This window comes from Diadema antillarum, unplaced genomic scaffold (assembly GCF_040938485.1).
Source record: "Diadema antillarum isolate AM-2024a unplaced genomic scaffold, OU_Dant_1.0 seq00000547_RagTag, whole genome shotgun sequence".
Taxonomy (NCBI): Eukaryota; Metazoa; Echinodermata; class Echinoidea; order Diadematoida; family Diadematidae; genus Diadema; species Diadema antillarum.
Window position 1 is genome coordinate 1,474,296 of NW_027271493.1, and position 72,089 is coordinate 1,546,384.

Consider the following 72,089-nt stretch of genomic DNA (forward strand, 5'->3'; position numbering starts at 1 on the left):
TGCATCAGTCAAAATAAACAACTTGATAAATATGACTTTAGAGACCACGGAATATTTTGTTTGGTCATACACAGTCCAAACATCATGATGTACCCTCTGCTATGGGAGAACACTTTTGTGCAAACAAATGGCAAAATAATGGGAAACAACAAAGCAATGCAAATCCATTTGTTGAGCAATCCCTTCGGTTCCATATTCTATGACAGGCAGGAAAATACAGAATTAAAAATAATAGGGAAAACCAAACACTGATAGACTGATTATGAACAACACATGAACAGAAATCGGATTCAAGAAACATTTGGAATAAAATTGTAAATCTTCAGAGTGCTCGATGGCAAACTATATTTCAAGCTTGGTAGAGTATTTGTGATGAGATTGAAAATATGTTGCCTTTACACAGTCCTTTGATTTGCATTGTAAGAAATACACCAACTGTTCTAACCTTAAAGTTTGAAATGTCTTACATCACTTCTTACCTATAGAGATTGATGCCACTGTCCTGTAGCCGTTTCTTCCCTCCTTGCACTCTGTCCAGTAGCACGATGGCATCGGTCACTTGGAGCCCAACCTCTGCCAGGGTCTACCCAAGAGGAAGAAACACACAACGTAGACAACTAGGGTGTCACAACATTTAAGAGTCCTCACTAGAACCTTGTGTGTCTTATCAAGCTGAGGACAATGGCCAGGACAAAAATTTTCCTGCTCAAATATGCACATCACTCATACATGTGTACATTTAGGATAAATGACAGAATTGCACATGTGGTTGACACAATGTTCCAGACTAACAGTAATTCATATAATCAAATCAAATCAATTAAATTCTAATTACAGTAGACAATTTTACTACTGTAACATTAGTTTAATTCTTTCTAACCTGTGGTGTTGACATTGCACAAATGGGTAATATTAATTGTTTGTTTATCAGTTGAGAACTTGAGCTACATTGTACTAGCAAATCAGTAATTTAATACCTACAAAAACACAATATCGATACTCACATTGCCAAAAAAAAAGGAAAATAAATAAACAAGAAGAAGAAATGGGAATAGGAACACCAGAGTTTTCCATGTATCATGTACAGTGCCAGAAGAATCAGAAACTTCCTGCTAATTTTGGCAGGAAATGCACATGCGCCAACACCAAAATATTCAGGGTTTTATCTTTTTTTTTAATTGTAAGCAATAAGCTACAGCAACTTACCCCCGTCTATAAGAGTCGCACACACAATCTCTGAACGAGCATGGATATCATGTGACTAAAAACTAGACTAAACTGGCGAGTCTGGGAGCGAGAATACTGGCAAAAAAAGGGGGAGAAATGTAATCTGCAGAGTTTCAAACAAATCCACTTCAAAGGAGAATCATTTTTCTTTCTAAATTCCACATTTTTCAGTTGCATGTACCCTCTGTTGCCCAGTAACTTCCAAAAACAAACTGGAAGGTGAACAAAAAAGGTTGATGCAATCTGATTGTGTATAATACATGTACACATGCCTGCTACAGAGACTCTAACCCCAAGCACCTTCTGGTCTGGAGATTCTCCCGCCTGAAACCCCTTGCAAACGGGAGACTCCAAGTTGATGTGCAAAGTTCCTTACGGCCAGGGCCCTGGGCCAGCTTAAGGGTCATAAAAGCTCTAGGATTCCAGATGCTCTTTCATGCTATCTAAGGCTTATATTTCAACATACGATGAGACTAAGTAAGAAATCATTTCAAGCGAGAGACACAGAGCCAGAGTGGGAGAAATTAAATTTCAAGAGGGAGAACAGGAGATTTTGCAAAAATGGGCTTTCGGCGACAGATCTCCCATCGAAAACAGGAGAGTTGGAGTCTCTGCTACTGCGTTCTACTAGGGAAGTACATAAGAACTCGCATCCCGGGATGTTCATGTGTATGTGGTTAATCTTGCTACCATCTTACTGAGACCTCTACATACCTGGGCAGTCTCTTGCACACTGGAGCCACTGGTCACCACATCCTCCACCACCAGGCAGCGATCACCCTCCTGGAAAGCGCCCTCTATCATCTTCTTGGTGCCATACGACTTGGCCTCCTTGCGGCGAATCAGCATGGGCTTCTTGTGTTTCACTGCAATCAGCTGTGGCAAAGCAAACAAACAGAATGATGTTGCTTCTCGCCAAAAGTTGTCCTTACTCCTGAAGTTTGTAAGTTAGGCTATAACATCACAGGAGTCGACACATGTACAGTACAATGTACACTAGGGTAACCTGTAGAAAACTGAGTATTGATGGGAATACAATAAATAGACAGTGAGACTGAACATTATAAAATTTCATTAGCGATGCTTGTGGGGCATGACTGTGCCATGGGCACATTACAGTACCGGTATTCAGTTGGATATAGTGAACCTGTACCCCAAACCCCACAAAAATTCACTCACAATGTGATTATCCCATTTTCATTCGTTTTATGTCTTTGTACATTTTGTACTTAGAGACCACACCACAAAAAAAAAAAGAAAAAAAAAAAAAGGAGAAATTCAACACAGTGGATCTACATGTCGATAAAATGCATTTTTTATTTTTATGAGTCTGCCCGTAAACTAACATACACATGTACATGTACTTCTAAACGTCTGTCTTCACAGTTACACAGAGAAAGGCATTCACTTACTGTAGCAATTGGTAGAGCAGTGTAAGGAACCCCACAGAGATTATCACAGCTCACACCATTGGTCGTTGCAGTCTCCCACAAGACATCTGCGACAGCATCCTGTATGGGGGAGGGGTTAATGTACTGTTAAATGTGCAATTATTCTCACAATGCAGTTACAGTACTAATCAAAGATTGGTTGATGATAAAATAAATAACAATCTGTAACCTTCAACATTACAGGTACATGTATAGAACAGTGGGTGGTGAGGTGATTAGGCTAATGAAATTGAACAGGGAAACCACTGCACTGGCATAGTCATCTTAACCCATTGAGCCTTGAGGACGAGTCCCAAATACACTCGGGCAGGCGCAGGTGTCTACGGGAAATGCGTGTTGTGTCTACAGCAAAATCAAGCCGTCCTCAACAGGTTTCTAGTTCAACTTTGTGAAACATCCCCAGGGATGTGTAGAGTTATGTTAACGCTGAACGTTATAGAAGACAGTTGCTCAGCTTCGGACGACGTCTGGGCCCCATTTCATATGAAGTTGATAGAACTCTAAACAACAACGTTAGACTCTATTCTACAGGCCTAGGGCCTAGTATATAGGGTCTATATGAAAGCAACTCTTGCTGGAGAGTGGAATGACAATTGTCATGGTAACGGCAAGAATCCAGCTTCCTGATTGGCTATTGCTGGTGGAAGTTGCCATTCCAGCAAGAGTTGCTATGCTAACATCTTTTATGAAAGGGGCCCTGGTCCGAGTGGTCCAGCCAGCGATGTGATGGCCCACCAGTCCTGGGGGGTGTTTCACAAAGCTGTTCTTAAAGTTAAGAAGGACTTAAGCGACTGGTGATCAATTCTTGTGTGCTATACTTATCAGAATTTCAATAATTCACTCAGCACAAGAATTGATCACCAGTCACACTTAAGTCCTTCTTAACTTTAACCAAGAACAGCTTTGTGAAACACCCCCCTGCACCCCACTAACATCACTGCACTGCACTGGCACTGCACCGCCACCGTACCTTTGTATCGCGACTCCTGTCTCAGACTCAAGTCTAGTTTTCTAACATTAGTTGTCCACACTTGGTATTAAAGTATCAAAAGTGGTCTAAAATTACTAGAATTACCTCTTCTCTTCCGTCAGATCTTTCGGTTGATTAGTTGGCTCTACGTTCTAAGTTCAACAAGAGCTTTAATCTTTCTTCAAAGCTTTCCCCGTAGAACATACGGTTGTCTCTATGTATGTGTACGTACATCGAAACGTGTGCATTCCATATTAACAAATCACACTACGCCGACCTCGCACACGGTCGCCGAGCGCCGCGAATATGAATCACGACAACGTGCAATTTACTCACCATTATCTCTGGATAAGACACCATCACCCTCAAATCGAAATACACAGGTGATTGGATTCCACTTTTCAGCGTAAATGAGCCAAACTTGACTGCATTTACGTCATAAAGCCGCAAAATTAGTGACTCTATATCCATTGTTCTTGAGCCTGGAGGTTGTGTTTACTCTTTGAGCTCGTTCCCAGACGAAATTGGCGGTCCAGCTAGCTGTGCATCAACTACACGTGCTACTTCTTTTGTTTTGTCGGATACAAGAACTGGAGCAGCACGCCGAAACAGTCATGCAGCCGCCGCTGCTGGAGCTCAACGAGCTAGACACTAGACGAGGTATCCTATCTATAATGCTGCAGCTAGCTGCTGCGCATCCTTATGTATGTCTCCGAACAAAAGGTGACGCTCACCATGATTGTTCACAGTGACCGTTAAAGGGACATTCCAGGTGATTTTCATAATTTCCCGTCATGTAGTACATAAATTGACAACTCCATGTATAGATTTGTGGAATTTATTGTGGTTCTTGAGCAGAGAAACAATACTTTGAAAAATCTTAAACAAATTACACTGAACAAGGATGATGACATGGGAGGTTCACATATTTCAGAAATGTAGCAGTGTAATTCCATTACAATACAGCTTGCTTGCGAGTTCACCTGTGTATAATCTATGCATGCCTTCTTCTTTTGTTCTGCTTCCTTGAGCCCCAACTCATGCATTCTTATGGTGACTCTGCCATGTCATCATCCTTGTTCATTCCAATTTATTCTAAATTTTGAAAATATTCTTGTTCTTCATCCCAATTATCACAAATTCTGAAACTCTGTCCTCAGTATAACTAATTTATAGTTGTTCAAATGTAAAAATCTGAAAATCATCCGGAGGTCTCCTTTAATCTTTTCAGAGCGATTGAAAAGATTCTCTCCTCACACCTATCCTTGAGTGTGCCTATCATTCGGCAGATAGAGACTGGCACACAATAGTGTGAAAAAATGTAGGCCAATATGATTATCATAATTTTGGGTAGTTACTGGATGCCAATTAATAGGCTACAAGAGAATATTGCACAAATCGAAGACTGCACATGAAAATCACGCGGACAAGAATAGGCCTACACATAAATTATAAATGCGCACCACCACAACAGGCTTGCACCACCACCACAGTGGTCCAGCAAAATAGGCGTGACACGCAATGCTGGAGCACCAACGAGAACATTCACTGTACATTCCTTTACAATAATTCCTTTAAAAAGAGGTTTATAAATATCCATACAGCAAAACTAGATTTTGAGCCTAATTTATGATGGATGGTTGAGGGTTTTGAGATTTGAAGAAAAAAAAAGATCTTTACAAAATAAAAATGGTGAAATATTGTGGAAGTTGAACTCATGGTGGAAACTATACCTACACACTTCGCATTTCGTCGATCAAAATAATACTAGGACAGGTCAAATCAGCCAAACTAGTATCCAAAATACCCGCCACATTACAAAGATATCCCAATAATGTATGTCTCCATTATTTTTTTTTTTCGAATTTTCACAGCTTCTCTATAAGAGATGAAAGTCTGACGCTATATTTATGCGAAAAATACGTAAAACTTGCTTCCAATTTTATTAGCCACCAAGATTACCCTCAAGATAGAAGTTAATCTATGATGAAGTTGAATAGCAGCAGCTGCGTGTGACATTATCAGGGCCGGCGCAGCCGTGGGGGCCTTGGGGGCTCGGGCCCCCACACTTTTTGTGCACCATACAAAGGAATACAAAGGTGTCATCACTTTGTTAGCTCGTGAAACCCGGAAGTGGGCCCCCACACGTCTTTTGAAAACACTGCGCCATTCCTGATTATTGTTGTTGTTGTTCTTAACGTTGTTACTGTAGGTGGTGGTGGTGGTGGTGCATGGTGGTGTATTTTTTTTTTCCTTAAAGTATTTTATTTCAAAAACTAATCGCTTGGGACTGGGAAACACATCTTTATTTTGATAATCTCTAGTACCCATACTGATGCAGAATTATGATTATATTACTATTATAAATGTCGATCCTGCTTTGAACACAATAATTATTCTTGCAAATGTGGAACACGTTATAGGCGGCGTTCCGGGAGATCATCCTCCTCCAACCCCTTTTCTAAGTTAATATCGTAATATTTCTGTCTTCCTTTTTGAAATAAAATATTTTTGATGGATTTGATATTTGCGACCCTGTTTAAAAAGTAAATGTGGTGTGAATGAAAATATTCCGAATAATCGAATTCACCCTCAGGTCCCAGGACCATCTCCGCGGTAAAATAAGATATGAGTACGCAGTGAAAAAAAGTAGTCTTTTTTTTTAACTGTTCCATGGGTAAATTTCCAAATTTCCCACAAGTTGTGTGCACCAGAATTTAACTTCTATTATGCAAAGGCACCGCTCCCTCATGCGGGAGTGGATACCCCCCCCCCCCCACACACACACACACACCCTCCCCCCCCCCCCCACACCCTCCCCCCCTTCTTTGTCCCCCTGCACCCCGCAATGATGATGATGATAATAATAATAATAATAATAATAATAATAATAATAATAATGATAATAATAATAATAATGATAATGATAATGATAATGGTAATGATAATAGTGATAATGATTAGATAAAGTACTGCTTTCAATTTTCACGGTTTAAAAGGAAATCTTGTAGGTTTTTTTTTTTTTTTTTTTGGGGGGGGGGGGGGGCTATTTTGGCATCCATTTTGAATGCCAAAAATAAAAGTCACGGATGCAAGTAGAGTATTTATAGCATCGCCCAGATTCGGATTCAGCACCCTCGAAATAGGGTAAAACCATTAGAAAAAAAAAAAATGACGGGCGGTATTAAATTAAGGTTCTGTCTCTTTCACCGAGACTAACAGACGTGTCTGAAAACACATTGATGTCAACATGGGAGGATTTCAACGTAAGCTTACGCCCTCTATGTTTCAGTGGGTTTTTTTTTTCGTTTTGTTGTTGTTGTTGTTGTTTGTTTGTTTGCCTTCACGCCATTTTTGAAAACTGACCACATCAATCTACATCTCACGATCTTTTTTTTTTTTTTGTGTGTGTGTGTGATTGTATAATCAGCATCAAGGAACGTTGAATTTCATAAAAATCACCGTCCTAATCTACCATGGCACTATCATCAAAGCGGTAAAGTGCAGGATATGAATTTCAAGATAATGCTGTTCGTGTAAGTTGTTGGTCCTTTCTGAACAAAATGTACACGATCAATATTCTAGATGTATATCAATTATAATAATCCAAAATGATGTAGGACGTACTAGATAAGTTTTTTTTTTGGAACACGACTGTTCCTAGGGTAGCCAATAGAATGATATTATCTTATAGGCCGAAGTTAGGAGGGGTCGTTGTTGGTGGTATGGTTGGGGTGGCATGGTCGGGGGTCGGGAATTCAAACCCCTTCTAACGAACCTCCGCTGGCGAGCAGAAAGAAGAATCCGCTTGAAAAAAAAACAACAACAACAACAACAATGATTTCCACTTTTTAAGATATCCCTCCCCTGGGCCGTATTGCTACGCAGAGGGGAGGGATGAAGTTGCTTTAGATATTTAAAAACCCTCCTTTATCTTAACATACAGATATCAGATGGTCAACAATGATTTCATAAGTCAATGAGAAATTCACGTAACAATTATAACGAATTACACGCGTTCTCTTTCTTTCTTTTTTGCATTACAATTTTTTTTATTGAAACGTTTTCACATAATCTACTCAAAGTGTTTGCCAGATCGTTAAAGTTCAATTGAAGAGTTTGTTCGCAAAACCGATAAGTCCATATTTGCCAAATGGAAATATTTGCGATTAAAGGTCAGGAAAAATAAAGAGAATAATAAGAAAATATTTGTTTCTTTTGACCATAACTTCAAAAATGTACCTTTATATGTAGGGATCAATATGTCATTTAAAAGGTATTATTTTGTATTTAATGACTGAGACCGTACTTCAGAATCTTCAAAAATGGACGGTTTTTTGCGAACAAACTCTTCAATTCTAAATCAAAGTTGCCACTCCCTTCTCTTGCATGTACCCCCCCCCCCAAAAAAAAAAAAAAAAAAAATCCTGCGTATGCCCCTTTCAGGCCTAGAGCTACCCCGCTATATCTCTTAGTTCTTATCCTCAGAAAGGGCCACTATTATACTTCCCTATTTTGACACCCCCCCCCCTAAAAATCCTAGTTACTAGTCTGCAGTTTTGTTAATACAAGGTTTATTGTTGCATTCATCAATGCTTGCTCTCTCTCTCTCTTTCTCCTCTCTCTCTCTCTCTCCACACACAATGCATAATACATATTATGTATAAATATTTTTGTATGTTGTGTGCCAATTCAATAATAGGTTATTCTATCTGTCATTATTTGGCAATCAATCTTTCACTTTCTTTGTTGAGTACCGTCTTCTTCTTTTCCTAAGTAATTCCACCCCCCCCCCTCTCTCCCTCTCGTTAGTCTTTCTCTCAAACGCACAGTATAGAAGAGAAGTATGCGTACTGAGTTATCCAATATAAAGAGTGTTACCCTCTGGGTTTGAAACGGGACTTAAGGGAAATTAATAAAGTCATTTTGACTATCACATCTCGGCACTTAACCTTTACAACATTCTACCAATAGCACTTCAAACCCATCGAAGGAAACATACGTTATCTTCTGGGGCAGCCATTATCATCATAATGATGTAATCAAGCTTGCCTCCTTCACGCAGTCATAACAGACAGTCACACAATATGGATGTGGCGTGAAAGAATGCATGACCCACGTGTCCACAAATAAACTTAAACGGGAATTCGGGACTAGTGAAGAGTTCGTCTAATATAACAAAGAGTATAATTTGATAAGCACAAGCAGTAAACATTAGATTTTCAACAACATCGGATAGATCTCATGAAAGTTATGAATATTTGAATTTTGAAGCTAATAAAATATCACTTGGAATTACAGTTCTTGAACGGTCAGTGTGAATATTTAATGAGTGAGCCAATTATGCCATGGTCTCACAACTCACCATAATTTCTTTTCTTTTTTCAGAAAATTTCATCAACTCTTTTTTTTTTTTTTTTTTTTGGGGGGGGGGGGGGGGGTTAAAAAAATTATGTCCAAGTCTCAAAACCTCTCTGGCTGGTCAAATATTTTCAAGTATTTCAGCCAACATTATAAAGTTTGACACTTTCATAGCAGGAAAATCGAATTTTTGATTTTTATTTATTTATTTTTTTTTTTGCTTCACGATCAATGGAAAATTGTGCGGTGTTGATATGATAAGCACACTAATTTGCATTCATATCAACTGTTCAAGAGCCGTTTAACAAAAATTAACGAAAGTTCACAATTTCATAACATCGCCCTTTTTCCGATTTTGATACAATTTTCACTGCTGTACTCAAAACATTTTACTCTTTCTTTTCAGAATAATTTGTAAATGGTTTGGAGTTCTCCTTTTAAAATACAGCTTCCAAAGTTTCTCAAGTTGCCGCTGTTGAAAAAAGTAAAATCCGTCAAATAGCCTGATAACGACATTTCATTATATCGCACATTCAAAGCGTGATGTCATAGAATTGTGAAGTCCCCCATATTCCAAAGATGGATTACATGTGTTATCATTTCACAAGTTGTTTTTTATGATATAAACCTATATTATAGGCTTATATACGTGTATATAATCATTATCATCTTTACCACAAACAAAAATCTTTCGTGAATTTTCCGTATAACGCATGAAATTGATATTATAATTAGGTTGTATCCTTTGCATGTATCGTGTAAAAATAACCCAATAATGCTAGTTCTCTAGTCATTGATCACTCGATTATCATTATGCCCTTGTACAGGCCTTTTTAAAGTGGGAATGTTGTGAGGGTATCGTATCGATTCTTCCTTTTGTATGAACAAGGTGAAAAATCAATGCAAAACTTGGATATTCCATAACCCGTTTTAATTTGACCGATATTGATGACACTTCTACCTTTCTGTCGTCAGGTCGTGCTCTATAGAGGTCAACGTGATCGTGGTGTGAGGGCGCACTATTTAAAGAGCAGCTAGCCATGTCGATATTGCCATTTACCGACCACTATCAGAATTACATTAAAGGGATTGTATAGTTTTGGTTGAGACCTACCTTCAGGTTTCTAACATTTTTTGGTGGGATATTAAGAAACCTCTTATGAAGATATGAAAGAGCATAAGATTATGATTCCAGGGAGAGTTCAACGTTTATTTGATGAAAATTAGCTTTTAAATGGCTAAGATACCCAAAACAGAGTAATCCTAATAAAAAAGTGGAACCCATCTTTTGTTACGATCGCTTTCATTTCCTTTGTTTTCAGATGTCTCAGCCATTCCAAAACGTATTTTCATCAAATAAACTTTGAATTCTTCTCAGAATGGTATGCGCTGTATTATTTCATTCTAAGTGGTTTCTTGGTATCTTGCAAAAAGTTAAATGCCCAAACCTCATCTCTACCTGTCCAATACTATACCATCCCTTTAAATTGTTATTATTGGTGGGCATTATCAATTTTTACACACACTTTCCTGTACAAATCGCGCCACCTTCTATTCATATAGCTGCTAAGCAGCAGTATACCATTCGGCATCATGAAGATCAATCATTCATTAGAATGTTTATAAATGTGACGCGCACCTGAAAGACCATTAATATATATATATATATATATATATATATATATATATATATATATGAAGAGTTTGTTCGCAAAAACCGATAAGTTCATTTTTGAAGATTTTGAAGTACGGTCTCTGTCATAAAGTACAAAATAATACCTCTTAAATGACATATTGGTCTCTACATACGGATAAAGGTACATTTTTGAAGTTATGGTCAAAAGAAGCAAATATTTTCTTATTATTTTCTTTATTTTTCTTGACCTTTAATCGCAAATATCTCCATTTGGCAAATATGGACTTATCGGTTTTTGCGAACAAACTCTTCATATATATAATTATACACTCGCACACACATATTTTATATGTATATGTAATATATATATATATATATATATATATATATATATATATATATATATATACATAAACAAATAGATGTGTGTGTGTGTGTGTGTGTGTGTAGTATGAGAGTTTCCAGAAAATAATCTTATACTAAGTACTGCAATAACAGACATGACTGACCATAATAATACATTTCAGTGATATTTCTTTTATTATCAAACAACGTACACTTACAAAATACAATATCGAGGGAATCCGTCAATATACAGTAATCTTATGTACATGTCATTACTGCTTTGAGCAGTGCTCATCTCTTTACATTTTACAAGGAACGAATCTGTGTTTTTTCTGCTATAAAGATGTTTGACACCTTTTCGCTTTTCCTTCATAAAAACAGTCACAGCATCATCAATAAAAGGGAAACAACATGCAACACAGATGAAATAACATCATTTACCTTTTTTCTTTTAACTTTGTTTGTAAAGTCACAATTGCATTTCCTTTGGGAGGGATTCTCTTAAAAGTCAACAGAATTCTCAACAAACACGGACTGCCGACTCCTTCAATGGCATCGACAAGCTCTGCATTTTAGTTGAAGGCATACAGCTTAGCAGTTTCAATACACGTATAGATAGTAAGTCAGTTTCCATTGAATTTGAAGAAAAAAAATCAGCAAAAACACTTAACGCAACGGCAGACATTGATGATCCGTCTGTCAGATTGGACTTTGGAAATTTCTTTTGGCATTTTTCGATTTCCGTGTAGTATTCACGATCATCACGAAGAGAATTCCTCCTGAACAGCGGCGTCACGCTTCGTTCATACCAAGAAAACAAAGCTCCGGTGGGAAACGAAATTCATGCGAGAGTGATTTGATATAAGGTGACATTACAACAAGAACAACGACATGTGAAGTGGGTGAATAAATGTCGGCTGCATATACAGGAGGCTTGAAAGATCACTGCTCTCTGCGCACGTAAACAGTTTATCTGAAATCCTAATAACACACCAACTTGACAGTGTGGGCGTGTGGCCAGAGTGCACAAGCTGTATGCGGGGTGTCACGGCTACTGAAAGATCATGACAGGCCAGCTGGGTTCCCGTCACCCGGCGGGTTCCCAGCGTCTTCCTTCGTTCCCGAGGAATGAGACCAAGTGAGTAAATACCTGTCTGGTTCATTTCCAAACATTCCATCAAACAAGTGCCATCTACCTCTCCCTCTTACTCCGCATAACCCCACCCCCCCCCCCCCTCACTCTCTCTCTTCTCTTCTCTTATGTATTCCTTGATCTCTCATAGAAACAAACAACGCATACACACACGTACACACACTCACTCTCTACGTCATACATACACAGTTCTTTCCTTTATTTCGCCCCAATTTTTTCTCCTTACTCTATCCAAATGATTATTCAAAATTGTATGTGGTATATAGTAGGATATACCATTACCAGTATTGGAAACCTGCCACATTCTCTCTCCTCGTAATATTGTTCTTTGTCATAAAATTTATGCCAAATTTCATCTCAAGTACACAAGACTCTGCCCTCATCAGATAATGTTTGTTTGTTTGTTTGTTTGTTTTTCGTACTTCACATACATATACGTGGAATGATACTATCATAAGGACAAAGGAACAACCGCACAACCATGCTTGAAGAAACGTTTTAATTGAACACGTTGAAAAGAGAAAGAACTCAATACTGACAGAATATGAAATAACTTCCATTCTACGAGTTCTACAAAAACAGGCAAGAAGAAATTTGTCATTGGATGACGACAATAATAATTATCAACAACCATTCTTTTTACTCTTGGAGCATTTATGCTGCTAGAAAGAAAATAATAAACAGCTCGAGGCTGCGGGACGTTTCTTCTGTACCCATTTCAACTATCTTATAGTGTCAGCATAAAAATACACTAAAAATCAATTCAACAATGGCACAACAGAGGCACGGTGATCAAACAAATGGTGCATAGGTGTACATTAGGGGTCTGATTTTATAAAACAAATAACACACCGTCTTGCGATGAGACAGAGTGGCAACACTATTAAACGCACTATCACAGTGGATCTCTTTTATGATGTGAAGACCGGAAAATAGTAATAAAGAGAACATTTCTGCCTTACAAGACCACTCGAGCAACCTATTGTATCTTATGTCCTGTCAATTGCTATTGGAACAGCACGTAGACTCTCACGTGCTTACAGACTGCTATCTACCACTGCGTAGATGGAGAAAAAATTGACGTCGACTTCTTTCACGATGTTAATTTTAGAAACGTGAAGAACCTTCAGCGATGTTACCGGGAGACAGAGGGCGCTTCACTTCTCTCGGGAATACTGTACGTAATGACCACATAACTATATAATCATGTTGGTTTAATGTAAACGTTAATAGTGTCACTGTAAGTGAACAGCCTGAAGTTATTTCTACTTCCGGCTATATCTAGCCTAGTTCTGGTTCAATAGTTCCCAGATTCCTTTAGGCAGAATGGTGACTTGGTGGCCCTTATATCATCATGATGGTAATGAGGTTATCATGTCAAGCAGTGCGTTTACTCCCACTCTCTTGTAAAGACAGAATACTCTCTCTATGGCAGTGATGAATAATTTATGAAGTTACACTGAAGTGTTCTCGTCGTGCAAAGTCTACCGCTACCTCTCAGCGACGTTTGTATACCAAAGGTCACACACATACTATGTATTCGATATTCACTATAACATGGAACCTGCGTTATTCGTTTCCGCTCTGAACATGTAAATTAGCTCATTTAAATCACAATCATCGACAGGTTCAATAGACTATTGTTACACGAAGACATCTGACGGCGACGGCTGAACTAATGGACAGGTTTACTAACGTAATCTTGCCTTTCCTCTCACGACATAGCAACTACCACGGTAAGTAAATCTTATTCCGACAGTATAATTAAGTGCAGGTGGATGAAAGAGCTTGTTGCTAGTCCCTTAGAAATGCACAGAGAGACTCAAAGATAGACAGACAAAATCTATAGATTTGAGTACATTAGCAAACCGGATTAATGAAAAGCAGTTTCAATGGACGTCAGGTGGCAGGGTGACGGCTGAGTCTTTGTTGGGAAGTGATGCGCGGTCAAGAGTATATTCCTCATCCCCAACATCAATGTAGACTGCATTAAAAAAGCGTGATAGAATGGCTGCTGAGCTCCTTCTCCATGTTGACGTCATAGTAGTCTGGAAATTTGAAAGTGCATCGTCTGAAGAATTGGAGGAACTTAGTGTTAAACGCGTTCTTCATCGTCGCGAATACTTGGTCCACAAAACCCACTTGCGACCATTCAGAAGACCGCTCGTTACGGATTTATCCAAGCAAGAGGAAAATACACACAAATACACACTCATGATGTGAGGTCGTCACTCATTCGTCTGAAGCATATCCCCATTCCGAGATGACGTGTCCCATTCACACTTTTTTTGAGGGACCACTTGCTGCAAATCCCAGTGCAACAGTCACTAAGGAGCTCCACCGTGTCCATAGCAACAAGACTGTATTCGTTCCTGTGTCCCATCTTCTGAAACTGCATGGGCTCTGCTTTTGCGCAACTCTGTGCGAGCACCATACGAACGTTTTCTCTTTCAGATGATGGCTAGATTGAACGATCTCTAAGATGTTCATAATTATACTTACTTGAAAGTTCACGTTTGTTTTCTCTTGAAAGCTTTGTGGCTGACAAAGTCTGTGAGGGACAAATAAGGTCACCATCGACATTTCCAAGAAAATAACTATGACATACAATGAAGTACTGACAGCATCATCATCATCATCATCATCATCGACATCGTTGTCGTTCCTACTCTCGGCGTCTGCCACATCATTGTCTGTTGTTAATCTTTGTCAGTGTCTTATTCAGCACCTGTTTCATCTGCTGGATCGAGCTCCGCCGCCGGGACTTGTTGCCCTCCATGGCCCGCCGCCGCCGCACCTCGCGGTAGAGCTCGTGGAAGGCCTCGGGGATGCTTTCGTCGCCGCGACACGCCGACGACTCGTAGAAGGCGCAGGCCAGCTCCTGGGCCATCTTCTCACCTTCCTCGGTGCTCACTTCGCGTAGGTGGTCGAGGTCGCACTTGTTGGCCACGATGACCACGGACACGTTGCGCGCCTTCTTGATCTCGTCCAAGAAGGACTTGATCTGAGCCACCTCCTCGAAGCTCTTCCGGTCAGTGATACTGTAGATGACCAGGAAGCCGTCTCCCCACCTTACGTGACCCTCGCGCTGTATAGTGTCAATTTCCTGTAAAGTGATAAAATGATAATAACAATGCTAATAATAACAATGATAATAATAATAACAATAATAATGATAACAATAATAATAATAATAATAATAATAATAATAATAATAATAATAACAATCATAATAATAATAATAACAATATTTGCATTTATACTGGTGTTTCTAAGCGCACTGGTGCTATTCATGCTAAAAGACTAGAAAACACAATGCCATTATGGCAATGCAAAACCAAAATTACAGTCACAAAAGACGGACATGTTGCGTGTGCATGATTGATAGACTGATAGATTGATAGACAGATTAACCATCAGTGTGCCACGTTTATTCCCTGTTCAAAGGCATGTTTGCGAAAAGTGTGCACAATTGACTCATTGACACAGTTAAGCGAGACAGTGAGAGAGGTGATAATACGGTAGAAACTTGGTACAAAAAGATATGATATTTTGAATCACTCGTAGAGCAAGCTGTAATGTCATATTCCAATTTACAAGTTTGCTTTGTTACTTCATTCTAACGACATCCCAGTCGGAATCAATCACCATGCACTGTTTCGCCGTAGCAGTGAGACCTCGAGGTAGCCTCTACGGCTCTACAATATTATGTGCAATGTTCTTTCAGGGGACCCTGTCGTTATCTTATCTTCATATTCGTCAAGCATGTATCTATTAATGTATCTTGGCGGTCAAGATCATGACGAACACGACAGGTGGGATTCGAACATAATAACCCTATCCACTTAACAATACCAATTGCACAAAGTATAAGGTTACATGAATCACGGGCAAAAAATAGTCCCCCGAATCAGGTATACTACTATTTTCCTGTTACGGAAGGATTTTCTGTTTGTTCGTTCGTTTGTATGTTTGTTTGTTCAGGGAGCATCCTGCAGAAGCTAAGAGACGTGGCAGGCCTAAAAGACGTAGCAAAAACGAGGGCTTGGAAAGGAACGAGGAGGTAAGGTGGATTATCATCCGGGAAGGAGCCAGAAGATAAGAGAGACTATAGGCCGAGTTGGGTGGCCGAGTTGGGTGGTTGAGTGGTTGGAGCAGCACAGGAGTAGGTTTGGAGGTAGGTGAGGCGAATGAAGGAGCAATAAAAATAATGCCTTCGGCATCTTTCGGGCGGAAGCATAACAAGAGGAGTGGGGGAAAACCTTAGCGTTGCAGGTGCAATGTACCAATTTATACACCACGGTCAAGAAAGATATGGTGGGTAAAAACATCTTGTCCTTGGTCGTAAGCACTTGACAGAATTCGAACTCGTAATGAAAGTCAAGAGTCTTATCCATTATGTGTCCCCATATAAATGAACAAGGACAGTCCAATGTAATAAAAAAGAGTTAAGAAAGCTGTAGAAATTTTGGAAATCTGTAGAAATCTTTGGATATCTTTGGAACATGGGGAGGTGTACCCACATCGGCTGTACCCCATAGTAGTATGGATGTATCCATAAGATGAAAGATAATTTTTAAAGGAAGTAATGTCAACAGATGGGTCAAGCGTACGGTATGGCCTGGACAGGTGGGAGATAGACACATGTGCATAGAGAATCTCATAACGCTCAACCACATTTTTTCCTTCCACTATGGAATGAAATATTTTAGACTAGACCCTCTTCAATATGGTTCGCCTTAGAGGAAGTAATTCACACGTCACTGAACTTTCACTGACCGCGTTATTGACCTTCCTAGGCCTCTTTCTCCATCCGAGTTTCAGGAAATGACGCAGATAATTTTATGAAGAATCCATTCATACTCTCCATAACTTTCTGGTTCACTGTTCATAGCCCCATATAAGCGATAAACATGTAAAATCCTTTACAATTAATATGGAATATAACATACTAAAGATAACTCGTGCTCCTTTACATCCACACATAATAATCATGTCTAATCATTTTACAAGTAGTGGATGTTTGATGACGCAAACGAACTACTGTGTATACGACACTTTCAACCCCTCTCCGATCATGCGTTTGTGAAATTTTGTGCAGTGTGTGACAACAATGACGTACAACAGATTTGACGATACCCCGGGAAAATAGAGGAAAAGTTTAGAGGTGTATTTTTTTTCTTCATTTTAAAATCACTTCATTATTGTTTAGAAATGGAGAAAACAGGGTACGAGTCAAGCAACATTGCGTGGCGAACCATTATAAAAATGCAAGTGCGCCCTGCTACGTCCGTGTACGGGACACTGGTTAACGTCAGTGAAGTCAATGAGCATCATCTGTTCGTTCAAGCGTGTAGGCACCACTTCTTGAGCTAACCCCACCATTGCCGGGGACAACTTTACCATGTTTACTATAGCAACTAAAGGTCAATAGTAGCAGTAAGGGGGTTAAGGAAGTGAAAGTCTGCCTCGGCTGGGGCCGATTCGCATCTCCATTTCTAAATATGGCCACACAGAGGTAAAAGGCAACCCGAACGAGCGAATAAAAAAAAATACAAAAGCACAAAAATATAGGAAAAACCATGGACGTCAGTGATCACGGGTGATTACCTGACCGGCTGTGTCTAAAATCTCCATGGAAACCACTTCATCGTCAACGGACGTCTGGTGGCGGTATACGAATTCTGAGAGGGGCAGAAAGAGGGAAACGGAAAATTGGTCACGTAAAGAAAAAAGAAAAGAAAATGGTGTCTGTCCTGACAGAAAGAAAGACACTCATCCAAGCACACTTAAACGTTTTTTTTTTCTTCTTCTTCTTTTTTCGTCAATCAAATCCAAAACACATTAAAATAACTTTTTTTCTTTTTGATCAATAAGACAACATTGCATTCCGGTAACAAAATTCACTTTCTTGAGGTATATCTTTATTTTTCAGCCCTGCACAAATTCACTGACAAACAATCTTTATATCGCAGTACTTATGGAATTATGAATGATGACAGAGTTGACATGACTGATGCCACACCTTAATAAAGATAATATAAAGTTTTGGTACCTCAAAAGTTTCCCTGAGTTCCCTTGTCTTAGTTTGTGTTTCAGGTTAAAGTACCTTTCATATAACTAACACTGTGAGACTTACTCGCCCCAAAGTGCTCTCATGTCTTAGTAATCATGCAATAATGGTTTCGTACCAGAGTAGAGCGGGCTCTGAAAAATTCGAACGAGCCGTTAGTTTGACTCGACGCAGTACCGCGACAATCAATATACACGTATTGTACGAAACCATTATTGCATGATTACTAAGACATGAGAGCACTTTGGGGCGAGTAAGTCTCACAGTGTTAGTTATTATGAAAGGTACTTTAACCTGAAACACAAACTAAGACAAGGAAACTCAGGGAATCTTTTGAGGTACCAAAACTTTATATTGGACAAGTTTTAGACAGGTATAGCAACAGAAGCACACGTTACGATGTGATTTCGAGTTTCACGGCCCCTCGTGCTAGATGGCTACTGACGAGCAAATGGAAAGGGAACATTTCTGAATCTCTTACCACGAGGTTATGACGAGAGATAAAGAGATGGGGAATAAAAAAATAAACAAACAAATAAACAACATGTAAGCACAGCGATTTCAATGCTGTGTGCATGGTGGCCGACGGAATACCTGTCACTTACTGTCCTTTGACTAAATTGAGGTTTGAAATGGGCTATCTCTCTCTTTCTTTCAAAACTCCCCCCCCCCCCCCCACTCTCCCCCTCCGCCGCCTGGTCTACCCTTCCCCTCCCCCTCCCAATCACAACCAATGCCCAAAGACTTTTCATCCATGAGCTTCGTGTAGATGTATCATGTATTGAATCTAGGGGTAATAAATTTGATAATTCCTCTCAGGTACAGGGGGTTAAACGTGTCGAAGCAGACACTTTCTATACCACACTCACCTAACGTGGGGTCGTACTCCCAAATGAAGCGCTTTGTCAGGTATCGCACTATGGTAGCTGTAAAGAAAAAAAAAGAAGACGACAGAACATAATAAGAAGGAAAACAAATGATATTTATTTATCGAGTGTATAAGGACGAAGGGAAAGAAACCACACGGATTACTCCATCATTATAATATCATGACTATAAACTTGATCCTTTGTCATCTTTTTGCTAACTCTTTCGACCATAGGTTTCTGATGTCGATACAGTTTGTGTGCTTTCTCGTATATGTTCGCCGCGCTACCAAAAGTAAACGATGCCATGTCAATTTAAAGGCCAACTATCAGCATGTCCTAGTATTAGATGCACGCTGAATTTCGTTTGATACTATGCATCAACAATGGAGCTGTGCAGTAGCTCCATCTTTTAACGTATACAGGATAAGGTCACCTTACAAATAAGTTATTCATGTGCAGTTTATGCAGTTTATGCAGTTTTGATGGCATAATTCTGATAACACCGAGAAAAAAAAAATCGCGTTCTCATACTTCGTCTACATTACACCAGGGAGGTGTCGACACCTCCCTGATTACACCATCATCCAAACATTTAATTCGAGCCCTCTCTTAGCCAAGCCCACCCCCACCCCTTATCTAACCTTGAATCACATGCATAAAATAATGATAATATTGTGCATGTGTCTGTGTGTATGTGTTCGTGTGTGTCTGTCTATGTTTACGAGTACATTTTCTTTTTTTGCAGCCCCGGGCAGGATCTGAGAGAAGACACGGAGCATCTGTGCAGGTGTAGAGAGGGGAGTACGTAGGCCCTACATCCTTGTACCCGTCGTGTCCTTCGTCATTTTGTGTGTGTGTGTGTGTGTGTGTGTGTGTGTGTGTGTGTGTGTGTGTGTGTGTCTATTCCTTGTTATTTTAGTTTGTTTTGTTTTTCCGTGTTCAAAAATCGTTAAAAAAGAACGCGTGACCCCGTAAAAATATGTGCTTTGTATCGGAAATCCCTGGCCTCACCTGAAACAACAAGCGTTGGAGCTTAACGTCGTCCACATCTACCCTGAACATGAATTTAACACACAAAAGCACGTGAGTCTGGGAAGCACCTGAAGGAATGCACTTCACACCCATATTCATTTATCAGAAGTGTGTAGCACTCCCTGCACTTATCTATTTTACCTTCTTGCTGTTTTAGTTGAAATGAATCTCTGCCAAGATATTGCACTTTGAAATAAAAAAAGACGTTTAAAGATCTTCCACAAAAAAAAAAAAAATCGGTAAAAATCCAACAATCCATCAATTTCAATGTGTGAGCCTGTAACTACGATTAATCCCGCCCCCACCCCAATAAAAAAAAAACAGTTATAGACCTATTACGCATAAGACAGTGTCTGCAGCTCATGTTTTGATTTTAATTACACATCATAATTTAGCCACATCTTGAAATTGCATGAATCGATGAGACTAAACGATTCCTCTAATTTCAAAATAAAGGCGCTTTCAACGTTTCTTGTAGCGTGGGGTAGCCCGATTTATTCGCTCCCAATACGAAAAGCACCGGTCAACGAGTCAATAGGCCTTCATGTATGCGCATCGATATTGTGGTGACTTATTTTCAGACATTGTTGCATTCTGCCGACAAGCTGTGATGATCATATGTACGAGGAAACAATCTATCAAAAGGTGAATTACTTTGTCATTTTCAAAAAATCTATATTAACCAAAAAATAATCAGCATCATACTATAGCTTCATAGATTACTCCCACCACTACTGTCCACGGCAAACAGTTTTCTTACGCATTTAAATTTCAGGTACTCTTTAGAGATTCGTTTGGATATAGAATGATGCTTATCAGAGACTTTGGTACTGTATTCCAAGGTTCAGACTGTTCAAACAGGAAAATATTAGTTATATAATCAGTTCTGGCATTCAAGCTCTTCAAACATTCGGCCGGTTACGGTAAATACCTTAAAGACATGACCGTTTGCTCTGTGAAGCTTGAATACTGAACTTGGAAAGAAAAGATCAGTTAGATCAATCATCCCTTTATAGACTTGAATACACATGAATGGACACCTATCAGTCGTCACACTACACTGACGTAGTAAAAATCATTCCCTCAAACTGGCGAACTAAAATGCTAAGTAGTAATTTGGTTACTCGAGCAAAACAACGTCTCTCCCCGACCTATCGACATGACGTCATACTTTGGCAATCCATCGATTTTAACCAATCGCTGTCAATTTAAAGTGCGACTGGGTAAATTCAGACTTCAGCTGAGCTGGCGAGAAATTTGATTTGATAGAGAGGAAATTCGTCCAGTTTGGATGCTTCGCGCTGCCAAGGAAATTTGCATCTACGTCTGATTCTGTGCATATCTAGGATTAGCCTTCATTCAAGTCCGTTGGATGTTTTCCCCCCAAAACCCGTTCACAGTCAAATTCCACTTTACACTTTCTGAAGTGACACATTTGGCTTTTCTTTGATATGCTTGCCTCCTTCGTCACATATCAAACTAACTCTCGTAGAGGGAGAACAGTTCTGATTTTCAAGTTGATTAATCCGCAACCCGGAAGAAAGGTTACATCTCGAGAACATTATGACTGCGACTCAAGTGCAAGAATGTTTCTTGTCACAGCTAACAACATCGCATGCACAGATCCTCTGACGCAGAATGAGATGCGCAGAGGCATTCAGCCAATCAGTGCGGATAAGTCCCCTCTGATAATATAGGAGAACACCCAATAACCTAGCCTTTTGCCAAGGCCCTCTCGCTGTAATGGGCGAGCGAAGCGAGCCCAGCCGATCGCGCCAGCGCGAGGCCACTTAGCTGGGCTCTCATCACCATACAGCGAGAGGGCCTTGACAAAAGGCTACCAACAACCAAACTGCCCAAGAAACTCGACTTGATAACGTTAATGGCGACCGGGGGGGGGGGGGGGCACACTAAACATAGAAGATAAAAAACCATCGAACTTTCCTAGTAAATAATCATAATCTTCTAGTAATGTCTAGCGCAAAAGGTAGATACAAGGTGGGGTCTTCCATCTATAGCAAGGACTATAAAGATTCTCCACCGATTCTTACACTCACGTAACCATGGCTTGTCATTAGAGGTGTACACAGGCTGTAAACCCCTAACGATTAATCTAACACCACGAACACAGCCTGCAGATTTTTATAGAGTAAATCTTGCCATGATACATATTACACATATAGAACTTGAAAACCTTATCTGTACATCACGTTGCCATATGCGATCCACGCTGAAATACGGGTTAGAAGAAGACGAACAAATAGATGAAAAACAAGAAAACAAAAGCAAATGAAGAAGAGGAGCACAGGGGGCGGATAAACAAAAAGAAAGAAAGAAAGAAAAAAAACCCTCTCATTAACTTCGTCCGTATCCATTTCATGCTGCCGTCACGTACGACTGTCGAAAGATGCATCGACTAATGCCGAAAAATTTCTCCCGCAAATGGACTTCCTCCAGTGCCGTTCGCCTCTACTCAGGCGATATGTAACTATTCAAGAGATTGCGAGAATTTACTCCTTTTTATCACTGTTTATCTCAGAAATGTCCGACACGAATGATCAGGATTTGGCACTCCGTCTAATTCTTCTCCGGCTGATTAATGGGCGGTTCGGACGTTCGACTTATCGGCTGACAAAAATGAGGGGAGTTGAACGGTGAAACGCTCTCACGTAGACTAAACAAGAGGGACATACAGTCGATTCCAGTCGAAATTTATGGCGATTACACCCGTTGCCACTTTGGCAGAGTTGAACCACGGAGTTATAACACATGGTTTGATTTAGCCTTTCTTTAAAGGTAAACTTTGGATCAGAAATTATCATAGAAGCTATGATAGCAAAGGTGCATTACGCTCCCATGTGAGAGGCAAGCCCAATCGAGAGAGGGCGGGGTTCGGAGACCAGTCCGAATTTCTTAACTTACGCTTTGAACTGCCGAAAGCGCCATCAGCGTTTGGTACCAAAAGTTGCAACCAACCATAGACCTCCGTTCAAAGAAGCTCATGCATTATTCATTGTTATACTGACGACCGATAGGCGAATCTTGCAGTGCCATTCGTCGAAGCATGGATCTACCTTGGGAACAATTGAAGACCTGAATATAAGAACGACCCAAGTCCAATTTTTGGCCAAATTCAGTTTGACATGGGAAATTGTAGCTTATGCATGGACTCGTCTTGTGTATAGTAATGATAAATCCTAATTACCCCCGGAAGTGCCTGAAATGAATCTACTACACGATCATACAATAATGTACAGTTAATTCTGAGATTAACTGAGTATGATCCGCTTTGATTCTATAATAGTGAGTTCGACCTTCAACGTTGGCCGCAGGAATAAAATGTAATCCTGATCTGGATTAAGAATCTAGGCACAGAACGATACGTGTTTGCTGCATGGGTTCTACCCAGGGAGGTGCACCTCCCTGGCTTACAAATCTCTGTTTGGTGACGCATTAAACTTCTGCCATTGTCTTTCTTTTAATCTATCAAGCCCTAAATTATGATTCGTACCTAGCAGTTATGACTAAGCATAAGATGAATATAATAACCCAATAAGAACAAAAAATGTGTTTTGATATTATGTTATGTAGTAGCCGAGTTAGCGTTCTACTTTAAGAGGGAGTCTTTGCATGAAGCTATGGTCTTTGTAAGGAATAACGTCATTCTGCCTAGATCATAATGGTACAAGCAACATACCAGTTGATGTAATTCGTGCGGTTTAATCAACAGACCATCTGTCAATGTATGTCTGTTTGAAGTGGTTAAGACATTCAGGCAAAACGAAGAGGATGGTTTATCATAAAAAATAAACATATCAGAATTTCAATTACCTCTTCATTTTGATCGTGTCATCATCAACAAATATTGTTATTATCATCTGCATCGTGACGTGGATATAACTATGTGCCTCCTCGTCAAACTCTTAGCGATTAATTTTTCTCTTGATTAACTCCGATGGTCATCATGCTGTTTCCAAATTACATTTACAGAGCTACGAGAAAATGACATCTAATTCACTCCCCATCACACACATCATGACGCTGTCCAGTAAATCATTCTCGTCATCCCAAACTATTCATATAACTGCAATGGTTATTTTCCTTCCCCAGTCAAACTCAATATTTCTTTTTTTATATGAGTGAGAGTGAGGGTGACCAAAAATATGGCAAACTTAAAGGGACATTCCAGACGATTTTCATAATTTTACATCATGTAGTACATAAATCGACAACTCCATGTATAGATTTGTCGAATTTATTATGGTTCTTAAGCAGAGAAACAATACACTGAACAACCTTAAACTGATTACACTGAACAAGGATGATGACATAGGAGGTTCACATATTTCAGAAATGTAGCAGTGTAATTCCATTACAATACCGCTTGCTTGCGAATTCCCCTGTGTATAATCTATGCATGCCTTCTTCTTTTGTTCTGCTTCCTTGAGCCCCAACTCATGCATTCCTATGGTGACTCTGCCATGCCATCACCCTTGTTCATTGCAATTAAAATTTGTTCTAAATTTTGAAAATATTCTTATTCTTCATCCCAATTATCACAAATTCTGAGACTATGTCCTCAGTGTAACTAATTCATAGTTGTTCAAATGCAAAAATCTGAAAGTCACCCGGAGGTCTCCTTTTAGGACATAGTAGTGTTGAATAATTCTAACAATATTAATAGAAAGAGAAGACAAAGAAGAAGGAACCAGTGAAAAGATTACATTCAACCCTTTGGATGCTTTGAGTATCTACTGGTACAGAAAAACCCCGATGTATTTTACACACTGTGCAAAGTCCCTGGCACAGAAAGGGTTAAAGTGATGATGATGATGATGAGGAGGAGGAGGAGGAGGAGGAGGAGGGGAAGGAGGAAGAAGAGGTGGACGAAGGAGGAGGTGGACGAAGAGGAGCAGGAAGAGGAGGAGGAGAAGAAGAAGAAATCGTAGACAGAAGTCTGCGACTAATACGAGTAATCGTCCATCTTTACCCGGGTTGTGTTTCCCTGGATCAGAGGGACTTTTGCCTTGTTTTGCTTTGTTTAGTGTTGTTTTGTTCAGTTTATTATATCACCCGCGACTCTTTTTAAATATTCCTGCGAACCTCCGGTCAATCACGTGACCCACGGGTCAGCGAGATGAGCGATAAGGAGTCGTTAAAGTCTCGGCCTGGAATACAATCTTCTAACGAGAATGATGAAAAAGATATGCCATCTCCACTGACAGGCCTCAAGATTCGCCCTTCTCTATCAATAATGCAGCCCTCACTCGGCAAGTCAGATTCCCGAACTTGATGTCTTTTAAAGGGGAAATCTCTGTCCGCTAGATTGCTCTGGTTTTCTTATTTTCCGTATACCTTTCGATGTCACGGAGTTTGGACCGTGTGTGCGATGCTATGGGGTTCTTTGTGCAAGTCGGCCCTCAGAGCACGCATGAGGTTAAAGAGTCAAGTTCGGTTATATACGGAAGTGAAAGTTCAATTACGATCAAACGAAAGGTGAATAAGTGAGATCTCAATCGCAAGTTTGGACGAACTAGTAATGCCCATAATTAGATGAGGATATCATTTGAGGGCACGACTTCCATACGTTTTTACATGTCAGTTATCAACGCGAAAAAGCCTCCCTCCACGTTGACCAACTATGATAATTTGAATGATACATCTCTTTGGGAAATTTATTGAGGAATAATATTGTCATTATCTTATCTGAGAGTATGATGGTGACTATTTGAAAATCTTAGTGTCCTGTTACTGTCAATTTCAATAAAACTATCACTGTCTGTATGATGATTTTTTTTTTAATTTAAACCAATATGTTGCTTTCTCATATGCAATTATTGTGCCATCCCACTCTCTCTTTGTACGCAGATTGCCGTACTTCATAATGGAATTGATTTCTTGCATGTACAAACCATTAGTTCATGTGACTGCAGGGGAATTGAGGCAAGTCCTGATTTCAATCTTCATCTGGTTCAATAAACCAGAATAAGGACGAGCACTGGGCGTCCATGAGTGACGTAAAGGTGACAAAATGCTCACGAGATGAAAGTGAAATGGTCCACATTGTGACGTCACCACTGTTGCCAAAGTAGGGTAACCTATCGATCGGCAGTGATTACGAAAGACCCAACCAAATCCGCGAACCACAGTTCAGAGTGCTGCAGTAGTGACAGGTGCCTAACCTGAAAGATATCCTACGTGAATAATCCCCCAAACCCTCTTTTTTTCAGTCCTCCTTTAATTTAAGTCTCATAAAGGGAATTGCCTTGTGACCATCACACTTGTAGGCTTGTTCGTCATTTTCACGGGGGGGGGGGGGGGGATGTCAAAACGCACTCAACCGCATAATGTTTCGATGTTCTGGATCGTAAGGACAGGTGAAGTTTGCAACAATTTACAATCTCCTGAAGACAGTATTTTGTTTGTTGGTGTTAGTTTCTGGTGATTCCTCATCACTGTACATCTCGTTATCACAACGGGTGTATTTACATCTGTTCGAAAATTCCCTAACACTGCTCAACACAGTCGGCCTGAGCACTTACATTTATGTATGCCCATCGACAACTACCCCACCCCCTTTACTCACACACACCTCACCCCCTCACCTGCGATTGGCGCTGCAGAAGGTGCGGAAAAGTGCAAGGCGACAATAATTAGCTCTCCCCCAAAATAACCTCCTCACATGACAAGTGTGACGGGGACTGATAGATAGGAGAGGGGAGCAGCAAACTCCGTATGTCGAATTCGCTTCTGCCTGTGATACTCTTGCTGACGTACAAAACATGCGCAGGCGATCGTTTTGCTCCAAATACGTAGTTCCCACTTTCGTATTTATGAATAGTTTCTCCTTTTTTTTCTTATCTCGTCGAAAGAACAGACGAGACATTACTGCAAGCGTGTCATATGTCTAAGTCGGTGATTAATTTGGCGACTAGGCTCCGCGCCTGATCATTCTTTAGAAAGTCTCATTAACGGGCGCGGTTCTAAGTTTATTTAACCCTATCATTATATCATACACAGAGGGAGGACTGTGGAACGCAGAAGCAAAGGGTATTTTAAAAGAGGCCGGGGTGGGGAGGGTTAACTCCTCTGTCCATGACAGTTCTTTGTGTCCTCCCATGAAGAACTTGACACTGATGTTTACTTCTTAAGCCAGAAACTCAGTCCGGGCTGGATATACGGTCGACATTAGACTCTGGGGTCAATCCAAATAAGCAAGGGCTTCAACACGCAGCTTATAAATGGTCACTACAAGGGCGGGATGAACAAGACCGGTGTCCATTTGCATTTTGATTTGCGCAAGAAATTCTACAAGCGTCGCGTCACAGTCATGAAGCTTGTAGGAACAGACGAACAAATCTGAAAATCCCGTGTAAGGCTTAACAGCAAAATGCGAAAAAACAACAAAACAAGAGCAAAACAAGAAAGATGAGTTCAAGTATGTTATGAAAACGTGATCTATATAGTATGTAATTCAGTGTATCAAAATCAGTCAAGTAAAAAATAGCACCATCATTATCATTGTCATCACGATGGTGATCAATCATGTCTCCACACACCGAAACTCTAAGTTCCCTTGCAAATTAAAGATTGTCATTTTCACCGTCATTCGTACACGAAATAACTGTTGGCGTTGATTTGAAAGTACGTGTACAATACAACGAGCAGCAGCATCACAAAATTAATAGAGTAGTAACGGTTTTGTGATATCATTGATAATGAAAGCATGAAGAGGTTACGTACAGAAAGCATGGGAAACCATCGAGTTATCAACTGATCAACTTCAAGAACACTTCACGATGATCATTCCAGTCTCTCTATTAACTCTATAAGTGCATGCACAATCAGCTGTATACACAATAGCTACACTGGAGTTGTTGGGAAGTAGATTAGGGGAACGAACGTTGCGAGGGAAGGGGAATAAACTGGAAAAGCTCAAGATTATCGGCGTTGTTGAAGTCATTACTGACATGGACGTTTATATATCATGCGTACGTTTGGGAGCATTCATTTGTCGGGGGTGGTGGGATAATTTGACAGGCGAAAAGGTCTCCCCGCTGATCGAAAGGGGGGCACCTAGGTCGACCCGTCGATAAACATTCGAGGGGTACTGAAATTTCAGATGATTCTCGTACGTCTCAACCAATTAGTATTCCAAGAGTTTGTCGATCTCTCTCCCTCTCTCTCTATCTCCCCCCCCCCCCCACCCTGAGAATCTCCCCTACCCCGCTCCATCTCCCCCCCCCATAAGAGTGACAGTACATCGTTGTGCCTTGATACAATGGTCAGTATACGAAGACCGAATGATAGACACTCAAAATGTCAAACCTTCCATCATTCTAGTAATTTTGTCCCATTTTATCCCATTTTATCCTGTTTGACATGTTCCTATTTTGGTCCACATCAAGAATTCATTCCTTGCAACTTCGCATTCCGCGTGGTGCTGTGCTCTTCCCCTCTCTCTCCTTCTCTCTCATTCTCTCACGCTTTCTTTCTCTCTCTCTCTCTCTCTCTCTCAAACACACACGCACACACGCACACACACACAAACACAAACACTCGATACATATCACAAACTCAATTCCATGCAATATTCCTTTAATAGACAAAGTTATACTATTATTAACTATCAAAACGGCTCCATCACTGCATTAAATTATTGTAACTTGACAAGAAATGGTAACGCTGCAATCACTGGTAACTACCACAGCAACAAAGGTATCCCACTACCGATGAAAGCTTTAAAGAAATCATCGATTTATAGAGTTACCGTAGTTTTATGTAATGGGCCCAGATGGTGGAGCTTGTAAGATTCTTGAATAATCGATAGTTACACTTTGCTGTTTTTTTTTTCTACCCGGAAGCATGTGCATTTCTCGCATTTCTTCAAATTGTGTGCTCATTGATGTAAAATCAATAACGAGATATATGTGAAAAAGTACTCTGTACTTTGTGAATTAACGAACATGTCAACGTTCCTTTTCTTCCACCAGATGGAAAATTCCTTGGAAATAAATCTTTCCCCCGAGGAGACGTTCAACCTAACCCCAGCACGGGTCACCAAATATACACTGCCTTGGAGAGAGCGACACTTGCCTCAAAGCGTCAACGTCATGTTGGGTTTCATGTCAGCTGGTAAGGAGCATCATGAGAGATAAGACAGCTGATTGGGGTGGTGGGGGGGGGGGGATGTTCCTCAAAAACGTGTATGTGTGGTGTCTGTCTGTCAGCTATGATTTCTACGTTATACGACAAACAACTACGAAGATTAGTCGCAGACTATTATGTGATTACATTAGTTTATACTCTGATAACACGCAACAATTATGCCATTTTCGTAGTTCCTATTTTTTTTTCAGTCATATCTCTACACTCCCCTCCCATTCCCCCTACCCTTCCCCTCCCCAAGTGACGCTGAACAGTGACAGAATTTTCTGTGTATGATCTGTGTAATTATACTCACATCTTGTTTGGTACAGAGCGTCTCATTATGACTTACACCTGGCAAGCGTCTGGGGGATTAGCTTCCAAGTGGCCCTCGGTTATACCCTATAGGCCTATATATTATTAATGATAAAAGTGTTCAGGAACCTATGACCATTACGTAACTTGAACCAAGGGGAAAAACATCTTTTCGACACCTTTGAATTTCCCTTCACAGCGTTCATCGCTTCTTGACCATAATTACATCGTTATCACTGGTGATTGCTTTTAATATTTCTGTTCCAGGGAATTTGGACAGTGCGTATAACACTATGCCATATGGGGTTTCTCTACCAAGCATCACTCAAAATATCAATTGACAGTGGAAACCGTGTATCATTATCACTGACAATTATTTCAGCAGAGATTATTGTCTGTTCCCGGTTTTTATTCATCTTTCTCTGGCAGCATTTCATATTGCAGTAGAGATTTACCTTTATTATTAGAGTATTAGTAAGTTGTGGTATATTGTACTTTTAGGAGATAAAGAGGAAGAGAAAAAAGAGAGAGCGATAGAAATGCCATTGGCTTAGTTTTAGGTAATCGCAAAATACGCTGTAAAGATAATGCTGAAATCGACAATTCTTTCAGTTGTAAATGAATGATGTTTGTGACGTCACCATTCATTATCCTTGCGATTATGAAATGCAATATTTTAGTAACATTTTGAGCCTTTTCATCCCCATCCAGCGGTTCCAACACCAAAACTTTAAAATTATATTCATAACTTTTGCATCGATTGTCCGATTTTCCTCAAACTTTCACTGATGTGTTCTACTAATGTTGCTACTTTCACTGAATCCACATTTCTCTTTGGGTTTTGGTTTCCTTTCAAGAGCAGAGCATGACTAACACACTTATTATCATTATTATTATCATGATTATTGAGGCCAAGCGACAGGCTCACAGAGATCACGTTGGAGATGTAGTGTAGAGATCTGATAGTTCACTCCTTTTTTATGAGTCGTGTTCTAATGTTCGTGACTCATTCGGCAATCGGGGTTTCCTTGGGTAATTTCCTGTGACCTTGTCCCGGAAGAACACTCAAGAGTCGGAGCTATCGTCTGCTTTTTGAACACGTTGAAGAAAGCGGACCTTGTAAAATTTGTATACTCATGAAGATTCTACGGCATAGTAAGTATGAAATTCCCTCTTGCAATAAGTACCCTCGGTTACTGGCACCTTAATTGGATGCTATAGTTTTGGTTGAGAACTAACTTCAGGTTGCAACTGATTGACAAATTGCCCTACATCGACGTAAATAAGCACTGAATTGATCAGTGTTTTAGTAGTAGCCATGATAAAAAATCATGGGCGTACGTACTCGAGCTACGCCCATGATTTTTTATCATGGCTACTACTAAAACACTGATCAATTCAGTGCTTATTTACGTCGATGTAGGGCAATTTGTCAATCAGTTGCAATGAAAACATCACGACGGAAGAACTTCATAAATTTGAATAACTTCAGGTTTCTAGCATTTTTTTTTTTTTTTTTTTTTTGGTGAGAAAATGAGAAACCTGTTCCGAAATATGAAAGAGCACGTCATTCCAAGAGGGATTCAGCACGTATTTGATGAAAATTGGTTTTGAAATGGCTGAGATATCTAAAACAGAGCTATTGTAATAAAAGGTGGGACCCACATTTTATCAGGATCGCTTTGTTTTACTTTGTTTTTGGATGTCTCAGCATTTCAAAAACGATTTTCAGCTAAATAAACTTTGAATTCCTCTTAGAATGGCATGCTCTGAATTATTTCGTAAGTGGTTTCTTGGTATCTCCCCAAAAGTTAAAACCTCAATTCTCATCTCCACGGAATCATCCCTTTAAGGCCTGGGAAGCAGTGTCATCATTTGTATTTCATAATACTTCGTATAGGCCTATATAGCTTGCCATATAATTCGTACACAAAGTCTTGAAATTTTCAGTCTTTTTGTGAAGACGCAATTGTGCCCTTTCTCAAATCTTTTTATGTTTGTCTGATCATAATTTTGGAGTTATGCGGTCATAAATAACACGATATACTTTTTTACAGCAGAAAACTGATTTGTTTTTTAATGTAAACGAGCAAGGCAGATTTGTGAGGGCAAGCCACCATCGGCTTACTTATTTGCATATTCATTATCACCTCCACAAGAACTATTTGGCAAGAAAGAGCAAAATTTCACAAATATCATTATTTTCACACCCAAGCTAATTTTTGTCCTGTTTTGGTCAAATTCTACCTGCTATGCTCATAGATTTTTACTCTTTCTTTTTAGTCTAACTTTTCACGGGTATGGAGTTTCTCTTCAATGTCCGCTCAGACTGTGCTGTGATGTAGTCAGGAGAGGGCGTCTCCTGAGGCTTGTTCCTCTGTGTGAATTCTTATCGGTTTTTCACACTCTTGCTGAATTCAGGAATATGAAGTGATACAAGTGCATGAGTTGAGCACCCATCCCACGGGGTGAAGGTAGCTGCGGCTGGATGATGTTGGCGGCAGTGTGTGTGCGAGGGGGGGGGGGGGGGGGGGGGGTCATGAGGAGGATTTATGCTGCATTTTTAAAGCCCGGAGAGAATATTATTCTATTAACTCAAACTTTTGTGTTCCTGTGGTGAGTGGAATTAAAGGCCTCAGTCAAATAATAAGGACTCCAAAATCGTACATAGGTCACGTCACAAAAAGCACGTTTGTTTGTTTGCTTGTTTGTTTGTATTCACAAAAAGAAGATAATTACAATAATAAATAGGCGGTTTTGGTACGTGTCTCTTTTATTGTTCGGTATTGGTGCACGGGAAATATAGGCCTAGAGATTACTACACCATACTAAGTAAGTAGAGTACCCCTTTAACCTAATCATCTGACCAGGTTGTGGCGGAAAGACGGCCCGGGAAATGGCAAAATGGACAACCAGACACATTCTCAATGAGTGTATAGCTCATCATCTTCACTAAATTCTCTTGCCCATCTCAAAGACCCGGAGGACCTTTTCTTTCGCCCACGCCCTATCCAGTCTTTTGAAAAGGCTTCAAGGACCGTGCATGTTATAACAAACAACCAGGGAAAAGACTGCATGGCACCCCCACCCCCCTCCACCCACCCACCCACACACACACACACACACACACACACACACACACACAGACGTCGCTCCCTGATCATTATGTTCAGCCCGAAAACTTGTCGGAATGCTATCCATACTCACACTTGCTTGTAAGTCAGCGAGCTGACTGCGCATGAGTTTCCTTTGTTAACTTTGTGCTCTCACCTCGTTAGAATGTTACTCGTCGCCGATACGTCCCTTCCACCATGATGAATGTTTTTGTTTTGTTTCTGTGTTCTTGTTGTGTTGTGTTGTATTGTTTCTTTTTTGTTCTTCGTTTTTGTTACACCGTCCACTTTCTCCTTATTGATGCATTTATTGGTCGCTTGCAGGCTTGTGTATTAGAATCTGGAAACAGTCATGGTATAATTGTATATACACAACAGTACCTTCTACTTTACCTGTCCGAAAGAGTGCGTCGACCTGGCCTCACAAACATAAGAAACATTTTTTTTTTTTTTTTTTTATCAGCAGCAGTTGAAAGTGTTTGTGTTCTTGTGGAGATTGTATACGTTGCTATGATCTGTTTTGAGTTAAGTATTTGTTCTTTATGGTTTATATTATAATTATCATTACTTTTCGCCTGATCGCAAGTATGTTTGAGTAGTTGTTTATGATATACAGTATAATATGTACAAGAGACCCGCAGGTCTAGCGCTCACCTGAGTATCGCAAGTTCACCTTTCACACAGTCACCAGTCTGAATTATTCACAGCTCTACCAAAATTTGACCAGGCATTCTCAAGTAGAAGATGAAAATGTAGGCATATACATACAATAAGGGCATACATTTTTTAAGATTCCTAAATTTGGGGGAATTGAGGGCCCCCTGGGGCCCCCGGGGTGGGGTACGGTGCCCATTTTAACAAATTGAGATCCTAACCCCCTAGGGATGCTTCCTGCCAAGTTTTGTGAAAATCCATCATAATGTTTTCAAGAAGAAGATGAAAATGGCCCCCATTTGGACCTCCCCACCCCTCCCCCCTAACCCCAAGAAGGGCACCCCTGGATCTGCTATGAACAAACCTGAAACTATGGTAATTAATGTACTAACTCATAGTATTATCTTAGCTCTATCAATTCTGATTCTAGAGAAGATTCCTTAATTTGGGGAGGTTTGGGCCCCTTAAAAATGTACAATTTAGGCCCCACTAGGACCCCTGATCCCCACTACACTCGCTGGGTCCCAAGGGGGCACCCCTTATTCCGCCATGAACAAACTTGAGACTACAGTCATCAAAGTAATAACTCACAGTATTATCTTAGCTCTATCACTTCTGGTTCTAGAGAAGAGGATTTTTTAATATTCTTCAATTTGGGGGGTTTGGGGCCCTATGGGGGCCACCTGGGTGGGGCATGGTGCCCATTTCAACAAATTGAGTTCCTAACCCCCTAGGCATACTACCTGCCAAGTTTGGTGACAATCGGTCATGGGGTTCTCAAAGAGAAGATGAAAATGCACAATTTAGGCCCCATTTGGACCCCTCCCCTGGGTCCCAAGGGGGGCACCCCTGATTCTGCCATGAACAAACTTGAAACTACAGTCATTAATGTACTAACTCATAGCATTAACTTAGCTCCATCACTTCTGATTCTAGAGAAGAAGATTTTTAAAGATTCCTTAATTCTGGGGGGGGGGGGGGCTTGGGGGCCTCCTGGATGGGGCATGGTGCCCATTTTGACAAGCTGAGATCCTAACCCCCTAAGGGTTGCTACCTGCCAAGTTTGGTGAAAATCGGTCTTGCGGTTTTCAAGAAGAAGATGAAAATGTAAAAAGTTTACGCACGACGCACGACGGACGCCGGACGAAGAACGATCGCAATAGCTCACTTGAGTCTTCGGCTCAGGTGAGCTAATAAGTGCAAATCAATGCTTTCATCTATTATATCAAGGTGTCAAAGAAATCTTCCGCGCACGACTGTCACACTCTGGTTGACGGATTACTATCAACCTCACCGACGAAGTCATTTTGAGCAAGATCACGAAGCTAATCATAATAATTATCCCACATCATCAAAATAAAGCCAATGATACTCTTGAAGGAACGGCCGGTCACGTGACATGTGAAGCATTCAATTTTTACGGATATCTTTGCGGAATACTTGTCAGATTTTACACTGCCCTTCGTTGACCTGTTTGTGCTGTTTACGCAAAGTATGTCAAGCAAAACATTCTCCATCTGAAAAGTCTCCATGAACGGACTTGGCGTCCGACCCACAACCTTTAACCTCGAGAGGGCGCTCCACTTCTAACATTCTTACTTTTTGGAGGGGCAGGGGCTGATTATAAAAAAAAAAGGGGGGGCGTTCGGAAGAAGCAAAAGTGGAGGCAGCAAGCTCGATTTGCAATGTGTTCTTGCCCCGAGCGTCTGTTTTTGCACAGTGTTTGAAACTAACAAGGGGCGAGAAATGTTTGAAATTCTTGCCCCTAGTAGTTCTACGAGAAAGTTTTATAGGAACTGTGCGCGAGTGATTATGTTTGTCGGGAAAACATCGCGCCAGACGTCGGGCGGCCCTCTGGCATTAATTTTTGTCACGGACCTTCGAGATTTCGCACCTCGAGTTTGATCAATACAAGGCACCGTGTATCCGAGGAGAAGATGTAAACATCTTCACGAAGATACTCAAACGAAACAATAGGAAAGGAAAGAAGCTACTACATAAAAAAAAAAAAAAATCTGCAACGTACTCTCTTTCCTTGTCCATTGATAGATAATTACATTCCTTTCTATTTTCAGAATTGTTTGTTACCTTCAAGTTGCGCACAAAATATACCGGTATAACAAAATGAACATAACACAAAAACGTCGAACTTTGATGTAGGCCTATATATAAATACAGATGACTCGTTACCACTGATGTTTTCTGTCGGCTTTTTGAGGCCTTCTGAATTATAGGAGATAGACTTCCTTGAACAGACCAAAGATTTGAAGGAATGTGATGTACGATGAGTTGACCAGTTTGGGTAATAAGCGTTGGCTTCATTGTGATGATGCTTAAAATAACATACATCGCATGATACTGGAAATACTGGCAAGCAATATAGTAAGCCCAGAAATGTATTTTCCCAGTGGTTTATCCGTTCCCCTCTTCCAAGACCTTGATTAATTTTATTCCATCTTTGTCATTATTCTCATTCCGAGCTGTTTCTGCATTCAAGCAATACTATACCCAGTGTCAACCATGCAATCTATGCTATTGATGGATATATGCATGCATATGTTATTATGTATATGTATATGTATAATATTATGTATATATATATATATATATATATATATATATATATATATATATAAATTATTTGTATGTGTGTATGTATATAGAAATATAGAAGGTAATAATAATTATAGAAAATCAGTAAGTATCATATACCGAATAAACATAAAGCAGAAAAATAATGCCGGACGATTTGTGCCCTTTTTGATGAGGCTGCGTCTTTTTCACAATGCCTTCTCGGATGAAATAATTTATGTTTCGTGGAATGTTATCGAATTTGTGAAAAAAAGAGAACACTGTCTTGCAAATGGAAAAGTAAAAACTTTAGGTTTTGAGGGACATCCACTATCACCATCACCAAAAGACCAAAAACATAAAAAGAGTGCGTTAGAACTCACTGGTATAGAGAGTATGACATTTTCTTTCTGTATCCACGTCTTCGTTCTTAAAACAAGCAACAAAGTATTTCTTTCTTTACTTTTTACACATTTCGCCGAGAAGTCAGTTCAAATTTCCTTTCTTTTGTTTTCCTAGATATATTGCGATGGGGAGTTTTTACTGAAATGTTTACAAGAAGTAATGGACAGGTTCACCTTCATAATTATGTGACCGTGCATCACAGAACAAACAAAAAGTTGCACCCCTTGATTTTACGTGAGGACTCAAAAAAGGTGAAATGGTTCAACCAAGTCAATCTTGAGTTTTTCATATTTTCTGAAAGAGCTATCCTCCTTCTACATTATTCTCCAGTTTGGATCTTAACATGAATGGGAAAGTGTGTTTTTAGCAGTTTTTCTATACAATCCTTTTATGGGGAAGAGTAGATTGATTAGGTGTGTCTTGGAGGCCGCTTTCCATTTCTTGAAATCCTTTACACACTTTTCACTTTCAAGTCTAATAACTTTTGAAAGGATGATGCTACTGCTTTGAAATTTAGCAGTAATCATGGGCAGAATGTGTAAATAGAACATGCTCAATTTCAGCTTAATCTGATACAATCCCTGCATTGTTGTTGCTCGGGTGGTTTACATCCTGTGTTTTGTCCCTTTCATGGTACAGCTAGCACTGCTCCCTTGCAAAGCAGGCCATAGGGGCTCTGAACGGGACAACCCTGCTTTTAAAGAAAACATGAATAAATAAATAAAAAAAAATGATATAAAACTGCATTCTGACCCCGAAGTACATCTGAAATCATTCAGCTATGAAACAAAGCAAATCTCATGAAATTGAAGGTAAAAGTGTTGTATAGGTATAAAGCCGTCAACAGTGACTCACCAGACTTTCCCACGCCACACCGACCTAGTACCGCCAGCTTGCACTCAGTGCATTTCGTTTGAGCAATGTTTCGACTCATCTTTGCTGAGAACGAAGTCCCTCAGAAGACGAGACACAAAAACGAGGTAAATCACAGAAAGAAAGAAAAAAAATCCTGACTGATAACGGACGACGTATTCACTTTGCGGTATCAATCATAATTTCGCTGAGCTGTGTACTAAATATTGAAGCGCGAATTTCATCGTATAGGATCCTTTCTCTTGCAATGCAGTCACGGAAACATCACCAAGCTCAGGTCTCTGTCATGGGAACGAGACAGATATCAATCCGATGAAAGAATAGATGACCATGGGTGAAACGCTAGAGATTTTGTCCAAGAACGCCGGGACGGTGAAGGTTGAGTAAAAGATGTATCGTCACACGTGATTCCATAATTGTACCATCTTCGTGTGGAGCGCAAGAAGTCGTTTGCTCCAATGGAAGCGACAAGCAGGAGAATGAAGAGAGCGAGCGAGGGTAAGGGTAGGAGCTCGTCTGATGTTCGCGTCCCAGTTTGTGAGTCATAGGGGCCGGAATAGATGACTAGCGCCAAGGTCGAATCCGGGGTTCTTCCACGTGAGTTCGTCCGACAGTTCGTCCAAACCGACCGCAAAGGTGCAGGTAAACGCGCGAGCCAAGTGCGGCGGAAATCATAACATTTACACGTGCGAAGCTGAAAATTACCCGGGACAAACTGTGCTCCTCTTCTGTAGATCCCTCCGGTTTAGACGAGCGCGCGGATAGCGGGTGTGCGCGTTCGACGCCGGAGTATGGGGTAAAACAACAACAACGATAACAAGAAACAAACAGACGATCGATCTTCCAGCTTCCTGCTCTTTTCCTTTTGACGTTTATCATTCGATTTTGACGAACAAGAATTACTCCCAGTTTTCCAAACGCTCCGATCTTGTCGAAATACGGTGGTATGTAACTCCTGATGGCTCAATCTGACGGACTGTCGAGCCGCGAGAAGAAATCAATTTTCGCTGGAAAACGCAGGAAATCTTTCGAGGGGCCCTCGGATAATATAATTTGGGGTGCATTTGTTGGGCCTAGCGGGACGTCGCACCCCACACCTCGTACGGAATGTCATCGAAGTGACATTCGCGAAGAAAGACTGGGCGGGAAATTCACCGAAAAAAAAATAATGTCAAAGAAAATCTGTCACTTTTCCGCTGAATCGAGTTGAGCTGATTCCATATACTTCGAATTTGGAAGCATTGAATGGTACTTCCAGTATTGCTAATACAGGCTTGGCTGTTTACGTTTCCAGATTCCAGGAGCTATCTGAAATGAAAAAAAAAAAGTAGAAAGGAGAGTAAACGCTTAAGTTCATGCTACAGATCGAAAATGAGAAAACTTTGCAGTGACATAATGTTTTTACCAAGTACATATCAGAGTGTAAGTGAGGGAGAGACTGGGGGGGGGGGGAGATATAAAGTTTACACCTTGGGAATAAAAGATAATGACATGTAAAACTGCAACTAAAGGCAATCACTTATACAGTTCAACTGTACACGAAATGTTTCTATAGCTCAGTCGGTAGAGCACCGGGCTAGCTCCGAAGATCTCGGGTTCGAATCCCGATGCAATCTTATTGTTTTTGCTCAATTTTTCAGGTATGAAAGGCAAAGGGGGTACATACAAATTCGACCTAAAGACTAAAATGCAGCCGCCATCAGTTTAAAAAACAAAACAAAACATGATGGAGACTTATTTTTCATATTCATTTTCGATACAACACTGAAAATATTGGTTTGTTACAAACGTAATTGAGAGTGCAGACTTTACCTTGCATCTCTGCAAACAAGCCTTTACAGTATAGTAGGCAAGCACATTTTTATAGGTCAGAGAAACCATATTATGACATACCGTAAAATATAAACCTTGGCATTCGTTCCAGAATAGATTTCCGTTCGTCTATATAACATCAGGATACTGGATATGGATACACTATTGATAAGACATGGTGTTCACATTTAGCGCGCTCATTTTTTCCCCCATTTTTTTTTTTTTAATTGGGAGCGAGAAAAAAAAATTACAAGAAAGACATGATTTCGTTCTGATAGCGATCACAGCAGCGACAAGACAGAATTAGCTCATCCTATTCCTAAACTGGTACTGGAGGAAAGCTCCCCCCCCCCCCTATTTCTTTATGATTCTATTAATTTTTCCCCCAGATTGAATCTTAGCCGAAGAAAAAACACACGTCAGCCTGGCACATTATGAATCGATTTGCCGGGGTTCGGGAGCCGTAAATAGCTTAATGAGAGAGACACAAAAAGCATTACCATGTTACAGCAAAGATGATGATCGCTAGACTGTTTTGTCCAGACTACTGACGCTAACTACATTTTCCATTATTATATCTTTCATGTCACTTCTCTTTTCATTTTCGTCATTAGAATGAACGCTGATGGCATTTCAAGGGAAATTCATCGCGTTTTCTCATCAAAAAACCGGCACGCTGATAATATGGCCGCTAAGAAGTCGCTTTGATTGATTTTTCACGTCTGAACGTGTCAGAGAAATTTAGAATCACGGCGACTGTAATAATGTGTTGAAAGGGCAGGAAAAAACAAAGAGAAAAGGGGGAGAGTTCTACAACTATTGGTTTGTCTGTATGCACGTAAATTATGAATGTGTGTGTGTGTGTGTGTGTATGTGTGTGTGTGTGTGTGTGTGTGTGTGTGTTTTCAGGGGCAGGCGTGTCTAGGTTTATAAGGTGTAGGTGTGTGTGTGTGTGTGTGTGTGTGTGTGAATATTTGTGGACAAGGGCGTATACTATGTATATTATGTATACTATGTGTATGTTTGTTCGTTTGTTTGTGTGGTGTTTTAGCTCATTTTAGGATGGATTTAGTAGCCTACTGTTTCTTTTTGTGTGTGTGTATTTGCTTGTGTGTTTGTTTGTTTTTTAGGGGCATGCGCAGGTTATCAAAATAGGATACGAAAGCAAAGTGTATTTTTTACACAAAAATTTTATTGAAGGGTGAATGTTGCAGCAAAACTCATCCGACTATTAAAATGGAAGACACTCGTGAAGGTACACACGTAGAGGAGTGGCTCATAATCCCAGTGGTCTGAAAAGGAGGCTATCCCCAGGTAACCGGAAAAAAAAAAAAGATGCACTGTGACGTGACCAGCTACATCATCAACGCACATTATCCTCAACACGTCAAACAGACCACAGATGGACTGTGTCATATCATGACAGTCGTCACTAGTCGAATGGTTTGCTGGCTTACTCATAGGGAAGGGAAGGGGGGGGGGGGCTTCTTCTGGGACCTCAAGCCACCATGGATCAACCGCAGGGATAGGCTTTTGCCGAGAGGGCCTTGACAAAAGGCTACCGCAGGGATTGCTCCAGTACGATCTACAGAGAACAATCAATATCATAATTTTTAGATGACTTGTAGAGTAGATTAAGAACTACCGCTCAAATCTAACGTTATATGTATCACTTCAGAGCCTGCAGTATGAAGGCACAGACGCTCTTTTTCGCGAATCATTTTATTTTTATGTTATACTCGTGTTATTCCTGAGGCGTTTATCCGCCGCTTCGAAGTAGAAGAATTTTCGGACACACTAAAATAGCGTAATGTCACACCTCAGTCAGGCGACACTGCAGGAAACAGCATTCTGAATCGCAAGAAGACGTGAGGTATATAATCATGTACTATCTCCGGTCAAAGCAGAGTGGTATATCCAATATTGGAATGAAGTACTGTAGTGTAGAATATCTAGGCCCTATAGCAAAAGCAACTTCGATGCATGCCCCGTAAATAACTATAATACGCCTGCGCGTTATATGCATAGCTTATATAAATTATTTACGTAGGCCTTATATCTCCTGTTTTTACATTTCTGTGTCATTAGCACAAGTGGAATCACAATGTCGAGTTTTATATAAATCCCGATAAAATTACTATAGGCCTACTATCATGGAAAACTGCCTTGAGAGTCGAGCTTTGCTATCAATAGGCCTATATATCCAGTTTCTTCGTCTTCGATTTCGTCTTCTTCTGTATCCCGACACAATCGATCATGTACAATCAACGCCAAATGTCCACAATGACTAATGACAGTGCGTTATGGTACGAGACACGTGATAGCATGCAGAAGTTGCATAAATCTGCCATACCTGAAGTCATAATACAAAAACAGAAAAATCGGTGTGAGGGCTGAAACGAAAGAATCCCCACCCCTCCCTACCTACGATCCCATGCGAGTGCCATGTCGAGTTAGGAACGTCTTCACTCATATACGATTTGGGGTGTCCCTGATGTATATGAACTTATACAACAATGGTGATGAGCGATATTGGGTGTAGGACCGGCGAGATATGGAATATGGCTCATTTCGAGTACGATGCATATGGGATGGGCAGGTTACAATGAGAAGTTGAGAAACAAAAGAAAGGAAAGAAGAACAAATAATTATAGAAGGAAGAAAAAGGAGAAACCAGAGGAATAATAGAATAGGAAGGTGGAAGAAAAGAAGAGGAAAAGAAGGAGAATGAAAAATGAAACGAATGGCATGAAATGACATGAAAGGAAGAGAAGGAGAAGGAAGAAAAGAGAAGAAGCGGGAAGATGAGGATCAGAAAGACGAGACAGACAGGTAATGAAATATGAACATGACGTGAGAGAGTGATGACAAATTCCGAAAACTAGAAAACAAAAATAATAACAATGTCGGTAAGAGGATAGTAAGAATGAAACAAAAATACACAACAACAGCACACACACACAGGAGAACTGAGGGGGGGGGGGGGGGAGACAGAGAGAATAAATGAAGAAGAAGAGAATAAAGGAAAATGAAATATTTACAGGAGAAATCTAGATTGGAGAAATGCCAACGGTAAAGAGATACGGAGAAAAAAATCAAATAAAACAAAACAAAAAATACACAAAAGGAAAAAAATAGGGCCAAGCGAAATCGTAATGAATAGAATGGGGAAAAAAGAAAGAACATGGGAAAAGAGAAACAAAGGTACAGAAGGCACGCTGTGATGAAGGAAGAGCTTACAAATACGAACAATTTAATCCTTTTTCCCAGCATTTTCAGCACTTATGACATTCGGAGTTGTCATACTAAAAGTTCTGGGAGAATTTTATGGACGTCCCACCTGCTTCGGAGGAAATTCACGTGGGGCGCATTATTGGGACTGACGCGATATGACAAGCTCAGAACCGATGAAATATGTCCCATGTACGAAAATAAACTTTGTGGGAAATGTGTGTTTGCTGAGAAACTGTACGAAGACGGATTCAAAAAGTTCTCGAAATAACAGCAGGGGTTTGCATGTTTCCGAAATGTAAATGTTCAATTTTTGGTCTGGAATCGATACGAGGTGCCTAGGAAGCAGACCTAATTCTATCAAACGAAAACATTAGAGTCTCCGTATCATATTTCTCTACACCAAACGAGGCAGCTCACAGAATTAGCTTTAGTTTATGTTCGTCACTGCTGATTCTTCCCGCGACACGAAAGGAAAAAAGGTCGGTTTACAAAGTGTCTTTTCCTGGAATGGGTCACATACCACCGAAAGTGCACTACTAACAGCAGCAGAACCTGCACTGATACAAATCGCGCCTACAAACGAATACAGTTACATATCTTTAAAAGTAAAAAACAAACATTTATATGTATCATGCCTTTACAGGAAACAGCAACAATGGATAGCTATAGTTCGATTTCATTACTGGCATTGGGACGATAGGAGCTTGCACAACAGCAATTTGATAACCACGATTATTCCAATTTTAGCTTCGTTGGGAAAATCTGAAAGACTTTGTGACGGAATAGGACTGCATTGGATGTTGAACACCGCGTGATGGACGGAATCTAAGACTCCGAAGGGCCATCAAATGAAATTCATGATTTGCATTCGGATATAGCGTTTTTCCCGAGTTTGGAGAGCATAGAATTTTTCAACCATCACCCCCCCCCCCCCCTTTGTACGGTCACTTTCAACAGCTCCCCGCTTCATTTACACATCAACTGAGTCCCTAAATAACATACCCGCTTCACATGAAAAGAAGCAGCAGATGAGAAAGGAGGGGGGGGACGGGGGGGGGGGGGCGGGGGGGAGAGGGGTCGATATCACGATGACTGATGCGAACAATTTACACATGCTTACATGTTATTTTTTGCCCCCTATAACGAGCTGAATCGGCTGTCAATCACAGAGGCTCGCACCTGCTCCCCCAAACCACCATGCGGTGACGGAATTAGACATGACGCGACCTATACAACTTCGTACGCGGCACCGTCTTCCACATGGGATCGCGTACCAACTCGAATTGTAAAACTTTCATGGGGCTCCGTATTGCGACGGAGAAAACATTCTCTAGTCGGACGAAGGATGTAATTGCAATACATTTTGTCCCTGTATGGTTGCTTATTGTGTGGAAAACATGACCACGGCATACAGTAGCTTTGCTGCAGACAGATGTGTTACATGTAGGCGTACCCATTACACGCACTGCTTAATTGTTTCCGATTGTTCTAAAAACAAACAAACAAACAGCCTACAAACAACAAATAAATTCATACATGAACTACGCACACAGCAGTGGTTAAAACTTATCGGTGGGATCTTGTGGACTTAAAAGTTTTTTTTTGTGAGTTACCGGATATATTAAACTCATTTTTTTTTTCTGCTTGTGGTATTTTTACTTTTTTTTTCGTACGTAACGCATGAAGTAATTCATTTATAGGGCCTACTCATTCATTTCTTTATTTATGTAGGTCCTATTCTTTTATTAGATGCACTCACATTTTTTGTTCGTAAATAACATTTAGAAAAGGCGCTTGACATAATTTTTATAAAAATACTGTCAGTGATTAGGTAGTACACGTACTTGAAGGGCTCACACCCATAAATATTTCCCCATAGGGATGTGTGTTAAAAATCAAATTTCAAAAAATTCTGTAAAACAGCTGGGAGAAATGAGGTGTTTCAGCTTCACTAACGTGGATAAGTTAGATATACCCTTTCATCCATCAAATGATCGGGGTGGATAATTCAGTTCAAATTCTGTCCAGGGGTCCGCAAAGCCAGACTACGAGTTCTTATCACTCAAAAAATCACCCATTTTCCGTACACGTACCCAATGAAATATAGTCCCCTCAAATTCCACCAGAAAAGCTTTCATCTTCCAACCAAAATGCAGTTTGTAGAGGAATTCATACTCAATATCTACAGCTATTCAGTTTTTTGCCAAACTACATCATTGATTTTTAATCAATTTTTTTCTTCATTTATTTTGGTATCTTTGGTACGAATTTGTGAAGGGGCCTGGGGCATTCCCTTGTATTTACGGGTGTGAGCCCTGAAGTTTACAAAAGCCTGGTTGATTTCCTGCTTCCTTGTACGTTGACACCCCCCCCCCCCCTCCCGAATTCTATCTAGTTTCTATTCATGACCTCATCATTACCATGACCAATAATGTTGCCGTATGTCCAGCCATTATGTTTCAGTCAATCTTCCGTCAATGGTCGGAATATCGTGGTCATTATTTTTGGAGGCTTAGCGTCATTGTGCCTTGAAACAATTTCGAGAGTCTGTACTGCTAAGACTACGCGCCATTACTCGTCTAATATTCTGTATTGTCTTCAACATGACATTCTCTCGATTTCCGAATCCACCAGGGAGCCAGCCAGCCAGCCAGCTCCAGTGGCTGCCTGAACGGAGAGGATGAAATCCAAATCACTGATACACACGACTTCCAGATCATCTCTGGTTGATATCTGCTTTATAGGGCCGCGAGGCGAGAGGGTCTCTGCGAAAAGGGGCTGCAGATCAGGTTAAAGGGAGACACTTCTGAGACCAAGTTCAAGTTTATTTCGCAACACACATTAAATTCGAGATCTTTATTGAATTACGTTATTACAAAAAACAAGAACAAAATGTTGCAGAATTCTGAGATTCTGATCGAACTATAGTGGCCACTGTTAAGCACACGTGCAAGGACAATGAAATGAGATTATCTTGATACCATTCGTCGGTCGGATTAGCTAAACGTGCTTTCTTTCAGTCATTTTCAATTGAGTTGCTCTACGAGTCGGCACTGCGTACTTTCTCTTTCGTTAAAGGGGAAATCCAGTGCAAGTATAAGTTAGTCTGATGAGAAAGAGTAAAAGGTTACGAGTTCCACGGTAAAATTTTGATCAAAATCGGGTGAAAAATAATGAAGTTTAATGACATTAAGATTTGCTAATTTTTTTTTCAGGAAACAGTTTCTTGAACGGTCAATATGAATATGCAAATGGCAAAGTGAGCATGTCATACCCTCACAACATGCAAAATAGTTTGTACATAAAATGTTGAAAGTTTGAATTTTGAAACATCATTTAAAACATTTTATCATCTTCGAAGTTCACGGGATCAAACATTATTGAAATATCCATCGGGGAAATCAAAAGTTACTCTTGGTGACAGGGCATTTTTGTACGCTGCACCAAAATTATGGAATAATCTCCCTTTGTTTGTAAGACAAGCAGTTACAATTAATGAGTTTAAGGCCAGGTTAAAAAGTCATCTCTTGAAGTAACGTATTTTCTGTTTGAATTTCTTGTATGCATGTCATTTTGTAATGCGCAGTAGAGTATATTATTATAGTAGTTGCGCAATATAAATGTCCTTTATTATTATTATTATTATTATTATTATTATTTCCAGATTTTCATTCAAACGCAATTATGCCCGAGGCTCAAATCCTGGTACATCCAACTGATAACTATTCTGAAGTTATCCAATCAGGAATAATACTGTATCATGTTTCAGACTGTTTCAGACGTCAATGACAGAAACATTGAATTTCCGCCATTTTTCTTTAATACAGGATCAATGTAAAATTGTGAGGATAATATGACATGGTTAGCTCACTTATTTGCATATTCATATCCATTGTACAAGAACTGTTTTGCAGAAATCAGCAAAACTACAAACTGTCATAACTTCCTTATATTTTATGCGATTTCAGTCAAACTTTTACCGTTGAACTCGCAAGATTTTACTTTTTTTATCAGACTAACTTATATTTGGACTGGATTTCCTGTTTATACCCTCTCCCTCTCTGTCTATCTTTCTTTCTTTTTTCCCTCCCACCCTCTCACTTTTTTTTTCTTCAGTACCAACTACTAGAAGGAAGAAAACAACATTCGGGTCGCCGGAAATTTCTATTTTAAGCGGCTACTTTAGTTTCAACCGAGTTCAAATGCCTTGTTTTGTTGAAGGCTAAAGGAAGAAAAACGAAATCACACGACACATGAAAATAACAGTCTCGTTCAATAATGCCAGTTAATCTATTTGCCAGAACAAAGGGAAAAGGGTAATTCCATCGGAAATCGTTTTATCATCACGCGAAAATAAAAAGCCAATCATAATACACGTATCCGCTGATATTTTTTTTTCCGCGCACCTGTCAAATATATGTCCGCTGCCGATCTCGACCATTTTGCACCAGCAGACGACCGAAACACAACGCAAAATCCAATCAAAAATCTGACCTCTGTCAGCACGACGATAAATTGCCACTGCAGTGTAAATTAATTGGCTCCAAAAGAAGGAGTGACCAGATACACAGTGGTATTCGTGCCTTGGGCCATGTCACACCCTTCTTCTATTTACACGCGCTTCCGAGCGAGGACATTGGTCAAGCTACGGACGCTAGAGGGCGTTTCAAAGACGTCACGGCCAGTCACGGCATGACAAACAGACAGGTGTGACGAAAGCAAGGTGAATTTTCACAGGAAAGAACTAATTTGCTCATAATGAGATTAAGCAAAAGGAACATAAAATAAAACAAAGAAGGCATGGGATTGAATAATGTTTGAGTAGTTTCTACTAATTATGGGCTTCTGGGATTTATATTGTGGTTTCCTCTGCGCTAAAGTAGTAAAAAGAAAACGCCTTTCAATCCACAATTTAAACGACTCTAACCTCAGCGCAAATCAAATTCAAATTCCTATTTGCCCAGGGATACCTCTTCAGTGTTGTTACTGCTCTACCAGAGGGCCCTGTCATTATCATTACCCTAGCGTTGTCAGGTACCATACACCTGGGTCGAGAGGTACGTGGTGGGTAAAAACATCTTGTCCTGGAGTGCACTGGACGGGAATCGAACTGTGGTCTTCAGACTGGGAGTCGGAGTCTTATCCACTAAGCCACAACGGGATAAGTCATTTCTACTCCCACAAGACTAGTGTATCAGCTGAATCATAACAAACATCCGACGAACATTTCGCACATGTTATCTCTTGACACTGATGACTGGGGGTGGGACTAAAGATATAGCTTTCTGACACGGCCTTCTGAGGAATAACACAACGTAATAAAGGTTGACGGTAATCTTGGACATGCAATATTCTCCCACGCGTTTCGCAACACACTTCATGGGTATCTCAGATCAATGGGTAAATCTAATAAATTTATTCTCTATCCCCATCTTCCCCTGTTTTACTTTGATCTCCAGTCACCGTCTCACAGCTAAAGGGTGATAAAGTTTTGGTTGAGATGGAAATTCAGATTGTAACTTTTTACGAGATGATTAGAAACTACCAATTTTGAAATATGACAGAGCATATTTTTCTAGAGAAGTTTCAAGTTCATTTGATGAAACTTGGTTTTGAAATGGCTGAGATATCCCAAATCAAAGTTAAATAAAGAGGCTCTTAAAAGAAAGGTGGGTCCCACCTCTATTACGGTCTCCTTGTTGGATATCTCTGCCATTTCAAAACCGATTTTCATCTCATAAACTGAATACTTCTTAGATCTGTATGCTCTTTTTCATTTCGTAAACGGTTTCATAAAGGTTTGTCAGTATCTGGAAATCGGAAACCTCATCTCAACCAAAACTATATCATCCCTTTAAGTGAGATCCTCCTTAAATAGGTTTTCAGCGGTCCGGCTGTCAGCCCCAATCACGGGCAACGACTGACCCACCGAAACAGACTGACATCATAATGATGAGGAGAATAATAATGATGATATACGAACCCATGTCACGAGCAATACACTCCAACCACGATTAAGCAGGCGTGATAAGCAGTGTAGCCTGATGGTGTAGAGCAATGGTGATTGATACTGCTGTGCGGAGTTGTTGACCTCAGCAAGTAAAGTTCACTGAGATGGCCAATGACGGGAATGACACAGTAAATGATTGTAAATTTGAATACGCATTGACAGTGCTGACATTGATAGTGACGTCATAATATTAGTGTGATAATCATGTTGATATACCAATTAGAATGCAAACAACGCAGCCTATAAGTAATAGTATAACGAAAACAGCAACGGGAAATGAATTGTCTGCTGGTGATACGGGACATAGCTGTTCTCCGTTGATTTGAAAGTCACATTGGGTGACAAAGCAGTTAAAAATAAATCACAGGTTTGACTTATCTCAACTGCTCTATCAGTGAACACGTCGTGATTTATTTTAACTGCAACTTTATCACCCATAATAATGACTTACAAATCAACGGAGGGCAAATAGGTTTCGTATCAACAACAGTTGCAACACACTGTAATTATATCAGCATTTGTATAACATAAAAAACAAATTCAAAATAATACAAAAGTGATACACGTACTGAAAAAAAATACAAATCGTATATTATCAGTTTCTGTGTCTGCGTACTAAAGACTAATCCGTCCCATCGGAAGTATGTATCCAAAGGCCTACGCACGTCGTCTGCTAGGGACGTATAAGCACGCCCTCCCCCTAATCCCCGCATCCGTGGCATCCGGTGTTACCACAGAGCTTTCGCGGCTGCAGCCGTCGGGGGGCTCAACCGTCTTGGCGGCGATGCGATTAACACAATTTGAAGGGAAACGTCACGTTTGTGCATGTACAATAGGTCCATGGTTAGTGTAATACCTCTCTCACAGTTAACCATGTAATCTAATCCTGCAAATCATCCAGTATACTATAGCATCCACTCACTTGTCTACATAGTTAGCCATTCGTATGCTTCGAGTGCATATTGTTCGAGTGTCAATTGGCACAGACAATCCCGCAGCGTTGTAATAGGCCTACACATCAGGGAGCTTTAGATTTTAGACGCGCGGACGTTCAGAGGAAAAAAAAAAAAAAAAAAAAACATGTTCTGAGCGTGCGCAGAAGCGTGCGTCAACTTGACCCGCGCTTCTGCGCACGCTCAGAACATTTCTTTTTTCCCTTTGAACGTCCGCGCGTCTAAAATCTAAAGCTCCCTATTGTCCAAAGACAATGACACAGAGAGGGTTAGAGAATGGGTTTTGTTTGTAAAGCCACTCCTTTCCACCAATCGGTTGTCATAGTTGCAAGAACTGAGGGACGATATTCATATTCTGAAGACTTAACTAAAATATTCTACATACACTGTAGTACATCTTGAACACAAGACACCGAGATGAATTAACAAGCAAACAAGTAAACATGAAGCAGTGAAATGGATAATCAAACACTGCATGGATCTTGCGGCAAGTCATGTTATTCACACTACCCGCGTTGTGAGTGCGTTTTACGTCCTTTTTTTTTCTGCAGACGACGTAGAAACATCCTAGTTGATTGTCATAAATTCTCATTCTAACATTGAACTTCCTGGAGAAATAAGCCTATCTTAAAGTACACATCTGCACTTTATGAAGATTGATGGCCACGGACTAGACTCGACGCGAATCAGCTGCAGGCGTGATAATCATGCGATATCGCGTAGGCTACGTAATGTAACACACATCGCGACGCCATGGTCTGAAACGAAGGAACGCCATCTGTAGTGCGAGTAATGTAAGGCCCCGCTGCCCTGGACCGCCGCAGACATGCACATTACACATCGCACATTCTCATTTTGCAGTTAATCTCACCTAATTCGAATGGGGCAGGAGAATAATGTTATCCTTCAACATACGTGAATTTCGACTTCAGTAATCATTATTATCAAAACATACCTATTTCCACACCGCGGGGTAAGATATGTCTTCTACTTATTATTATTATTTTTTTGTCTTGTGTGAATTCGACTTAGGTGAGGTTGACTGTATTATTACAACGAAAAGATGAAGAAAAGTATAAGAAGTAAGAGTGGTAGAAGCAGCAGTAGCAGCGAGGTGAGTTTCACCTCCCTGGCAGCAGCATGTGTTGAAGTGACATTAGTAGTGCTGTCGTCATTATCGTCATCTTTTTCTATTTTTTTTTTTCTTTGAGGGAGGGGGAGTGGCGGGGGTAATCATCATCATCATTGTCCGCCCTCTCTCTATTGTTATTGTTATCAGTGTCATGTCTTTTATTGTCTGATGCGTTTATGGTGACCACATGACGTCAAGACAACAAAAGTCCGAGTAAAACCAAAGCCACAGATTCGGGAGAATCCATTTGTCTCCAGACTGCAATCTCTCTCTGTCATCCTCCCTTAAAGTGACCTCTTTGAATTTCCGTCGCCATGGTAACCCCATGATGTCATAATCCCTGCACTCGCCACATCTCTAGGGCGGGGTCAATAGATTACCACACTGCCAAGCCGGACCGGACATTGGTACGGTGTAATGTATTTTATTCTGCACCCATCGCCGCATTCCGCTTTTCGGTTAATCTCCCCCTTCGCGTGCCAACATCTCCAGCCGTCTACTTCGTGCTATTGACCTCACGACACACTCACTGCATCTCAGGAGAGCAGAAATGGGATATCCACATGATTTGCCCGTGCAATATCATTATGATGTTGCACGGTCTGATTTATTATGGTGTCATTATAGTCCCCTAAAAATATTGCACAGGGAAACGGAAAGGGTGTTACGGATAGTATGGCACATGTGGAAGCGTTTGATGAGGATCGCCATTTCTCTTCTCCTTATCTCCCAAACCGGTTGTAATTGGGAAGAATCGAAGTGACGTCTTTTCAAGTTGTTCTGGGCATGCGCACTAAACGGGGCAATAAATCCAACAATGTACTTGCCCATCGACATTTTGACCGTCTCTGCACCATTATAGTATAACTGCTAAACACTGAAAATTTGACATCTTGTGATGAATGGCTTATCACTGATTGCGACAGGATTATATATTATCACTGGAGAGGTTTTATTTTGCTCTATTATGATGATGGAGTTCATTGGCCCTAGTCCGTTTTGCAATGAAACTCTTCAATTTCACGGCGCGCAGCACGACAGATTTCGTCATGGTACACGCATGTCGAACATTGAGAAGAAGCTACGGGTACCCATGCCTGTAACTGGAGATCAGCCGTAGGGGTGAATGCCTCGCATACTACTTCGAAGCTATTATCTCCTAGGGCCTACATTGTTAAATGCAAACCCCATCCCCCTACCCACCCCATTCCACTTGCAGTTTCATTTCGACGCATGTTTGTGTGTTTGTGTGTGCTTGTGTGTATTATAATAAATTCTGGTTCAAAAAAAAAAACCCAAAAAACATTCATTAACTTCTTGCGAAGATTTCTGATGTTTTCCATGTGATTGGGTACAGGTAAGAGAATTATATAAATATGAACGAATAGAGAAGAAGGATGTTTTGGATCCAACTAAAGAAGAAGATTAAAATGATGATTTCATCGAAAGAACAACGTTATATATACCTACAAACTGTAGTTTGATCGATAGGAGGAAATATGCTGGGTCGATGTGTAGGGATTACATAATGTAGTGACTTTACGAGGGACTTTATTTAGCATGTTAGCTACCGACACACGTTATGAGGATGAAGGTATGAGCAAAGCGACGGATCGAGCAAAATAAAACGACCATAAAAAAATGCCAGGGCAGTTTTTCCAGTGCCTGTCAATCACGTATTGCCCCTTCATATATTTCAGGCGCCTCACCATCGGCATACATTGTAGAGCCTGCCCATCTCTTTAATGGCTGTGGTATTAAAGACCCGAATTGACTGAACAAACAAACAAATGAACAAAACGAAGAGACAATCGTAATCACACCCTTTACTTTTCGTTTCTTACAATCTATACAATTTGAAGGATTTTAGCGCTTGCCCTTGATAAAACTCAAACTGATACAACTCTTTAGTGCCCCTCCATGCTAATTGTACCGATTCTCGTCCCTTATCCATTCATTTTATTCATTCAAACTACAAACAAAGATGTAACCTGCCTTTAGTCAATCCATCACCGAGGTTTTCTAAAGGTGTTATGACTCTCATCAAAAAAGCGTTCGTTCCTATCACGCAACGATAGGCCCGATTTGACCTCGCTAAGTATAATCATTCAGTCTGAGCCATCCCCTAAAATAACCTACACCGTCGTAAATATTTATCCGAAATGAATTCACTAGGTCAAATTTAAATAAAAGTAATCCTATAACACTCGCCGCACTAGACATATTTCGATTTGACGCCCAAATCCACATTGCAACAGCATCAATATAAGACCGATATTCAAGATCAATCTCCCTCCGACCCCCTTTCTCGCTCTCCTGCCATGTACAGTATTTTCATCGCTTGAAGAGAAAATCCACAAAAAGCACATAAACTTCAAAAGAATGAGGAAAGAATTTCTTAGAGAATGATACACAAATGACAAAAAGCAGATGAGAAATGAAGAAGATAAGACATTTTGAAATTTCACATTCTTTCGGAAAACATGTCTAATAGACCAGTCCTTATGAATATTGAAATCAGCAAATTGACAATGTAATGCTCTCACAATTTCTTATTAGTCACATATACAGAAATGAATATATATATATATATATATATATATATATATATATATATATATATCATTATTCAGCTGTATAGTTTTAAAACTTGTCTTAACAACAGCAGGTCCTGTTTGCCTCCGGAAGCAGTGATTTAAAAAAAATGTTCAAGTTATCACTTTTGACAGTCATGCATAATGTGTAGGTCAGTTGTATCACAAAACCTTCTACCATATAAAACTTCAGCAATGAAGCCTAAAATATAAGGAGATATGACTATTTTTCTCATTAAACCATAACTGTAGACGGGTTTAGTCTGGAAACATCTTTATTATGATTATTGTTCACATGTTGTATACTTAACAATACGTTACATTGATTATGCATGAAAACTGTGAGAGCATGACATCGCCAGTTTGCAGATTTGAATATTCATAAGGACTAGTCAAGAAATGTTTTCTGAAAAAATTTGAAATTTCAAAATGTCATTATCTTCCTTATCCGATTTTGTCATTTTTAATATCATTCTGTATGGATTTTTTCTTTCTCTTTCTTTTGACGCATAATTGCTTTTTGGGTGGATTTCTTCTTTAAATCATGCACGGTCACTAATCTTATTGTATTCAAATCACAAGACTTAAACTTGAACTAAAATGGATCGGTACAGTATCCAAGACTAAGGCGTTGTGGTTTCTCGAAACATGATATCGGCTTTCAACATGCGGAAACTATTACGTAACAAGATCATAGGAACCATTGCCTGCGGCGTATGTTTCTTGCCAAGGGCTTAGAAGTTGTGACATAGAAAGTGCATGTATCTGCAAAGCATTATCTCAGTGGATTCGAAAATCATCTGTTTCCGAGAGTCGATTCTCAGAAACAAAGGATTGAAAGAGAACAGCCCAGATTTAGAACACACATGCACAAAAGAAAAAGGGGGGGGGGAGAGAAAATGTTTGGTGTGTATGTGTGTTTTGGGGGAGCATGAGGAGTGGAAGGGAATGGGTGATAGAATTCGGGATGGTACATTTTCGGTTGGGATCGGACTTCAGGTTTCCAACATTTTTTTAAGGATTTTTTTAAAAGACAAAGTTAAATCTTTTATGAAATATGAAAGAGCATAAAAAGACGAATTCAAAGTTTATTTCAAGAATGTTGGTCTTGAAATGGTTGAGATATCCTTTAAAAAAAGCGATCCTAATAAAATGTGACAGGCCACTACCTTTATAAGGATCTCCGGTTTCACATTGTTTTTGGATATCTCAGTCATTTCAAAACCTATCTTCATCAATAAACTTTCAATTCCCATAAGAATTGTATGCTCTTTAATATTGATAGAGTGGTTTCTAAAAGAATAGAGCCTATGCCAATCACAAAACGCTAAAAGCTGAATCCTCACCTCAGCCAATACTCTCCCATCCCTTTAACAGATTGGGTAGGTTTTCACGACAGCTATTCATTTAAAAAAAAAATGATAATGGATAACATTAACCTCGGGAAATAATCCCCCGTACATGTGAGGAAGATAGCACTAGTAATAGGAGCTTTGAAATAGATCCTCCGATATAGCGTGGCGGAAATGGCGGGAAGGAAATGAGACAAACATGTACAGTAAGTCATGATAAGTAGAGAAAATGTAGCGAGGTCAGTCAAGAACTCTCCGTGACCTCTCGAAAGGAATGATACAACATCATGCATCGAAATAACAAACAGAACAAAACAAACAATACAAACAAACAGACTCGCAAATACGACAAAACAAAACACCAACAACAGGTGACTGACCATTATAAGTAATAGCAGACAGCAAAGACAGAAACAACCGTCACAACTAGTCGACACACCCATATGACATCACATTCATCCGCAACTTCTGCCCACAATAGCAACGTTACTCTAGTCTCGATTCCCAGGGCCCCGTCTTATAAAGCCTTCAAATCAATCACAAGTCCCCAAATCAATCGCAACTTGCATTTTGAAGCTCTCAAAAAACTTGTGATTGATTTCTATCACAAGTCTTTATAAGACAGGCCCCAGACTTCTCTATTGATCTTGATAATCATTCTTTGCGACGTCGCGACACGTTAATCATCTGTCCGTAGGTAGGCATAATTATGTGTGAAATTTGTGCACATTAATTTTGACTCATTGGTATAGAAAGGGTCAAAGACTGACGGTAAGCGATGTTGGTTCATGTTCTTTTCTGACGTCATATCCGTAACAATAATTTTCAGGCTTTTATCTCTCGAGAAAAAAAAAAAACAACAAGATAGGCCTACAAAATATACTACATAAAATAATAGCACATGATTTCATACTAACACGCGGCGTGACATCCTGTCTAACAGTAACGGGTACTTTTAGCCATCTTGTGGAAACGACTTCGTCACACCTGACTCGATTTAAAAGTTCGTTGAACGCAGAGGGCGTCCTCCACCCTATCCGTTACTGGATACAGATTAAAGACTCAACTGCAGCAGCAGCAGGTGCATGAGATGTTTTATGTTGCTGTATGTGTGCTTGTCTTTCGTGTTGTGCAAGTGAGTGACGAAACAATTGGCCTTCATTCACGTAAATAAACACTGATTACTCAGTATTTTAGAAGTAAGCCATGACAGAAAATCGTGGGCATTACATTGTTTACGTCGATGAAGAATTATAGCTGTTTTGACAATCAATTGCAAAAAAATAAAAATAAAATAAAATAACAATAATAATGATAATAAATTTGAAAAAAAAAAGTATTCAGTAACCTCTTCTATGAGGGATAAGAGCCATCACTGGCTATCGGGCGGAAGCTCTGTAGTTTAGTGGACATGATGCCTGTGCGGTATTCAGGAGATCATTGGTTCGAGTCCAACCTGAGTAAGTCTGAGTATGCATGCGAGGTTCGAGTCCAACCCGAGTATGTACCGTATGCCCATGGTTTTTTTTTTTTTTTAAAGTCATGGGCACAATAAAAAACAACAATAACAAACTGATCAATCGTTGCTTATTGGCGTCAATGTAGGGAAATGTGTCAATCATTTAAAATAAAAACAACTCGACGCAAGAATTAGCCTAATTGATTTGAATAATTATTGCTTTTCATCGACGTAAACACCGATTGATTAAGTGATTTATGGGCGTTACAATATCTACATCGATGAAGGGCAATAGAAGTATTGTTTTGCCAATTAATTCATGGGTTGTTTGTTTGCTTGTTTGTTTGTATATCTGGACCTTCACAGAGGGTTGTCTTTTTGAGAAACTTAGTCATATCAAGGAGCAACTTCTGTTGTAGCTCCACGGTCAAGTCATTTTTCATGTTAAATGTCTAATGTTATTTTCACTGAGGACGTGTTCTATACTTGTCTCTGTGTTGTCGCATTATAGATTTCTCCCTGATTCAGTCAATGAATCAGCCAGTCACCATTCGGACAATGATGACGATTTATTCGTACACAAACCCTGTCAGAACTACTCAAGATTACGTCGTTCTATGTTTCCATTGTTCAAGAACGCTTTTCCTTTCAAGATCAAGTCGTCTTCCTTAATTACGAACATGATCACAGTCAAATGTCAAGTCGAATGGCTTCTTTCAAGCTGTATCTGAAGATCCCAACAATAATTCCTCCAGAGAGAAATCTACGGGAACATCCTTGTCCGGGCGGGGTGGGGCAGGGGCCTGCCTGGCGTCGTTACAGAGCACTTCAGCAACTTATAAGCCAGAAAAAAAAAAATGCGTAAGTGCTCAGGCCCAACCCAGGCTAATAAAATGCGAGCATTCGAGAAAATAAATTTGCCCGTGTCCAAGGACACGTATTAATTTGCTACCGTCCCATGAACCTGATAGCTCGCAGACGGCCATATCACATATTTCGACGGGAATTTATGGGCGCAACGACGCATAAAAACTCGACACGCAACAACGTGCCGGCTGTCGAATCAGGGGGAAAGCACGTGACGGGGCACGGAACGGTTGTGCGCACGATATTGCGCCATAAAAGGGGATCATAATTTCCTCTCCTGAGCAGCCTGCACGGGTTAGTCCATGTGGGGAAAGTCGAATGGTCTCTTGGGTCTGGCCAGGCTTACTTCAGCCGGATGACTGCTGTCAAAAGGCAGACCGTATATCACTGGCTTGCAGCAGGGAGGTGAACCCTGCTTGCAGTCAGCGAGAACTGGCCAGAAGGCCAGTGGAAGTCAACCCAATATCAGTGGTTGTCAGCTGGTCGAGCGAGAGAGTACATGTTCAAGACATTTAAAGTTTAGAGCAAGATAAAAGGTAAATGTTTCTAAAACAGTAACGATTATCGAAATGATAGTACCATTTATCAAGAATATCCTCATCCGAGTGACAACTTTGCTCCTTTTACCCTCATGAGCAACCCGGTGAATTGGTCCCCCTACCCACCCACACAAGGAAACGAGCGAATGATGCCGACCCCTCATGGTTTGCACCAGGTGACGAGCAATATTCAGCAAATGGTATCAACCAGGCACATTGTGCCATACGCTTGAATGAATGAAGCATCTGGTTACACTAAGGAGGTATTAAAGTATCTCCTTGGTGACATCTCGGTAAAGACGGTTTGGTAGAAGGTACTGGGAAGTAACGCTTGCCCGAGGACGCATGCGTCGAGACACAGGATTCGAAGCGAGGACCTAATTACGTTCAAGAACCACTGTACAGCGCCTTACGAGGCAGGAGGGAAGTGCACCTCCCTGGCCTTACCCATTGAGTGCTCTCCTGTTTTTATTGTCAGGGAGGTGGAAACGGTATGCCACTCAACTCCTCACACGGCCTAGCACCTCCTTGGTGAAACTACCCAGAACATAACACTGGACAGCAAAGAAAACATCCATATACCCAGGAAGTATGTGGGAAGTGCAAAGGTCGGAGAAACAGGGACAGTGAACCCCCTCCCCCGCCTTGATGTATACACCCAAGAACATAGTAAACATACACTGTAGGCCCTATATTTTGCATACAAATCATTATCCGTCGATTTTATTGGCTTAATCTCTCTACAAATCTCGCTATCTAATCTTCCTTTTTATCTCTCCCTCTCCTTTTCATTCCCCTGTCCATCATCTATCTTTCTATCTCTCTTTCCCTCTACCTCGGATATACCCCTTCTTTTCCTCCATCGTTTTCTGTAGCTACTGGTCGTTTTTTTTTTTTCATACATAAGCTACGGGTGACGTTTATAGTATACTATGTGATGTTCGCATTAAATTCCGAAGGTTCGTTAATCGGAAATTGAAATGTGATTCGTTAATAAAACCCGAACATTCACTTTTTATGACCATACGAGGTGAACGCCCTGTTTTTACTTCGGCACGTAATTTGGGAAGATGGGATTTGAGAAATATATTTAGCCCGTTCCGAACGGGAACCTGGTGGCCTGTGTTAAGTCTATGGACATTTCAGAATTCACTATGGGAAGGGTTAACAGGGATGCTTCTTTATGAGGGTGGTGCGCTTGAAATTTGGCTAACTTGATAGTCTACTTGATAGTCTACCCTTTGAAGGGGCAGTTTCCCCAAATATGTCACGTGAATTCATGATGTGAAATGGTTCATCACTATCGCAATACAGCTAATCACCGTCATACTCTCATTGCTACTGCTGCACTGTATTAAAAGTATTAACGTGGCTTGTAACGTGGCTCTCTACTCTGTACGCTGTGTAACTACTTTGTTTGAATAGCGGTTGAGGTTTATACTGCAACCATGTAATATCTAATCGCGTTGTTTGCAAGGTGTCCCCGTGTTGATTATAATTATCACTTTGCCCTTTGTCTCACAGCTAACAACACAGGTGCAGGTGCACAATATTATTATATACCTATGCCTATCTGTTCGTATTAATACAACAAACTACGGACTTTTACCAGTAATACCAGTATGAATGAGGAGGCAGAAGGCCCCGCAACATGGCACAAAACCGATGCTATTTTAAGCTATGATCCTAATTTTGTTCTCATTGTGGATCAAAATGTGTGAAAGAATATGAAACGTCAAAGATTTCCTCTAGTGTGGAGCTCGACCCTATACTAAAACTATTAAAATAGCCACACATTCAGAAAATTCCTCTACACAGAAATTTGAACATATTCTCAGTGCACGACTAACCCCCAAAAAGTCCGAACTGCGCTCAGCTGTTCTCGCATACAAATTGATACGTGACATGTATAAATCTACCGATCTCGTCAGCGCCTATCTGCGCAAATAAGAGGCTCTACTGCTAACGACCGGCCACAAATCTCTTACCTCCTTTCCGAACGTGCGAAGATGTCCGTCCCGATGATTTAGAGCACTATGTCAAGATTATGGTCAACCGAATCGATCCATTCTATCTCGTCACGTCCGAATCAGCTGAGCAGACGACCGACCGCCGCTGTGGGTTGGTGATTTATCTCAGCGGACAATCGGCGAGCGATCCGCCCCGACGGGGTCGCGTGCCAGAGAGCTCACCACAGAGCGGTAAATTCCTCCACCGCAGGCACAAAACTGGGGACCTAAAACAAGCGTTACGGAATTTCCTTTTCCTCCTCCGTTTCTGTTGTTGCACTTCTCCTGGACTTTGACTGAAAAACAAATGGGCTCACGCCTAATGATCATGAAGTAAAGTACTACTCTCTCAAGCTATTCCACAATGAAAAGAAGGAACTCAAACTCCATTTTCCACCTCACGAAGAAGATGATGATGTATGCTGACAAGCAGCAAGAAGCCCTAGGCAGCACCAAGTTCGTCTGAAGTATTAGCGCTGATTTGCTGAACCGCAATTTAGAGTATTAGTGGACACAAACACGCTTTTTAAAGGAAGGAGTAGCGTGCGCGTCTGTATGGCACAAACGTCGCAGAACGAATGATGTGCTACGCCGCGCTGGCCAGTTGGCTGCCTTTTATGCTGGCAACGCGCTCGCAAATCGCACATAAAGTGCGGTGATTTCGGGCTGTAGGGCTTAGGACTTCACACTTACTAGTCTACGAACGCAGACTCGAAAAATTATACACAAATTAAAAAAATGCACCTTTCACTGTTGATGTTTGTTGAAGCAGTGTGGAGTGAAAAATATCAAACAATGATATTGCAATCAGCGTCATGAGAAATTCAAGAGCTGTAATTACTTGATTAGACTGAAGCCGCTTTCTTTAATTGGTAAAAAAAGGCATTGAATATGAGGGACCGGAAACGAGGCATGAAATAATTAAGCCCCATATAGATGAGGTTCTATTTCAATGGGTCACACCATGGACCTACTACACATGGACGATGAACGGAGGTCTTTCTTTGATCCCATCATCACCACCGCTATCTGATTATGTACATCTTAATGAGTACATTCAGGTGTCTGGACAAAAACGATTACGTCAGTAATCATGTATCGTCACTAACATTAGTAACAAAAGAATCGTGTCCCTCATTTCAGTCTTGTTTCGCTGATGTGCCTTTTTCAGACGGAAATGTCTTTGCATATAAAAAAAAATACAGATGATGAGGAGCAGCAAAACCTGAAAACATGATAAATTTTGTGTCAAAAGATGGGTAATTGCTGATTCGCACATTTTCGCATAAGCATAAGACCTTGTCTATTAAATGGCAAGATATACCTCTTCTCTACCATTACCATCCCTTTTTGCTCTGGAATACACTGCGGAAGGTGAAATATTGAGATCACAAATGACAATCATTCTGCCAAAATGTTAGCTTTCTTTTAAAAACTGCCTGCTTCTCCCAAGCGAAATTGTTTGAGGCATGATTTCCTAATATACACCACAACTGCACATTCACTTTACTTGATTTTTGTGAGTTATTTTCTTCTGCGCATGTAGTTTTAGATTTCTCGAATCTCCGTCTTGTTCTTCTCCCGGCTTGTTGGCGGTGACGATGATGGGATCAAAGCAGCGAATCATGTTGAAAATGTCTTTGTGGCGCTTTTGATATGTACAGGTGCATGAATTAATCAACGATACGATGAATGTCCTTGTATATTAGGTCCATGGTTACACCTCACAAAAGAAATTGCTTTTGTTTAATTTGCCAAAGTGACGTTAGTTAGGCCTTTTATCTCTTTTTGAGTAAAAATCCCCTTAGCAACGTTTTGAGTGTGAGACTACTTGTGCATGTAACAAATACTGTAACCAGTATTTCAAGGTACCTGTACATCTGCCATACAAGAAGTAGAATCCCCCGACTAGGTCGCAGGAATAACAGTAGAATCCCCTAGACTCCTGCACGCTTATTATTATTTTTTTCTAGATAATTGTATTCTGGAGAGTAAAAAAAGTGCGGAAACAGATGTACCCTTCGGCTTGCCATAGAAACAGTTGTGTTGCTACTCCGACGTTGCAAATACGACTCTGTTGTGAACTCATAATCCGCTCATTCAAACGACCCGTGGGGACAACACGGGCACCATTAATTTCTTTTTAGGAGCACGAGGCGAGGATATATTATGTCCATTCATTCGAATCACATGCTCCGGTAGGGGAACGGCAAACAAATACAGTGTATAAATATTTTCTCTCTGCGCGCAAACTGAGATATTTTGGATTTTCGCAGACAATTTTGACAGCAAGTTTGATTACTTGCCATGATTTATCATCCTTCAGCTGACAGATAACTGCAGTGGAAAATTCGTGAAAAGAAAAACAAAAATGACTGTAAACGTGTAGCAAAGAAAGTAACAAAAGCTTTAGATCAAATCATATTTTTGTTATACCATGGAAGCATCTTTTCCATTTATCTAAATCAATGGTTGCATTGCATCTTGATATGAAAGAAGAAAATAAAATAACGCAAATAAAATTATAATTAATACTTGATAAAGAATTACGTACATTAACGGGAGAATAATGGTATGACAGTATTTTGACAATAAATCAACCTCCCTTGCCGTCATAAAATTCGCAATATCATAAATCAAGTATCCATCATAATATCTATGGGTTATATCTGGTAAATTGTGTCTGTTGCATTCCCTGCTGGAAAGAACACAGTGTCCCACAGTGTGAAAAACACAGTGTGAACACATTGTGAACACAATGTGAACACATTGTGAACACTGTGTGAAATCTCTTCACATTGTTAAATTCGAGCGTTTTAACAGTGTGAACACATTCTCATTTGTGAATCATCAATTCACGGTGTGACACAGAACATTACCATGTGAACACTCTGTGAAAATTAAATCACAGTGTGAAATCATCTCCACACTGTTAAATTTGAGCGTTTTCACATAGTCAACTATGTGACCACACTGTGAACACACTGTGGGACATTGTGTTCTATCCAGTAGGGATGTATTTTCAACAGTTTGGGTTTTGGTCCGTCTATAAAATGCACACACACACACACACACACACACATGCACGAACAGCAGTAATGATCGTTGTTGATCGTTGTTGCTGTTATTTTGATTTTGGCCCGTGTCATTCATATGTGAATATTTACGCCTGTCATTGTCAATCGTCGTAATGGACATTTAGCCTCAGTTCAAGTCTGGAGAGGAACGTGTTAACATTACAAAAATAGCCTTTTGCCAAGGCCCTCTCGCTGTATGGTGGTGAGTGAATGGGGGCGGACGAAGTGAGCTCAGCTGAGTTGAATGTCGCGCTCGGCTGGGCTCGCTTCTCTCGCCTGTTATAGCCATCAGACAACGAGGGGGCCTTCACCAAAGGCTACATGATAAACGGAATGATTTTTTTTTTTTTTTTTTGGGGGGGGGGGGGACAAGAATCAGAGAGTAGGGGACAAGAGAAAAGATGACTGCACGACCTACATCATCAGGATTTGAGTGAGAACTACATGCCCTCATTTTTTGCGTCCCTAAAGAAAACACGGTGTCCATGCACAGGGTCCTTCTCACTGCTTTCTTGCTGAACGTGGTCATGAATGTTTAACAACGCATGGCGAACGTTTAGCTGCAGAGAAAACATTCCACGGATAAGGTTTCCCTCAAGCCCTGCGTTCCGTTCTCTTGCCAAAACGGTTTTCATCTCTCCCTATCGCTCCCTTCTTTTTTTTCTCCCTCTTCTCTTCCCTTTATATCTCTCGCTCTCTCTCTTTCGCTCCTTTCTTTCTCTTCCTCTCTCGAAGGTACCCCCCCCCCCCCCCCCATTGAGAGCCAACGTGAGGAATGACCGATACGGGGGTAAGTACCAGGGAGTACTCGATATATGATATATATATATTTATTTATTTGTAATGTTATATGATACGCATGTATACAAATAATTATACATACACACATATATTCATATAATATAGTATATATATATATATATATATATATATATATATATATTTATGTATATATATATATATATATATATATATTTATGTATATATATATATATATATATATATATATATATATCTGTTTTCAGTTGGGGAGGGTATCAATATTATCGTCATCATAAATAATAACTTATAATAATCATAATAACTGTACTGGTGTATATTACTATGGCGATTTTTGGAAGTACTATCAAGGTTTATGTTGGTCGTTAAGCTTTTTCAGATTTCATTTTGATAATGCGATGTCAATACGAGATATTCTCTGTATTCAAGTAACTGAGGTAACTTTGTTTTATTTGTTTTGTCTGCAAAGGAAGTTTCATCTTATCTAATGTATTCATATCATTTCCATTCCTTCGAGGGTAGAATTAACATTTTATCTATATCTATCGTGGTTTTTACCCCTCGCCACGCAAAACACTGGGAGTTGAATTCGATCGGGTGGCGATGCATGGTTTATCGGTTACAGCTTTTCAGATCACACAGGACTGATCGATATGAGGCAACTTGACGCTGTCATGCCGACATTAAAATGGTTCAATATAACTATTTATATACCACTCGATATAAATATCGCGCGATGCCTCGCGGTTCAGAGGTTGCTGGTTTTGTTTTATAGTCCCAGTGTAAACAAAGTTTTAGTAAAATCCTTTTATCGACATTATAATCGGCTGATTATCTTTGAAAGACAACAGTTCTACGCTATCATGTTAAAGATATCAGACAACTATACTCTGTAATGTAAACATGACGTTATGAAATGCAGCTCCCAATTTACGCATAGGTTTAGCCACCAAAAGAGTATAGATTCTCTTTTGTGATCATCTCGATCAAAATAGTAAAAAAAAAAAAATCAACTATCAACATGACTATATCTATCAATTCATTTTTATCACGCACGTGCTACGGATAAGGTGACGGGACTTTCTCATTTAACTGAATGACGCGATGGCCCGATAGATCGTATTCAATTTCTCACCATTTTGTAGGCAGAAACGACTTCTTGGTTTCCTCTGATGTGAAACAAAACAAATCAAAACAAAACCTTGATCTATAATACAGGAGTCATAACTACTGCTATGTCCTAGACAAATCAGTCACGAAGCGAGAGTTTCGTGAAGGGGCTAATTACAAGAAAAGGTCGCCATTTTTTAAATTACAAGTTGTACGATTAAAGGTCAGTCAATGCAATGTACAATATATACAAAAATTGTGCATAATCATGATAATGGGTCAATTTGGCAGCAACTAGCGCTGCGCCAGCATCAACCTCGAGCTCAGTGGCACCTCTTGAAACTCGATAATTCGTCGTTGTTTTGATGACTGCAGTCACGCTATCGTAATTTTGTGAAGATGCATGTGAATTCATTTCAATAGACTCTGAGGGGGCGGGGAATTAAGAATTAAAGAGGAAATCCACCCTAAAAATAAATAAACTCTAAAAGAAACGGAAAAAAAAGATACTTCCTACAGAACGATACAGAAGTTACAAAAAATTTGATAAGAAATAAGGAAAATATGACATTTGTAAATTTCACATTTTGGGGGAAAACATTTCTTGGCCAGTCCTTATGAATATTCAAATGAGCGAATTGATGATGTAATAAACTCACCGTTTTCATGTGTGTTATACAGTATATGAAATTCGGGAAAAAATATTTAGTAATAACAATAGTTATCATTAACTTCTTCTCTCTTCTTTTTTTTGGGGGGGGGTTAAGGCAAGTTTTATAATCTATACAGCTGAAATGTGAGATTTTTGACATTTCTGCATATGAAATGAATAGGAAATTGTCAGAGCATGACATCTTCAACTTGCTCATATTTGAATATTTATAAGGACTGGTCAAGAAATGTTTTCTGGAAAAAAATGTGAAATTTCAAAATGTCATATCTGCTTTATTTCTTATCCGATTTTTGTCGTTTTTGTATGGTTTTGTAGAGAATATTTTTCTCTTTGTTTTGAAGTTTATTTAATTTTGGGGTAGATTTCCTCTTTCAGATTTGCCTCAATCATAATCATTCCCTTTTATTTCCAACTTGTGTCGATAATGTCATCTCCTACAATGCTAAATTTCTGTCTTTCCTTTTCACTACATTTCAGAAGGTATTCTGTGCTCACACCTTAGATTGCTGATGCTTGTTTGTAAAAGTACATAATAACAGCACCGTAAAAACATTTATTTTCTAATTCGGTCAACCGAAGCAAGCAACTTTTTGTTTCTATATTTGTCATGCATTGTAATAACTAACGGACATGGCTGTTGACGCCTATGGGATACAGTAGCCTCGACCGCCAGGTGGAAGTTTTTAGGCTTGCACGCAATAGGATGCTTTATATCAGCTAACAACAGACTGACTGTGCATGCCCTTGTACAGACGACATCAATAATTTACTTTAAGAAGATCACAACAAGGACGATGAGAATGGTCTCAGGTCATCTGCCTTGCGATCAAATGGATCGGGATCGTGCGCAGGTTCGAGTCAAAGCATTGCCAAGTGGGTCTCACTGAGTAACGTTGTGTGTAATCATGTCTTCCCCCCTCGTAGAGGCAATACACTCTGTCCCTCGAATAGGACATGAAAAAGATGTTCCTTGACTGATAACCCAGACACGTATAAAAATTCCCATCTTCGTAGGGTGCATAACGCGGTGAAGTGGTCCACCCCAAAGGGTACTGGATGGACCACATGGAAAACCACCGGGTGCGGCTAAACATGAGCTATCCAGCCACCTTAACAGATGCAAAAACAAACAAACATTCAAACAAGTTTCTATGCATGATTGTAAGATGTACAACACTGAAAGGTTCTTATCAAAGTGGGCAAAGACTGCACTTCACATCAAATGATAAAGGGGGAAAATATTACGAATAAAGCCGTAATAATGATGATGTACGTGTATGATGACATTGTTTTCATTTATGAATTATTTTGTCCTCGTCATTATTATAATAATAATGATGATTAATGATTACTGTCATTACAATGACTACTGTTATCAACAATCATCATTATCATATCTAGTCATTTCATTATTTTAATTGTTATTATCAGAATTACCATTATTATTGTTTTATTACCATTATAGTCATTGTTGTTGTTGTTTTTATGTTCTCGAAAGAAACGCCTTATCGTAAACCACCTATCTGCTGACGAGTATTGGTTTCTTTAGTTTAAATTAAGAAGTGACTGACGCACACGCTGAAAACAAAAAAATCTTCTATCTTATTATTGTTGTACGATGTCCCCTCATTGACCGCGTTATCAGGTCGTTTGGATCTCCGTTCATGGTTTTTTGATGTACAATTAGAAAATTCTGATTGATAACGGCTAGTTATTTCCTTCGATGACAAACGGTTGCTTTGATCAATCGCACGACTATGAAGAGTTGTCTTTCCTCGGTTAATTGGTACGTTATCGCTAATCCAGCACCACAGTCCGGTTACTGATGGGACCAAACGGATATCCGGACGGAAGTCACCGGGTCCATCAGTGGCAAACCGAACTCATTCAGCAAACTCGGAAATTGGTTTCCGCGCGGATATTCTTAACAGGTGTCTCGTTTGGGGATGACAATGGGCGAGTTGACGCCAAGTTTGTTTCAATTGTTGTAGATGGTTTCACTTGTGTGTGAGAGTAGGTCTATGTGCGTGTCTTTTTTTTTTTGTACCGTCTAGAGTGTTTTCCTCTTGTGCCTTGAAATAAACAGCGGAAATGGTTCAGCAGAAAGCTGTAAACAAGTTGCCCAATCAGCCTTCCAATTATCGATGGCCAAACAAACACGCTATTTTGCACTACCTGAATTTCCCTCTCATTTGAGTGACTATTTTGACAATTGAACAATCAACAGATTCAGCCAATCCTCTCTCCAATAATTATGATAATTAAGTCAGGTAAAGGCATTATTTACCATTCGCAGATGAAACAAAAGTCCACCTTTATCAAGTTAAGCAATATAATCAATGTTAAGTATTGTTGAATGTACACAAATGTGAACAACAGTTATAGTAAAATCGTTTCTAGAATAAAAGCCGTCTACAGTTATGGTTTATTAAGAATAGTGGTGATATATTGTATCTCCTTATATTTTAGGCTTTATTGCAATTTTTTAAACGGTAGGATGTTTTGTGATACAACTGACCTAAACATTATGCATAAAATGTGATAACTCGAACATTTTCAAACCACTGCTCCCGATGGTAAACAGTATCGTAAAGAAAGAAAGTATAGGGCCTAGATAATTCAAACAAAAAATACTGGATATCATTCTTTGTCCGCTCTTAAATCTCTTTCAGATATACCTGGTTTATAGTGCTGCTGCATGTTGGTGGGAACACGCAAGTTTTATTTATTTTTATTTATTTATTTCACATATTTAAAAAGGGTAGCCCAAGTCAGCACTTGCTGGTTTTCATCGGGGCCCTTTAAAAACACAACACATAAAACATTCCAGAATTACATTTACTAACAGACATAGAAAAAGATATTATATACATTCAATACAATCAAAATCAAACAATATTAGACATTGATTATCAACATGTAATATTCACCATGAGGCTACTACATGATGCACAGACTAATAGAGCTATTACTACTTTTCCAGTTGCCATGCCGGTCTGGAAAGCCGTTGACAAGCGGGGAAAGAATGCCTGCCAAGATACTCTGATACGAACTTTAAGTTAAGTGAGGGGAGAAGGCAAAATGGCCTCATATTCCGAACAAACGCATTCGTAAACGGGCATTCTAGACGATTTTCATAATTTCACATTATGTAATACATAGATCAACAGCTCCATGTATAGAGTTGTGGAATATATTGTGGCCCTTGAGCAGAGAAATTACTACTCTGAAAAATATTAAGCAAATTACAGTGGACAGTGTTGATGACATAGGAGTCTCACATATTTCAGAAATGAAACAGTGTAATTCCATTAGAACCTATACATGCATGCCTTCTTCTTTTGTTCTGCATCCTTGAGCCCCAACTCATGCGTTCTTATGGTGAGGCTGCCATGTTATCATCCTTGTTCATATCAATATCATGTTAAAAACATTTTTATTCATCATCCCAGTCACTATAAATTCTAAAGCTCTGTCCTCAGTATAACTTATTTATAGTTGTTCAAATGTAAAAATCTGAAAATCTTCCGGAGGCCCCTTTAACCATGAGGATGTCAACTGTTATCAGATTGCCGCACAATTCAAAAAGAATAAAAATGATAACATGTCGTCTGCCTGCCAGCAAAGATGCTATTTTGCATCAGTGGAGACAAGTGTCAACATCCCTGAGTAAAAATGTACAAAAATAAAACAAAACAGAGGTAATAGGGCCTTTATTCAGCGATGATCGGAATTGAGAGACACTAATTATGATGAACCGGACTTAAGGCAGTATAACGAGGTGGTACAACGTTTAGATCCCAAATGGAGTGCAAAGGGGCGGCGAAGGTTTTCCGATTTTACATCAATGGCTCAGGTGAAACGATAATGATCTATCAAGCCATATTTGTTTTGCATAATTGTTTTGCTCAACGGTGATTGCAGCGTGTTAATACAGTTATGACTTTTTGAAAACAAAAACAAAAACAATACAGGGCTATTTCAAACATGCATTGCAGTCATACAAGGTCATGTGACTATAGCCGTGGACCAATCGGATTAGACAAATCTCTAATGAGGTGTCGCCGAGTGTTTACTGTTGTCTCGTAAATATTTGCGAACGTGGAACAAGTCTTTCTTATCGCAGGCGAGGGCAAACGTCTTCATGATCATTTGGCAAACTTCGCCATTCGGTGCAAATACGGCAAGGGGTCTGATGGGGGATGATAATACGTAGGGTCGAGTAAAATATAAATCCGATTGATATAGCGGCATGTGATTACGAAAAACATGTGCAAATATCAAAACAAATGCAACGAAAAAGATGGCGGTACGTGATGTTCCGTATATAAACATTGAGAACAAAAATGATTGCATGTTACATATTAATTTAGCTTATCATTTCCTTTCCTTTCTTTTCAGTCAAGTCATAATGAATAACTGCAAAGATAATGTTGTTTAGTTTTGTGTGTTTCTTGAGTGGGCGTGTTTACGTGTTATAGATTGTGAGTGTGTATGTGTAAGTGTATAATGTGTGAGTGTGAATGAGTATGTGTCATCATCTCTAATTGTGAAGAATTTGATATCAGGAAATATTTTAAAGTGAGCTAGAATTGAGATTCTGCGGGGGAGGAGGGGGAAGGATCGCCCCTTCCTTTACGCCACTTTTCCAAACACCAGGAAATCAAACAACGATAAAAAATAACATTTCAATGTACTTCGTAGAAACCACTAAAACCCGAAAACTAATTAGACTTGCTTAGCAGGCAATTTGCCAGATAGAAAGATAACAGTGCTTGGACAGACAATCATGGACGGATAATTCAGAATAATCGATGCCGCCCCATCCCCTTTGCTGGACAATTGAAACAATAGAGATTACAACATAATGTGTATGCGTCTGTCTGTGTGTGTTGTTGTTGCTGTTTTTTTCTTCCTGTGTTAAATGCACAATAATGGTTTAGTCTGAATAGATTCCATAGAAAGGAAAAATGTGCCGTTGGGCCAAAGATCTAACGTGTGTTTGTTTGTTTGTTTATTTGTTTCTTTGTTTTTGTTTTGTTATATTTGTTCTACCTCTCCTCCCTTAGTCTGTTTGTACCCCCCCCCCTCTCTCTCTCTCTCTCTCTCTCTCTCTCTCTCTCTCTCTAATTAATATACGTGTATATATAAAGATATGAAGATTTTGTTTGCAAAAACCGATAAGTCCATTTTTGAAGATTTTGAAGTACGGTCTCTGTCATAAAGAACAAAATAATACCTTTTAAATGATATATTGGTCACAACATATAAAAGTACATTTTTGAAGTTATAGTCAAAAGAAGCATTTTTTTTATTATTCTCTTTATCTATCTTGACCTTTATTCGCAAATATCTCCATTTGGCAAATATGAACTTATCGGTTTTTGCGAACAAACTGTTTATATATACACACATATAGGGCCTATATTTCTCTGTCTCTCTTTCTCGTTCTGTTCGGAGAATTATCATGTCCTAGTCTAACGCTTCGTCTCAGTCTATCGCCTTACACTATTACCCTTTTCCTTCATCTCTCTGCACTGGCTCTTCTTTGGAAGGAGTCACCTTTATTACGTCGTCTAAAGGACCAAGCGCTACAATACTCCTTTCACTAGGATCATGCCGGAGGAGCACAGCTTATTACCTCTCGTGAACATAGATTACCAGTTCAGGTAATTATGTAACCTCATTACGTGATTAGAACGCTTTAAAACGTGTTTTTTTTTTTGTTTTTTTTTTTTTTTTTCAAATGAGACCTTCAGATGATAATCGTGTTCCAGACTCATTCTTGGGAACATGGAGCTGAGGGTCGCATTACACAACCTCCCCTTTCCATGATTCTTTGCGGAGAAGATTTAAAGGACAAGTCCACGCTACATCCAGTGGAAACCCAAGCGCTGTTCTGACATTTTGATAGGCTTACAGAGTAATGGAATAAAAAATATGATACCCGAATCCAGCTAAGACAGAAAAAAATTTGACCTGAATTGACCGAACAGTGACAGACACGTTTGTCATTCTATCCATCTATACATGCTGACCGAGTGGGCTGAATGACTGACCATTAGCAGGTGACCAGTCAAACGCGCAGCAATAGGGATGGATGTGGCTGGGTCATGGGTTAACTCACGCTGCGCGCCGCCGAGAGTTGTCCTGTCATTTTGCCAGTTGGATTTATTGCTAGGAAGGATTCAAGGAAACAGAATTTACACAAGTTTGGAGCATGTTTGAGGTGATTTCAATTACGTCTACTCATCTCCCCCATACCGTGTTTGGCCAATTGTGGTGAAGATGTGGGGGGGGGGGGGGTGTCTGGAAAGATACCATCCTTTGATACTTGTATGTAGGCTTATCAACAATTTGTCTTTGATAACAATTGACATCCGTTATATAGATTGTCGTCTACATTCTAAGCAGTTGGTGAAAAGATTCGCCTCGGTGTCTGAAATTCCCAAGACTCTTTTGAGTACGAATTTAAACACACTTCAAAAACGTGATCTACAAACACGAAGTCATTAAACTTTGAAACTACTCGACGAAAGATAGCCTAGCACGCTACTTTACACGCGCTAGCCAACCTTGGTCGCAATTGCCAGAGGGAAGATTGTGGACTGATTCGGTGATTGGCTGGAAGAGGCCAGGGACGGGGACGACGGCTTATAAATCACAAATAAAATGTAAAGATAAAGAGTGAGGAGCCTACGGTTAAAAAAAAAAAAAAAAATGTGTTCGTCTTTCGCCCACGATTTCAAAGTAGCCGAGGGAGGGCGTTTTTACGTGTCACTGTTATTTTTATTGTTCTTTCATTTGCCTATGTTTCCCCGGTTTGCCAAGCAAAGGTAGAAGTATGTGAAGAAGAGGATTTTGGGAGGGGTCAAGTATCAACCCCAATTGGGTATGATTTGAGATTACAATACTTCCGGCGTACCTTTTGAGGTTATATTTCGCAATATCGTCGTTAGCGATGGATACAGTGCTGCTATGGCCCGATATTTGTAATCGATACAATCGATTACAAAACATTATGTATCAACCACTGTTGGGTATGTTTTGTGATTATAATACTTCCGGCGTACCTTTTTGAGGTTATATTTCGCAAATTCGTCGTTACCCAACTGAAATCGTGTTATCACAGCGCTATTTAACACTTTTCTCAAGCGTCAATTACGCCCCCATCACAAAACGCGACAATGTCTACAGTCAAAATGGAAACTTTGTTTTACCTTTTGACTGGGAAGAAAACACGATGGGAGCAATCGTGGTAGGGGGAGCTCGGACGGCATCGGAGAATGACAA

The 72,089-nt window shown here is 40.0% G+C and overlaps 2 protein-coding genes across 2 annotated transcripts in view; both read right to left on the reverse strand.

The window, feature by feature from the left end:
• LOC139734794 (uridine 5'-monophosphate synthase-like) overlaps positions 1–4,149 on the reverse strand; it is a 14,702-nt gene extending 10,553 nt beyond the window's left edge. The window contains exons 1-4 of the mRNA XM_071645581.1: positions 3,985–4,149; positions 2,640–2,738; positions 1,942–2,103; positions 480–583 (exon numbers count right to left, since the gene is read on the reverse strand). Coding sequence (XP_071501682.1) covers positions 480–583; positions 1,942–2,103; positions 2,640–2,738; positions 3,985–4,119 — 500 coding nt within the window. The 5' untranslated portion in view covers positions 4,120–4,149. The remainder of the gene's footprint in view (positions 1–479; positions 584–1,941; positions 2,104–2,639; positions 2,739–3,984) is intronic.
• Positions 4,150–14,827: 10,678 nt separating this feature from the next.
• LOC139734795 (ras-related and estrogen-regulated growth inhibitor-like) lies at positions 14,828–59,716 on the reverse strand. The gene is made up of 5 exons (XM_071645582.1): positions 59,136–59,716; positions 37,178–38,503; positions 19,086–19,142; positions 17,754–17,827; positions 14,828–15,249 (listed from the first exon to the last, which is right to left on the reverse strand). Exons 2-5 carry the CDS (start codon positions 37,254–37,256, stop codon positions 14,830–14,832), a joined length of 630 nt encoding a protein of 209 aa, XP_071501683.1. The 5' UTR covers positions 37,257–38,503; positions 59,136–59,716; the 3' UTR covers positions 14,828–14,829.
• Between the last annotated feature and the right edge of the window lie 12,373 nt (positions 59,717–72,089).

Excerpts from the sequence above, each read along its gene's own strand:
- LOC139734795 (XM_071645582.1), bottom strand. The coding sequence starts at position 37,256 with ATGAGTCGAAACATTGCTCAAACGAAATGCACTGAGTGCAAGCTGGCG. Across the intron at positions 19,143-37,177 it reads GTGTGGCGTGGGAAAGTCTG|CTACCATAGTGCGATACCTG; the intron begins GTGAGTCACTGT and ends TTTTCTTTACAG. Across the intron at positions 17,828-19,085 it reads GGAGTACGACCCCACGTTAG|AATTCGTATACCGCCACCAG; the intron begins GTGAGTGTGGTA and ends TGCCCCTCTCAG.